At 42.2% G+C, this 61,912-nt stretch overlaps 1 protein-coding gene across 2 annotated transcripts; it reads right to left on the bottom strand.

Annotated features, from left to right (window-relative positions):
- Positions 1-4,334: 4,334 nt before the first annotated feature.
- LOC139370574 (solute carrier family 8 member 1a) lies at positions 4,335-48,205 on the bottom strand. 2 transcript variants are annotated; one of them, XM_071110149.1, is made up of 10 exons: positions 48,111-48,205; positions 37,473-39,325; positions 16,111-16,217; positions 13,607-13,627; positions 13,162-13,179; positions 9,116-9,184; positions 8,139-8,266; positions 7,114-7,213; positions 5,109-5,381; positions 4,335-4,747 (listed from the first exon to the last, which is right to left on the bottom strand). In XM_071110149.1, exons 2-10 carry the CDS (start codon positions 39,284-39,286, stop codon positions 4,371-4,373), a joined length of 2,907 nt encoding a protein of 968 aa, XP_070966250.1. In that variant the 5' UTR covers positions 39,287-39,325; positions 48,111-48,205; the 3' UTR covers positions 4,335-4,370. The 2 variants fall into 2 exon arrangements, with proteins under 2 accessions (XP_070966250.1, XP_070966251.1); XM_071110150.1 differs by lacking the exon at positions 48,111-48,205 and adding an exon at positions 40,804-41,025.
- Positions 48,206-61,912: the final 13,707 nt, after the last annotated feature.

The following is a 61,912-nucleotide window of genomic DNA, read 5'->3' as shown; positions in this document are numbered from 1 at the left end:
TTTCAATTCATCCCAAAGGTTCGATGGGGTTGAGGTCAGGGCTCTGTGCATGCCAGTCAAGTTCTTCCACACCGACCATTTCTAAATGGACCTCGCTTTGTGCACGGTGGCATTGTCATGTGAAACAGGAAAGTTCCTTCCCCAAACTGTTGCCACAAATTGGGAAGCACAGAATTGTCTAGAATGTCATTGTATGCTGTAGCGTTAACATTTCCGTTCACTGGAACTAAGGGGCCTAGCCCGAATCATGAAATCAGCCCTAGACCATTATTCCTCCTCCACCAAACTTTACAGTTGGCACTATGCATTGGGGCAGATAGTGTTCTCCTGGCATCTGCCAAACCCAGATACATCCGTCAGACTGCCAGATGGTGAAGGGTGATTCATCACTCCAAAGAACGCATTTCCACTGCTCCAGAGTCCAATGGCGATGAGCTTTACACCACTCCAGCCGACGCTTGACATTGCACGTGGTGATCTTAAGCTTGTGTGCGACTGCTCGGCCATGAAAACCTATTTCATGAAGATCCTGACGCTGCCTCCAGAGTCAGTTTGGAAATCGGTAGTGAGTGTTGCAACCGAGGACAGACGATTTTTACACGCTGCGCACTTCAGCACTCGGCGGTCCCGTTCTGTGAGCTTGTGTGGCCTACCACTTCGCGGCTGAGCCGTTGTTGCACCTACATGTTTCCACTTCACAATAACAGCACGTACAATTGAGCGGGGCAGCGCTTGCAGGGCAGAAATTTGATTAACTGACTTGCTGTAAAGTCGGCATCCTATGACGGGGCCATGTTGAAAGTCACTGAGCTCTTCAGTAAGGCCATTCTACTGCCAATGTTTGTCTATGGCTTTGTGATCGATTTAATACACCTGTCAGGAATTGGTGTTTGCTGAAATACACGAATCCACTAATTTGAAGGGGTTTCCATATGTATATATAGTGTATGTGTAGCTTGACAAGGATAGAAAAGAAGTTGGCTACAGCACAGTTACAGAAGGGGACCAGGCTATACAGTATACATGACCAATGTTAATACATAAAACAACGAGTCTAGAGGTGGGCCTAGGCGTGTGACAAGCTGAGGAAGTGTAAATCAATCAAATATTGTCAATGTGTGTGACATCACTAATAGGAACAAGGAGAAAGGTGAAATAAACAGATGCCATAATATGGCTATTTTTTACGCATCAGCTGTCCTAATAGTGAATCAATGTGCTTAATGTGAGAGAAAAAAATTGGGCTCAATTCCTTTTGTTTTGTTTAAACCAGTCAAAACTGTGCAAGAAGTTACAATAACATGCATTCACACAATACTGATAAAGTGATACTTCTTTTTTTAGGTTTGGCTGAATTCACTCTGTAGTAGGTAGGGAGTATCCGTTTTGGCCCCTGAATGACGACAAGACAACTTCCATTGCAAGAAAGGATATAAATGCCTCTTCAAGGACCTTGAGAACCACCCAGACTCACTCAGAACTATAGAGGAAAAGAGGGGTGAAAGTCAATTCAAACACAGCTCCCCTGGAAGGTAACTTTAGCTATTCTTGTGTCCCCAAAGGGTAGGAAAATAAATAGCTTGAATCTTATATTTTCAACATTGAGGCCAACTACCTCACTTTGACAACACTGTACACTATATATAAAAAAGATAACACAGACAAAGTACTGCTTCGTCTTTTCCTCAAACTTGACATCAGCAAACTCAAGCAGAGCAATGTCGTTTTGGACAGTACGAATAACTATCATCAACACAAGAGTATGAGATATTGCCTTTCACACAAATAAGAAAATGATTTGTTCAAATTACTTTAAAGAGTGTAGTCTTTCAGATGACATTGTTCCAGGAGCAAACACACAAAAACAAACTTAATGAACCCAAATACATTACTACTCATTATCAAAATGTGTCTCCTAATGTTAATGATAACTACGGCTTATGATATACAGTTATGTTTACACTCATGCATATAGTTTACAAGTAGCACATTGATAATCCAACATTGAGGATTATTCAGACATAGACAACACGAGGTATAGACAACACTGCTCACCACGGCGCTAAAGTGAACATCGGCGCACACCTGGACAAGGAATCAACAACAATGTAAGACTAAACTTGACACACAAGAAATTCTTGATGACTTTTCTATGAAAGAAGCACAACTGTAGAGTTTTTGTTGTTTTCTCTGTCACCTGCAGTAGTTAACAGACAAAATGAAAGATGCTAGGGACATCAAATATATAAAGGGATTGGCAGTCTCTGTCTTGGAGATCTTTTATAGCTTTACTACAGGGATGAGCAATGGACCTCATCATGAGGGACTGCAGTGGCTCGTGGGTCTGCGTACCCACATCAATACCACCCCCCCCCCCCCCCCCCCCCCCCCCCGCGAACAAAACATTTTAGCGAACCCCTCGTGACAGCGAAGAGAAACAAGTTAATTTCCTGCAATTCTACACATTTTGCCATGGGGTGTAGAGAAATTTTGCCGTTTTAAAGCAAGTTTGCTGCAATTCTACACATTTTGCAACAGGGCGGAGAGAATATTTTTTTATTTTACAACTAATTTAATGCAGTTCTACTAATTTTGCCATGCGGCAGAGAGAAATATTTGCAGTTTTACAACTAATTTCATGCAATTCTACCAATTTTGCCATAGGGTGGAGGCTGATGCACAACCAAATTTTGAAATTGCACCTTGTGTATTCTATTATTCTAACTCTCAACTGTAAATTGAGACTCCAACGAAGCTCCTAAGAATTTTTTTATTTATTTTTATATATTGGTCCGCAGGCCTATCCAAGGAAGTTGCCCATCCAAGGCATATTATACATTTTCTGGACTTTATCGTCTTACTACGATGGAAGTCCTATTCACCCAAATATGGAAGATCCATACTGTATCCTTGTCTTAGGATATAATTCTTGTCATAAGAGGTCTGATAAGAATATCAAAAGAGCTTCAACTCAACCAACCACGCTAGAAAAGGTTGATTCATTTTCCTAAAAACATTTTCAAAAATATATTTAATTTGTAAATTGTGTTAAATGTATTTTAGTGAAAATTCAGATCCCCTTTTGACAAAACATCTCTGTGTATTATTCTGTGATATTCTCATCTTTTACACTGTCTCCACTGTATAACATTCTCACAATCTCTTCATTGTAAAAATGGTCTGTTAGCAGACAAAGCCGACTGAATGAAATATGTTTAACACAATTAAAAGAAAGATCATAGAAGACATTATAGGATATACAGTAAATACACTTCACAAAGCCATAGTGCTTATTTCACCTCTAATTCATTATTTATTGATTTGTCTAGTGTAATAGTATTGTTGCTGATAAATGTTTCATGGGGAATTTCTAAAAATATATAACATGTGCATTAGTGACATTTTATATCAAGACATTCTTCTAGTAAGGAAAGGTTTATTTAGTGTCTGTAGTATTGGAGATGCAGTCATGACTGCAACAGTACTGTGTAGACATAACAGGAGTTATAGTCTCATTTAGGTATTTACCTCAGTAACTATGTATTTATCATCCATATGCCCCTCGCATTTAAACAACCACTCACGTTTCTGTGTTACAGGAATATTATGACATATTTGTCTAGTGTATTTTTTGGGGGGGGGCACTGAATAGAAATTGTGGACACCAGCCAGCAGCGCTTTTAGGCATAGCTTTGAAGTTCTGTATAACCAAACAAGCACAAGTTTTTTGCTTCATCTGAAATGAATTTTTTTGGATACACAGCCTTAGGAGTCTTGATCCAATGAAAGTCAACAGAGAGCTTCCATTGAAAATAAAGCTGCAGGATTGAAGGAGCTAGAGAACAAACACTAAATTAGTAGTTAAAAAAAACAAAAACAGAATCCCTCTGTTTTCACGTTTGAATTTTTTGGGGCCACCATCCTGCTGGTGTTGGTTTAGAGGCCTTATTTGTAGTAGTGGATTCTTCACATGTCTTGGATGTGGCAGTAGATGGCTAAAGCATTGGATGTCACGGATGTTAGATTTAGGACAACGGGACGTGGTAGTCAATGGCGTAGGACACCTTGGATGTGACACGTCAATGCCTCCAAAAACCTTGGATTTAATCGTACATAGTTCAGAGGTCTTGGATGAAAGCGATAAAATCTTCTTTTTTTTTTAGCTGTCAAAGACTAAAAATCTTTCAATTTCATTTTAGAATATTTCAAATACTTTTGAATAGCTTTATAAAGACCTTATAGAAGCTTTCAAAGACTAAGAAGCTTCCGAAGATCTTTCTGAAGCTTTTGAAGACTCTAGAAGCTAAAGCTTTCAAAAATCTTTTAAATATTGCTTTTTGAATCTTGCTTTCAGATCCTTTATAGCGAAGTTAGAAGCCCTTGATGTGGCAATAAGCTTCCAGGGAGGAGAAGACTATGTACATGAGCCACAGGCTGAAGAAGAGACAGGTGGTCGCGATTTTGGGGCCCCGGGGCCCACCCAGCTCGCCCCCAATCTCAGGCCGGCGCCGGTACATCAGCACGGCCACGGCGACAAAGGCGAAGATGGTGAATAGGGTGACGGAGAAGGCCAGGGTGCCCGGATCCACCCGGAAGTCGTTTCCCTTGGAATTGTGGTAGATGGCGGCGATGGACCAGGCCACGCCGATCCCCAAGAAGACGTTGACGGCATTGCTGCCCGTTACGTTGCCGATGGAGGCGTCGGCGTACTGGTCCTGGATTGCAGCTACCTTGCTGGCAAACGTGTCTGGGGGAGTGAGAGAGAGAGATAAAGAGAAAGGGAAAGGAAGAAAAAGAAGAATTGTGAATGGTGGTAGGGTGACATGGGATCCAAAATTAGATGTCCATGCATGACAAGAGATATGACATAGTGTACTACTCAAGAACACTTCATACAAAGCACTGCCTTTAGGAGTGACAATGCCTAATTGTGATAAAACCCTGTCATGAGAGTGTAGAGTTAGATGGTGTATGTTACTAACCTGGCGTCCCAATGCCGCAAACACTAGATTGGTGACATAGTCCTAATGAGACCCACCGTGTGTGTGTGAATATGTCTATGTGTGTGTATACATGTCTGTGTTTATTGTGGCATGTATGGAACACACCTGGCACAGATGTCCCGAGCGCCACAAACACCACGGCGGTCACGGAGTCCTTGAGGCCCACGGTACAGCCAAAGTGGGAGGCCAGGTCTCCAATGAAGGCGGTGAGCAGGCCAATCATACTGATGGAGACCACGAAGCAGGCCCAGCCGTTCCAGTAGTCGGTGGGCGGCACAAAGGCAAACAGGAGCTTCCAGAAGACGGTGAGAAAGTGCATGACGTAATCAAAGCAGGAGGGCAGCTTCTCCACGCCGCACTCGTCCTCATCATCATCGCCTGAGACATTTCGAGGGGAGGACAGATGTGTTGTAACCCCAGCTTCGTAGTTGAATTTCAACATTTAACATGTTTAAAACCTCTGCTACAATGTTAAGTTTCTCTGCAATGTAAGTAAACAAGTCTTAAACTGTGAGTGGACCAGGAGAAACTAGCCACCACTAGTCCATTCTAAATTAAAACACAGATGTTCAGGCAGTCCTAGTAGCATTAGCCGTTAGCCCCACTCTCTCCACTCTCCAATTTCCACATTACACAAATAATGAAGCCTCTTATCACATCAAGTCGGGACAGTGAGCCACATCTCTACTCATTGAAGCCATGGGAGAGTTCATTAGGGTGACTGACAGCGTGGCTTAAAATAGCTGATGGGCAAAATCCATCTGAATGCGTTTCTCTGCATGGGAGCAGGGAATGGTCACGTTTTTGTGTGTATATGTGTGTGTGAGTGTGTGTCTGTATTTGTGTGTATTTTTGCTAATACAATACATGTCGTGTCCATGAGTATGTCTCAAGACATAGGCCTGCATTTCAATACCTGTTTCAATGCTTGTTTCTATGCATGCGTGGGGGCGTGTGTGTTTTATAGTATGTGAAATTTCAAAATGTTTGTATGCTTTAAATGGCAGGATATGTCATACTAATTTCAGCTTGTCAGCTAGTAGAATTCACTGTACACTTTTGAGGAAGATAATCTTCAGCTGATAATCAGCTGAGGGGACGCGCTGTACCATAAAGAACGAATGGCGGTAATAAACGTGATTGCTCATTAGATGATGCATTCTCAGGAGCCTAGTATGCTGATATTTGTTGCTTACTGAATTTATTTTTTTTCTAAACAGTATGTGGTACTAGCACACAATATGCAATTTAAGTAAGTAGTAGGAAAGCCTGATTCTGGACATGGCCACAAACACACGGCCACAAACACACGGCCACACACACACACACACGGCCACACACACGGCCACACACACGGCCACACACACACACACACGTAGTTTAGAACCCCACGAGCAGACTAATTCATTACATGGACTTTTTAATGATCACATTACTAGCCCTGGAGGAATCTCCTCTGGAGTGCACTCCCATGTCTAACAAGCTTTGTCTTCTTCACTCAGGCTCTCAGTGGAACTTTGTGTGTGTGTGTGTGTGAGATGTGTGTATATGTGATTGTGTGTGTGAGTTTGTGTGGGTGTGTGTGTGTGTGTGTGTTGCTTGATGAGTTCGTTGTGCTTCGGCGCTGCTCCGTTGATAAATCAACAGTGCATTGGAATGTGCTTCGGATGGCATTGTGGCTAGGGTGATTGTGTAGCCAATTAAGACAAATGTGATATGAAAGGAAAATAACATATTTTGGACAAGATTTGATTTTGCTCTGAATACATAATCCCGTATTGTTGTCCAAGATTCAGAATATAGGCATGCGTCCCAAATGGCAACCTACTCCCTATAGTACACTACCTTTCAACAGAGCCCTATAGGCCTTGGTCAAAAAGTAGTGCACTATAAAGGGAATATGATGCCATTTGGGAGGCATGATGGTGTTATGTTTAAGAGGCTACCCTGCACTTCCTAGACCTAGGGAGTTTTCCCCTGCCACTCTAGTTGTGGCTTGCTCTTTTGGGGTTTAGGCCTGGTTTGTTGGTTAGGCAATTTGTTACAAACACTTTTCTAAAAAAAGCTCTATAGGCTACCAATGAAATGATTGATTGATTTATCTGCTTACCAGAGCTGACTGTGATAGCTTCCATAAACTGCTGCCTCCAGCTATTGGTTCCAATCAATAGAGCCAAGTTGGTCTTCTTAATCAGCTTATCCACTGTGTTCTGTGGGGCACCAGAAGAGAATATTTCAGTCTATTAATCCTCAATCCTGCTTATTTAGCATTCCACAAACACAGATACATGCCCAGTGAATACACCTTGGCGGTGAACATGATGTACAAGTCTATAAAATACAATAAAGACAAACCAGTTTGATTTATCAGGTCAGACTGTGAGCCAAACCATTTCACATCCACTATATCAACCTCAAAACATACCCTGACTCCTACCCCTAAAACTACAAAGACATTTTTAATGCTCAAATTCCGAAATGTTCATCCTGATCACTGTCTCTTTCATGTGGAATATGGAACTTACAGTATCAGTACACCTTTTGGATTGACAAGATGGGAGATACCACTTAAGACATCAGAGGTATGACTTACTGTAAGTAATGGGAAATACAATCTCAAGTGCAGCTGATTGTCTTACTCCCTTTCCAGGTGGTGGAGTGGGTGGTTTTATAGTCCACTAGTTGTTTTACGGTCCTATCAAAGCTGTGATTTACTATTATTAAAAGGTACAATTTGCAGGTTTGTGCGCGACACGGCAGATTTCAGATATAAATGAGAGTTAATGATCCGTCATTCTCATTGAAAGCAAGTCTGGTAAGCGGTAGATCAGTTCTTTGTGCGGTATGCTATGCTTCCCCTCTATATGTTCCGTTTTTGCTTATTTTTAGTTTTAGTTTTGTACGTCAGCTTCAAGAGCTGAAAATACAATCTTTAGGGATAATCCAAATATATTTCACAGCGTTTTAGATATTGCAATGATTCTCTACACTATACATTGCATTTTGTGTCACTAAAACTAAAATCAGGAGAACATTTTAGTAACCAGGAAACGTCTAAGAAACCAAAAGGTAGTCATTAATCTAGTAAAATAGAATGCCTCAGAAACAGACAAAAGCGGAAGTGTGGTCTCGTACCTTGAACTCATACGACTCCTCGATGACAACTTCCAGTTTGACGTGCTCCCCGAGGGTGGGCCGGCCCATCTCAGCGATGCGGCGTTCCTCCTCCTCCTTCTTGGAGAGAGCTTCCTCGTCCCCTTCCTCTGAGGGAGAGAGGGGGAGAAAGATAGAGAGAGATGGAGAAAGAAAGAGGAAGGGACGAGAGAACACATTTGGGTGGTTAGCGGCCATGACAAGGACGATACCCATAAGAGGCCATTAATGTGTTTCCGTGAGTGGTCAAGGTAGCTGTTGACTGTTCAACACCTGCTCTTGAAAACCTTTACACTTTTCAAAATATTGTGCTAAATACTATAATGCCTTGGATATTTAATTTCCCCATAATCCTTTCTAGTACAGTTCCAGCTACTGTGGTGGATGCATAACCTGGCCAGAGCATAACAGTTCGGCTTGGCTATGTTTAGCGAGGCTCATAAGTGTGAAAATGTCACTTGAGTCCAGGTTTCTGTTGCAAGTGTACCTTCTTGTGCTCTGTTTATGCTAACTGAGCAATGATAAAGTGAGGACTAGGAAAAATGTGCATTCACAGGCTACATAAACGATCTGTGGTAGGAGAAGCCACAAAGGTGTGTGAAAGAGGCAAATGTGCAATAGCTGCATGATACTGACTATTAGCTTTGCTGTGACAATCTAGCCATTTGACTGGCCCAAAGCTAGTCACCGAAGCAGAAACAGAGACATACTGAGCTGATAGAGAAAGGGAGTTCTTTCAGAGTGACACTGGAAATAAAATAGCAGACTGTTATTTCGCAGAGATTTCCAGCCGGAGGCAGTATTGAGACGAACATGACAGAGAACTCATGAGTCACACAGTGGCGTACGTACAGCCTTTGACACAACACCGGCACATGGATGGTGAGAGGGAGGATAGAGGAGAGCGAGGCGATAGAGAAGTGAGGGGAGGATGGAGAGTACAAAGGGAGGATGTATACCTGCAATGCTGATAATGGTGGCGGGGACAGGGTTATCCCTACCCTGCACTTTCCGGTAGACGTCCCTGCCTGAGGGACAAGTTCACAGTTCAAAGTTCATTGCACAAAGAGCCCCCATTAGATTAAAAAAACAGTTTCAAAGGTTTCCGGATAAGTCAAAAACACTATCCAATATATTTCACAATATTATGGTGGAGGAACGCACGTTTCAAATGAAAAGCTGTTGAGATTCTTTGATCCCACTGTAAACTTTACTTTGTTGAGTCCATGAGTTTGAGTACATTTGCTTTGAGACTTTTGTTAAAGTTGCAGCTCTAGAGGAAATATGTTTTTAAAGTTATCCGGGGAAAACCAGTGACTGTGTTTGATTGAAAAGATTGTTTTTCATATAGCATTGGATCCAAACACTCCTCCTGAAGAGTTTTGTTCCTGCCCATCATTAACACACCTGATTCAGCTAATCTCAGCCCAGACCGAAGAGCTGATTGAAGTGTGTAGGCTAAGTGCTATCAACTGTGTTATTGCTGGGCTGGAACAAAAGCCTGCAAACTCAATACATCTTCAGGACCGGAGTGACCACTGATATACATTTGAAGTTGGAAGTTTACATACACCTTAGCCAAATACATTTAAACTCAGTTTTTCAAAATTCCTTGTCTTAGGTAAGTTAGGATCACCACTTTATTTTAAGAATGTGAAATGTCAGAATAATAGTAGTGAGAATGATTTATTTCAGATTTGATTTCTTTCATCACATTCCCAGTGTTTCAGAAGTTTACATACACTCAATTAGTATTTGGTAGCATTGCCTTTAAATTGTTTAACTTGGGTCAAATGTTTTGGGTAGCCTTCCACAAGCTTCCCACAATAAGTTGGGTGAATTTTGGCCCATTCCTCCTGACAGAGCTGGTATAACTGAGTCAGGATGGTAGGCTTCCTTGCTCGCACACGTTTTTTCAGTTCTGCCCACACATTTTCTATAGGATTGAGGTCAGGGCTTTGTGATGGCCACTCCAATAACTTGACTTGTGTGGCAAAATGGGTTAAGGACAACACTTTGTAGGTATATTTGGGATCATTGTCCATTTGGAAGACCTATTTGCGACCAAGCTTTAACTTCCTGACTGATGTCTTGAGTGGTTGCTTCAATATATCCACATAATTTTCCTACCTCATGATGCTATCTATTTTGTGAAGTGCACCAGTCCCTCCTGCAGCAAAGCACCCCCACATCATGATCCCCCGTGCTTCACGGTTGGGATGATGCTCTTAGGCTTGCAAGCTTACCCCTTTTCCCTCCAAACATAACGATGGTCATTATGGCCAAACAGTTTTATTTTTGTGTCATCAGACCAGAAGACATTTCTCCAAAAAGTACAAGTACAATCTTTGCCCCCATGTGCAGTTGCAAACGGTAGTCTAGCTTTTTTATAGCGGTTTTGGAGCAGTGGCTTCTTCCTTGCTGAGCGGCCTTTCAGGTTATGTCGATATAGGACTCGTTTCACTGTGGATATAGATACTTTTGTACCTGTCTCCTCCAGCATCTTCACAAGGTCCTTTGATGTTGTCCTGGGATTGATTTGAACTTTTCGCACCAAAGTACGTTAATCTATAGAAGACAGAATGCGTCTCCTTCCTGAGCGGTATGACGGCTGTGTCGTCCCATGGTGTTTATACTTGCGTACAATTATTTGTACAGATGAACGTTGAACCTTCAGGCATTTGGAAATTGCTTCCAAGGATGAACCAGACTTGTGGAGGTCTGTTGATTTCTTTTGATTTTTCCATGATGTCAAGCAAAGAGGCACTGAGTTTGAAGGTAGGCCTTGAAATACATCCACAGGTACACCCCCAATTGACTCGAATGATGTCAATTAGCCTATCAGAAGCTTCTAAAGCCATGACATCATTTTTTGGAATTTTCCAAGCTGTTTAAAGGCACAGTCAACTTAGTGTATGTAAACTTCTGACCCACTGGAATTGTGATACAGTGAATTATAAGTGAAATAATCTGTCTGTAAACAATTGTTGGAACAATTACTGGTGTCATGCACAAAGTAGATGTCCTAACCGACTTGCCAAAATTATAGTTTGTTAACAAGACATTTGAAAAACCAGTTTTGATGACTCTAACCTAAGTGTATGTAAACTTCTGCCTTCAACTGTACTACAGCACATACAGTAGTCGTCAGGCATGTTAGATGATATTACAACTGGTCACACCTTACACAACAAAAAACACATTCATGAATCATTTGTAATACCTAAATTACCTTGATTAAAGTGTGTCAAGTGTGTAAGCTTTATGATTTTCTATTTCCTGTAAAATAGGGGGAATTCAACTCAAGTTTCTGGAGACATGAAATGATTTGAACCAGAATTGAGCTAGTTCATTACATTGTTGTATTTACCTTATCTGCAATTAGCCTACTGTATACAGTTGATTGAACCCTGATGAATAGTGTGACCCTACCATTAACGGTTCACGACCCAACCGTTAAAGGACCACAGAATGTGCTCAGTATGTCCATTTTTTATCAGAATTAATTAGATTGAGCAGTAAAAGCCCCACTTTTATTCCATAGGCTGGGATCCGCACTCTGCAGCTGTTGCAAGAGTGCATTTTTCACTGACTGGTTTCAAAAACAATGATTGATAGGCAGCTTGAACTTCTTGAATTCAACCATTATTGGGTTCAATTACACATTTAGATTTGTGAGCAGCTATCCACAACAACCACAATTCGTAAGGCGCAAATAGCTAAATGAGAGAGCAGCAGTGTGATTCACATCAATGCGCTATGTAGATATCAACAATACATGATATCCGTATCGCCGTACACTACACTGCTGTCATCCTTACCTCCAAGCGTTTATTCAAATTGGATAGTCTTTGGATGCCGACAGCAGTTGCACCATCGGAAGACATAGCTTGGACTAGCCTACAAAAGCCTTTTCCTGCTCTTTTCCCACGATCCATCAAACACATTTGGCGTGTCATCATAGTGGTCAGACTCGCTCAGGTGGAACAAATTTAAATGTGCGCCTTTTTTCAATGCTGAGTTGAATGTCATTGACAAAACAGAGAAGGGTCAAAGATATTTTTTCGCAAACATCCTTTCTGAATTGAAAAGTAATCCTCAAAGTAATCATCTAGTTTTTCAAAAGTATCTGTCATCTGATTACACCATTTTTTCTGGTAATGTAACGGATTACAGTTACCAGTTTTTTTGTAATCCCTTACATGTAACAGATTACATGTAATCCGTTGCTCCCCGACCCTGTCAATGGCATGGTATTAAACACATCAAAGATGTGGTTTCCATACGGTTAATACCACTCCATTGACTCCATTCCAGCCTTTATTATGAGCCGTCCTCCCCTCACCCCACTGGTACACGTCTACATGAACACACAGTGAGGTCGCACACACGCATTCATCCTCTTCCGCACTCTTTCGCACACAGTGAAGTGTGACTCGTTCAGTGATAGGATAGGCCTACACATTGAATGCCTGGAAGTGCCACAAACCAAGGTGCAAACCAAACAAACTACATTTCTAGTACTTACCAAAGAAAATACTATAGTAGTACTACAGTAGTACACAAAACATATCCATTCAAGTGTACTCAGTGCTGTCTTTGGAGTATATTTGATTTGAAAATATGCCATGCTCAAATCAACTAAAGTCTATCAAAGCATTCTCAATATAATCAATATATTACATTGGTTTGTTATAAATGTCTCTGTGTAAATAGACATAGTTACAAAGATAGTCTAAACAATGAAAGAGTAGCCTGAAAGGCTTGTGCCATTAGTAGTGGGTAGGAGAACACACGATTCTCACAAAGGTGACACATATGTTACTTGAATTTGACTTGCTTTAAACTGCAACGATTTAAAGCAACCAATTGCAACACTGAATTGTCTCTTACCATAAAGCCTTTTGTCTATTAAAATTAATAAAGAATTACCCATTAATTAATCAATCAATATATACATTGAATCCAAATAATATACTTTTTATGCAATAGTAATATACCATACCTGTCTTCACGAATCCACCTAAAACCATAAAAAAATAAAGAAAATAAATCAAAACATGCCTTTTGGTTGTGAGTGGGTATTAGTTTATATGAAGTATCTTAATAGTATTATTGATTAATGACACATTTTGATCAGCAAATGATAATTAAACTCTAGTAATAAAAATACTGTATAGGCCTACTTCCAACTCACTCTAAATCCCTCTTTAATAAGAACAGTTACACATGTTTACTTGCAACTGAGAACATCATTTAGGAAATGTATTTACCCTTCCGTAGAAGGTTACCATGTACAGGGACTGCCAGTGTTTGCACGCTTGACACTTCACGACAACAGTAACAGACAATGATTGACATTTGAAGTAATAAGTGACTTCAGAAGCGAGGGAAACAAAGAGTGTGACAGCACACCAGAGCAGACTAATGAGAAAAAGTAGACTTCTTACCAATTTCTTGAAGCAACACAGCTGATAGGATGGAAACAGATGAGACAAGAGACAGTTGAGCAGAGAGAAACGAGAGATGAGAAACATGAGAAATGGAAACAAGTTGCAAGGAAAACAGAGGAATGAATATACACAAGCCGGTGGCAAAAAGTTATAGCCATCAGGCAAGTTAGTTATAATATATAGATGTCATGGTTAGATTGTTGTTCACTACAGACTAGACAAGTCTAGCAAGTTTTTGAATTTCAAATCAGGCTTGTAGGACTCTAAATGTTATACACTAAATGCCAATAAAAGACTTGGGCCAATCAAATCTCACAAGCACAATTTCAATTCCTAATATCGAAGAGTATTTAAAGATGTAACATATTCGGAAATAAAAATAAGGGTTTAATAGTGGTATTTGTTACACGCTAAATGTTTCCACTGGATGAAAGTTTCAACAATGACAAATGATGCCTAAACGCACACTGAATAAGTCAAAACAGATTATTGTCAAAATGATGCGCTAACATTAACCTGCAGTGTACTGTTCTGGGCCAAGTTTCATGAGAAGTCTCATAAGAGCGTTTTAACGATGCACCGTCCCTAATGTTCGAAAATGTAATGTTACGAGGGTTTTGGGAAACAGGGCCTTGGGCTCGGGCATAGCTTCATTTGGAGGTCAACATAAAACAAATATTAAATGAAATGGCACCACATTAAACATGTACTGCAATCACTTCTCTATGATGGCAAAATGTGCCTAATGACTGAACCACTGCAACACACCATTTTCTCATTAGCACAATGAAAATATGTTAAAAAGTCATTTCCATACATTGAGAGTGGTGATTCAGTACATGTATTGGTACCATATATAGACGTTAATATTGTATTATGGCGTTTCTTCCAAAATCCTACAGTAAGGAGTTAATCAAAGTCCAAAATGCACACTGCAAAACTCATAACGTTCTTGAGTATTGTGAGTGTGTGTTCCAAGCAACACCACAAACAGAAACAGTGGAACACAGTTAGTACCCACGGGGTATGGTTAGGAAAGGGTAAACTCGGACCATTTGCTTGGCTGAAGACCACAAGACCCTCTGGGGCTAGAACATGTGGAGGTACACTTTTCTACAGAACCTTCTTGAGCAGACAACCACTACCACTCAACGTTCCACCTTTGTTTATCAACCAAAAAGCTATTATCGCTCTGCACGCCTCATAGGATGGGACTCCTTAACAAGACAGAAAGAAACTTCTCTGACTCTGCTCAAATCCTGTTCAGCCCACAGCGGTGTTGACCAGGGGCAGTAGAAATACAAGAAACCAGAGGAGAGGGTAGGTAGCCTTGGGATAGCAGAGAAAATACGAGAGGGAGCAGAAGAGGGTGAAAAAAAAGAACAGGAACGTAAGAAGGAAGGAGTGGGAGGTAGGAGAGAAGGAGGAGGTCAGAAGCTTGAGCCCATCTTCTACTCTTTTCAGTTACTCTCACACCTGTCAATCGCCATTTCCAATGGGGCTCCTGCAGCTCTATGTAGAATCTGGCCTGTCTTTCATATTCGTCGTGGTCAAGTATTCTAACCGCTATGGTCTTCCTGCAAGGGGACACAAGACAAGGTACAAAACAAAAAGGGCAAGGTGAAGGACGAGGGCGGGAGGTGGGGGAAGGGGGAAGGATAGATTGTGCAAGTTTCACAAACACACACACACACACACCAAAAAAGGATTTGGATTGGATTCGATATCCACCTATCCACTGGGCCATCCATGGATGTACAGATGGAACAGTTTGTCGGGGTTTGGGGGCAGGGGGGAAGTCGTGCTCTGTTGCACACCCGTACCACCTCGTGGTGCATACATGGAGGGACAGTTGGAACTCTTTTTGGAAGCCTCTATGATCTCAGTTTGAGTTTAAAGATGACAAATTTTCACCTCAACTGTCTTCATTGATCTTCACCTCTGATCATAATATCAATATTGCTATGTCTGTGCATTTAATATTGTTATGTCCTGGTATTTACCTCTCATAACATTGATATTGTTTTGTCTAGGTGCTGAGGTAAATAAAAGGTCACAGCTAAAAAACAGTGACTACTCAGAACAAGTGCTCTGTAGTCTAGGTCTGACTAAAATTGTTTTAGGATCAATGCTGGTCCTGGAGGACCACTATGTATGCCGGTTTCGGCTCCAATCAATCTTGGGACTTATAATCAAGAAATATACACCTGACCATTACACAAATATGGTTGAAAGGTAACAATGAAAAAAGATAAGTGGGTAGGAAAACCTGCCTATAACTGTTCTCCTCTGTTCTCCATTTTCTCAGGATTGGGAAAATGCTCCATGGAGGATGGAAATGTGGCCTTTATCTATGTATACCCAATTCAGTAGGTCTGGGCAAGCAAGCACAAAGTAATAGTGGATGGATCCAGTAGGGGACAGCATACATGGTGAATGGAATGGGGGCGGGGTTAAGGGGTACAGGGTTGGGACCAAAGCCTGGGAAGGGAACGCCCCACCTTTCCTCTCACTCATCTCCAGCAGCTGAGGCTCTCCCATCTCAAGGAAGAAGTTCTTGTTTTTCTCATATTCCTCGTCATCGATTATATTGATCTGTATAGTTTTGCTGAAACAAAGAGAGAGAGAGAGAGAGAGAGAAAGAAGACAAGGTTGCAGATAGAACAGCGTATAGAGAGTGCGAACATGAGGGAAGAAGAACGACGGGCCATGCATCGTCAAACGACACAAAGGCAACAGCAAAAAAAAAATATGGGAAGATGGGTTGTAGAGTGACATAAAGCGATTCTGGTGGGGGGAAACAATAAATCACAAACAATGAAATTAATGTATTTTATACAAAAATGTAATGGAAAAATGAAAACACCCCCATATATCGCCTCATCAAAACACTAAATTTAAGTTCTGAATGAAAGTATTTTGAGACAAATGAGGGACACAACAATTCACAACAAGACTGAAATATTTTCAAGAGTGTGACTATACAGTGCTGTATTTTACTGTTAGGGCCTGTGGCCTATAAGAACACTATGTACAGACAGGCATGGTGGACATTTTTTCCCTCCTTCTTCTCAACAATAGGTCAAGTTATAAGTTATTATAAGTTATAATAAGGCCTAGAGAGTCTATCAGTCTATTTTATAGTCTTATACTGTGGCTCAGGCCCATGTTTGAGAATGACCAGGATACTCTCAACAGCGATGCTACCCAAATATGGAGACTAAAACAACTCTCCAAGACAAAAACAGAGCACCCATGGGTTGAAGACGCACTCTTGCATATTGTTTATAAACTAAACCAGGGGGAAATTATTTCCTGATCCCAGATATGTTTGTGCTGTATATCCAACTCATGACAATGACCATAGGACTTGGCAAGACAGCACAAACAGATCTGGGACCAGACCAGACCAGGGGTAAGGTGAGAGGGAGACGACAGGCTTCTCGCTATAACAGCTAGCCAAACATGTCTGAACATATCCCCAAACACCACACTACTAATAAACTTCGACAAAATATACAAGTAATGACAAAAAACTATGTAGGTAGCTTTGAAAGAAAAGCCTTTCTACGTGCCTTGACCCTAAACAGGAGATGACATTGCCAATTTATAAGTTATTAATTGTCTGATTGCTAATGTTGAATAATGCAGAAACTAGCTGCTGTAGCAGATTGCCATTTGCTGTTGGATTTGAAATAATAGCAAATAATCACAACAGATTATGACAAGTTTCAGACTGTGGCTATTTGTTCATAATGTAGGTCTACTATAGTGGAGAAAATGCATCCACGATTTGTTGACAATTTATCGTCCTAATAAAATAAACCGCCAATCCATGTGACACACAAAATGTAACCTGGTGGATGGTTGATGAACGATACTTCAAGACTGCTGTGTTTGCCACATTTCACCCCTTACAAGATGGACCATTTAAATCGGGCAGATAACTGCATCTAATAACAGAACATGTCCATGGTCTGACATGTATTTCCTTTATTAAAGGTAGGCTAAACACTGATTACGAGTCCTAATGGCATTATGTTAACATTGGTGCTATTTTAATTGCTTACACATATTCAGAGAGTGTGGGATAAACAGGATCATTAATGGGAATGGAATTACACTGTCCCTTGATAAAACAGTGCTGCTTTGTAGCAACTGGAAATGTCAAAAACTTTTGGAAGGGAAAATTGCCATAGAAAATAAACACATGCTGTATAGTCAACCTGGTCTCAGACCATTTCATATTATTCTGTATGTAAATCCAAGACACTCCTTTTCTGTTATGATATGTTTTATTCCGTATGTTAAGTATTAATTTGTGGATGTCCATCACCCATTTAGTTTGATAAGTTAATAATTACAATTCGTATTATATGTTACAAATTTGCTAAATGTACAACATGTTACAAATTTCCAAAACATATGACATGTTAGAAATTCTAGCTAGGTGGGTAATGTTAGCTAGGCTATGGGTTAAGGTTCAGTATTAGCTAAGATGCTAAGTAGTTGTGAAGTAGCTACAGTTGTCCGTAATGAGATTTGGTCTCACAACCTTTGGGTTGCTAGATGTTCACATTATAAGCCAACCCATCATTTTACATTTTAGTCATTTAGGAGACTCTCTTATCCAGAGCTACTTACAGTAGTGAGTGCATACATTTGAATACTTTTTTCATACTGGTCCCCCGTGGGACTCAAACCAACAACCCTGGTGTTGCAAGCGCAATGCTCAACCAACTGAGCTACATGGAACTACCATCCACCCCGACCAACCACCACAATAAGTCAACATCTGTCTTATATAACCATACCAAACGTATCATTTCATACTAATTTGAGTATCTCGGATTTACATTTACTATGTTACGTCTACTCTAGGAGACCAGGCTGGCAAACGTGGGTTCCACAGTGATTGTTGGTATATTCTCGTAGGCATATTGGAGGTATGCTGGTTTTGCTCTTACATTGCTCCTAACATTACATGGTTTTGGGTTAGAGGCTACGAGTTGACTGGAAGCTAATATTACACAGTGTGAATACAGTAAGGGTGAATTGTCAGTAATAATGTAATATTGAACCTTTATTTAACTAGGCAAGTCAGATAAGAACAAATTCTTATTTACAATGACAGCCTACCCCAGCCAAACCCTAACCCGGACGACACTGGGCCAATTGTGCAACACCCTATGGGACTCCCAATCACGGCCAGTTGTGATACAGCCTGGAATCAAACCAGGGTCTGTAGTGACGCCTCTAGTGCTGGGATGCGGTGCCTTAGACAGCGGCGCCACTCGGGAACCCAAATACTTTGCTTACTTTTTCAAAACCTCATTAGGTGGAAGCTAGAGAGGGATTGCCAAATCACAAACTAGTTCAAACTTATTGGAACCTCCAAACTGATTAGAATTAGGGCAATTATGTGGGATAGTCAACCTGAGCATGCAACAGTTTAATTAACGTTTTGTTTGTCTATTCTGTGAGAAATTTAACTTATGATTTGGTGTGGAAATGTCACATCCATCACGCTGGAATTGCCCATTACTCAAAGTCAACTACTAAGTGACAGAGGACCTTTTTATAGCGTCATTAAGCTGATGTTCATGTGATTGACTAAGATTAACATGAATTATTGATCAACGGCCTCTTGGTGCCACAGAGGTGAATGAGTCTCTGGTGAAAGGAAATAGCAAGAGTCCTGCTGGGTGGGTCCTTAGGTGACATAACAGGGAGTCAGTCATTTCCTCTTGTGACACTTCCTATTCACCCTCTCAGGCAGCCCTGGGTGTCATGGATTAAACCAGGGGTGTCAAAGTAATTTTGCCCCTGGTGCCGCATTCGGTCTTCTACGAGGTCCGGTGGGCCGCACTGAAAATTGGTTATGCTTCCTTGTCATCAAAATTCCATCGTTTTGGGAATTTTCGATGCTTCCTGACTGTCTAGCGATTATTAGAGATTTGGACAGTCAACAAACTGTACTAATGTACACTACCGTTGAAACGTTTGAGGTCACTTAGAAATGTCCTTGTTTTTGAAAGAAAAGCACATTTTTTGTCCATTTAAGTAACATCAAATTGATCAGAAATAGTGTCGACATTGTTAATGTTGTAAATGACTATTGTAGCTGGAAACGGCTGATTTTTAATGGAATATCTACATAGGCGTACAGAGGCCAATTATCAGCAACCATCACTCTGTTCCAATGGCATGTTGTGTTAGTTATTCCAAGTTCATCATTTTAAAAGGCAAATTGATCATTAGATAACTATTTTGCAATTATGTTAACACAGCTGAAAGCTGTTGTTCTGATTAAAGAAGAAATACAACTTTTTTTTAAAAAAGAAGGACATTTCTAAGTGACCCCAAACTTTTGAACGCTTGTGTAGGTCTATTGACTGTGCACAGTGATTATTAGTGAGCTGGACAGTCAATAAACTATATGAATACAATGTAGGTCCACTATCATTTCTACACAGTTTAGATTTGGTTTTAGTTATTTTAAATCAACCCGCGCGCAGCTCCCCCAAGACTGCCACACAGAGAAGCACGAGATTTAACTTTACTCAACTTTCTAGAGTTTTCCCCCTTAGTTAACACTATCAACTGTGGGAATTGTGATCGAATCAACACAATATTAGCAACTTTCAATTCAACATACTGAAACAAAACGACCTACGCAAGACTTAGAATGCAAAGGCAGAACGCATCTGAGTAGGATTCTATTGCATTGACATGCATGACTCAGCCGTTCTCTACACAGACCTGTATGGCATAAACAATCAGAGCTGCTGCATACCTATATGCAAATAGGTCTTTCCCTTTCACATATCGTCGTGAGTAGATGCGTTTGTTTTGAGATCGAAGCAAGAGCTGCATGTAGCCAGGTGTGCACATTTTGTTCATATCCTTTGCTAGTTAGTGAGTTATTAGCCCAGTTATATATCATTTGTAGTCAGCAATGGGGGTGTGATTGCTTCCTACAAGAGCACAAAACGTGTACATTTTTAGACATCTTTGAAAAGCGAGTCCGGTAAAGAGCTTTTTTTTTGTCTTAAAGGAGCAGTGTTGTATTTTGAAACAGGCTTGAATAAGCTAAGTAGCCACTAAGCAGAGGGGAGCATACTTTTTCTGATTATCTGTAATAATGGAATGGGAATGATAATGCATTTTATTTTGTAAAGTGGTTTCTTGCATCAAACAGCACAACAACATTTGCAGTCACCTCCTCGTCTGAAGGACAAGTGGATAAACAGGTTCATGTCAAGCCTACAGTAGCAGCCAATGTGTGGTGTTCAATGTAGGTCTACATTCCTTGACTTTTGAAAAAGACACGCGAGGCTTGACATTAACCTGTTTCAAACAGTGCATCGGCTGATTTGACTCAGTTGGAGGGATGGCTCATAAGCTTACAGTAGCAGCCAATGTGTGGTGTTCAATGTAGGCTTGGCATTAACCTGTTCATCCACTTGTCCTTCAGACAAGGAGCTGACAGCTATTTCCATGTTAAAATGTTATGGATGCATTTTCTCCATTGTTTTTGATGGTAGGCCACTCTAGTAGGCCTACATTATGATCAAATAGCCACAGTCTGAAACAGTAACTTCAAACAGGTACAGCCTGCAAACTAATACTCATTTGGCAAATTCAGACGGCTTGGGATACAAAACCTATTCAGTGACTCTAATCTGCAAAAATCAACAGAGAGACCCCCCTAGTGAGCCATTGTTACTCTCACAAGCATGGGAAACCGGGGATAGGACTGTCTCCACATTTCAACTGGCTATTGAAGAGATAAAGTCCCCTTTGTCAAGGATGCGCAACAAAGTAAAAGTTGGAGGCAAACAACCCTGTTGAGCAGTCGGTTTGAAAAAGGAGGGGCTATTTCTAGTGTTGGCTCTGAGCAGGATTACATGTGACAGCTTCCTCACAGCTTTGTCAAAGGCAAGCTCTGGATGTAACTTTTGCAGAAGCCAAGTGTACAAGCAGTTTAACTGAGAGATACAGAGAAAGAGAGAGGGGGGGGGGGGGGGGGAGACTGACAATGGGTGAGTCATGACAGAGCGACTGAATGGCAATGACAGTAAGAGAGGGATAGAGAGAGAGAGAGAGAGAGAGAGAGAGAGAGAGAGAGAGAGAGAGAGAGAAAAGCCACTTGAATTGAATTGATAGAGAGAGAGAGAGAAAAGCCACTTGAATTGAATTGATAGAGAGAGAGAGAGAGAGAGAAAGAGAGAGAGAGAGAGAGAGAGAGAAAGGGGGGGGGGCAGAGAGGACATAAAGGGGAAAAGAGAAGCGAACAACAGAGAGAAAATAAAGAATGAGAGAAAGAGGACATGGGGACAAGGGGAGGAGAGAGAATGTTCCTCTGGCTTCTTAGCCCCGTGTCAATCCTATCCCTAAGAGCCAGCCCTCCAACTGAGTCAAATCAGCCGATGCGCTGTTTGACTCAGGGCCAACCACCAGCTGCGAGCCAGCATCTCCCCAGTCCTCAGCACTTCCATACTCCCACTCAAAGGCATCCATCCCACAAAACAGGCAGTGTCAACGGTCACACTGCCACTGAATGTCAACACCAGTGACCTTGTCAACGTCAGTTACCTTCCTTGACAATTTTATTTCCAGTGAAAGACAGCCCCAGATAGTTACACTTTAATGTCCGATTTGCGAAAGACTCAAGTTCAGAGTAGGCTTTACTGTGACCAGAATTGAATAAAAATGAATGGTTTAAAAACCCTTACACCTGTGGAAATTGGCCTATTTGGTTAGGGCTACATTTAAATGTTTCTAACAGAACAATAAAAAAGCATATGCAGGACAATAGTAGCAACTGAAAGAGAACACTGGAGATTATGGGGAAATAATAAACCAGAGGTGAGGACACGAGACTGAATCCAAACATGACACTGTTGATTTTATGTGCATTTGACATTTGCTGTACTTTTCACAGTCTTTGTCAATAACAAAATCTGAAAATACTCTGGTTACATTCAGTAACATACTAAAAATGTTCACTGAAATGTTGGATTGGCGCAAACTAAGAAAAAAACTATGACAAGGGTTTGAGTGAGAGGTCTAACTGGTGTTTCCAGGTGGCCACACACCTCTCCAAACTGCACATTTCCTAAGTAATTTCAATGCACTTATATGACTCAAGGAAAGAGCCATCAACTATAAGGTGTTCTTTTGAGCTCTCCTAGCTTTGCCATTGAGGAACTGAAGCAAGCCCACTTATAGTGTTCTGTTTGGAACACAGCACCGTCACACAATTACGTTCCATTATGAATTGCAATCTGGGTCAGGTGGGCATCTTTTGAAAGCTTATTTTATTGACAACATGGCGAGCTAAGTTATAAAATAAGATTGTACATTGTTACGCTTTGAAAAGGCACTTCAGACAAACAGATTGTAATTTTGGTGCATATAGAATTAGTGCATTCAAGTGTGTGTTCCGCGTCTAATTTTCTTCACATTACGACAAACATAAGCTCATTGTGTTCAGGACAACCCAGGGTATAACGCATATCGTCCTTGTAACTGTGGATCAAATAGCGCTCGTAAAGCTTGGTACTGTAAATGTATGTCTTCAAATATGGAAATGTGAAGCACACATCAAAGCGATATTTATTATAACCCTCAATGTCTCATCTTTCAGAACACATCGACTCCTCTCGATTTACAGCATTTCCCTCACTCAGACAACAACAAATGTGCAAAAGTAGCCCTATTAGCGGGAGGGATGGGAACATCTTGTTGTCGCGTGTGGTGCTCAAGTTTATAATGGCTGTCAGTCAAAACCCACGCAGCGCTGTGAAGTGGAGAACCTGAGCTCTGAAGTCATGTATAGCATGTTACTCTACAGCCACTGCGTTCCAATTAAGGTGCTTATCAATGACAAGATCTGCCATTTTCAACCCGCATACGAGATGCCAAGTGCTGTGATAGGGAAGAACGAAACAAGTTATTCTAATTGAGTAAATCAAAGGAGACACATTAAGTGCTTAAGAATAGCTTAGCACAGCCATCGAGTTGACCAGACCCAAATGAGTACTATTATAAGAACATGAACAGTCATGCTAAACGAGACGAAACCAAATAGAAAAGGATGTCCAGTCAGCATAACATCTTTAAAACTACTGGGATGCACCTGGCTCAGCGTGGTACAATCTTATTTTTCAAACATGCTTTCTTTGACATCACTGCTTTCTAGGAATTTGTGGGTTTCAGTCCTAGAACTTTTAGGGACAAGGCCACTTGGCCTTAGGGGACAACCATGGCCTTCCTGACAGCCAGGATACATGGTAAGCTCTAGTTGAAGTAGTGTGTAAAAGACAACCCACGAACAAGTTGTGAATTAAAATCAGTATGCATCTCTTACGACAGTGCCATCTTGGGATTCCCCTCACATACACATCTCCCAACCTCATAGGCCAAGGCACAAGGGATCCATTCCCTCCCTATGACTTGTTGAGTTGCCTGCATGCAAACACAAAGCATCTGGCACTTTCCTGAAGTTCCAGACAGACATTTGGCAATGTTCTGCGTATTCCTTTAAAGCTCAGTTGTCCTGAGTCTGCACAACTCTGCCAGGACCTAGGATCAAGAGAGACACTCAAGTGTTTTAGTACTATCTCTCTTGACACAATTATGAAAATAATCATGGCCTCTAAACCTTCAAGCTGCATACTGGACCATATTCCAACTAAACTACTGAAAGAGCTGCTTCCTGTGCTTGGCCCTGCTATGTTGAACATAATAAACAGCTCTCTATCTACCGGATGTGTACCAAACTCACTAAAAGTGGCAGTAATAAAGCCTCTCTTGAAAAAGCCAAACCTTGACCCAGAAAATATAAAAAACTATCGGCCTATATCGAATCTTCCATTCCTCTCAAAAATTTTAGAAAATGCTGTTGCTCAGCAACTCACTGCCTTCCTGAAGACAAATAATGTATACGAAATGCTTCAGTCTGGTTTTAGACCCCATCATAGCACTGAGACTGCACTTGTGAAGGTGGTAAATGACCTTTTATTCCGAGGCTCTGCATCTGTCCTTGTGCTCCTAGACCTTAGTGCTGCTATTTATACCATCTATCACCACATTCTTTTGGAGAGATTGGAAACCTAAATTGGTCTACACGGGCAAGTTCTGGCCTTGTTCAGATCTTATCTGTCGGAAAGATATCAATTTGTCTCTGTGAATGGTTTGTCCTCTGACAAATCAACTGTAAATTTCAGTGTTCCTCAAGGTTTCGTTTTAGGACCACTATTGTTTTCATTATATATTTTACCTTTTGGGGATGTCATTCGAAAACATAATGTTAACTTTCACTGCTATGCGGATGACACACAGCTGTACATTTCAATGAAACATGGTGAAGCCCCAAAATTGCCCTCGCTAGAAGCCTGTGTTTCAGACATAAGGAAGTGGATGGCTGCAAACGTTCTACTTTTAAACTCGGACAAAACAGAGATGCTTGTTCTAGGTCCCAAGAAACAAAGAGATCTTCTGTTGAATCTGACAATTAATCTTAATGGTTGTACAGTCGTCTCAAATAAAACTGTGAAGGACCTCGGCGTTACTCTAGACCCTGATCTCTCTTTTGACGAACATATCAAGATTGTTTCAAGGACAGCTTTTTTCCATCTACGTAACATTGCAAAAATCAGAAACTTTCTGTCCAAAAATGATGCAGAAAAATGTATCCATGCTTTTGTTATTTCTAGGTTAGACTACTGCAATGCTCTACTTTCCGGCTACCCGGATAAAGGACTAAATAAACTTCAGTTAGTGCTAAATACGGCTGCTAGAATCCTGACTAGAACCAAAAAATGTGATCATATTACTCCAGTGCTAGCCTCCCTACACTGGCTTCCTGTCAAGGCAAGGGCTGATTTCAAGGTGTTACTGCTAACCTACAAAGCATTACATGGGCTTACTCCTACCTATCTCTCTGATTTGGTCCTGCCGTACATACCTACACGTACGCTACGCTCACAAGACGCAGGCCTCCTAATTGTCCCTAGAATTTCTAAGCAAACAGCTGGAGGCAGGGCTTTCTCCTATAGAGCTCCATTTTTATGGAATGGTCTGCCTACCCATGTGAGAGACGCAAACTCGGCCTCAACCTTTAAGTCTTTACTGAAGACTCATCTCTTCAGTGGGTCATATGATTGAGTGTAGTCTGGCCCAGGAGTGTGAAGGTGAACGGAAAGGCTCTGGAGCAACGAACCGCCCTTGCTGTCTCTACCTGGCCGCTTCCCCTCTTTCCACTGGGATTCTCTGCCTCTAACCCGATTACAGGGGATGAGTCACTGGCTTACTGGTGCTCTTTCATGCCATCCCTAGGAGGTGCGTCACTTGAGTGGGTTGAGTCACTGATGTGATCTTCCTGTATGGGTTGGCGCCCCCCCTTGGGTTGTGCCGTGGCGGAGATTTTTGTGGGCTATACTCGCCTTGTCTCAGGATGGTAAGTTGGTGGTTGAAGATATCCCTCTAGTGGTGTGGGGGCTGTGCTTTGGCAAAGTGGGTGGGGTTATATCCTTCCTGTTTGGCCCTGTCCGGGGGTATCATCGGATGGGGCCACAGTGTCTCCTGACCCCACCTGTCTCAACCTCCAGTATTTATGCTGCAGTAGTTTATGTGTCGGGGGCTAGGGTCAGTTTGTTATATCGGGAGTACTTCTCCTGTCTTATCCGGTGTCCTGTGTGAATTTAAGTATGCTCTCTCTAATTCTCTCTTTCTTTCTCTCTCTCGGAGGACCTGAGCCCTAGGACCATGCCTCAGCACTACCTGGCATGATGACTCATTGCTGTCCCCAGTCCACCTGGCCGTGCTGCTGCTCCAGTTTCAACTGTTCTGCCTGCGCCTATGGAATCCTGACCTGTTCACTGGACGTGCTACCTGTCCCAGACCTGATGTTTTCAACTCTCTAGAGACAGCAGGAGTGGTAGAGATACTCTTAATGATCGGCTATGAAAAGCCAACTGACATTTACTCCTGAGGTGCTGACCTGCTGCACCCTCGACAACTACTGTGATTATTATTATTTGACCATTCTGGTCATTTATGAACATTTGAACATCTTGGCCATGTTCTGTTAAAATCTCCACCTGGCACAGCCAGAAGAGAACTGGCCACCCCTCATAGCCTGGTTCCTCTCTAGGTTTCTTCCTAGGTTTTGGCCTTTCTAGGGAGTTTTTCCTAGCCACTGTGCTTCTACACCTGCATTTCTTGCTGTTTGGGGTTTTAGGCTGGGTTTCTGTACAGCACTTTGAGATATCAGCTGATGTACGAAGGGCTATATAAATAATTCTGATTTGATTTGATTTGTTATTTCTTCCTCTGCTTTGCATAGAGCTCTGTTACGACCACTTGTCTTCAACTTTTTGACTATGGATAATGGCATTAACCAGATTTAACCAAGAGGAGCGTACACGTGGCATAAATCTCTAACATTTCTGATTGCCTAATCTTCCACTTTTAGTGTGCAAAGTTCAAAGACTCCTCTTTACCTTGAGGAAAACAGATTCATTATACTCTCAGCCACCATAAACTGGGTGCATGTGGAATACTAGCCCCTATAGGTTGGCCCCTGGCTAAGAAGACGTTATAGAATCAGAATACATCTGTTACAACCGGTTATGTGTTTTTCATGACGACATCAAGACATTATGGTTAAGACTTCATATTCAACCACATAAAAAAAAAAACATTCTGGTTGTTATAAAGACATTTACAAAACATCCTATTAGTATACAACCTGACCATCAAAGACTTCATAATGACATCATTGCAACCTTTGCAGTATAGCTCTCTGGGTGGGTTGCACCAACATGGATTAGCTCTTAAACTGGGTTAAATCAAGGTTTATCGATTAATCTTGTTGCACCAAATTTTAAACCTAGTTTTAAATTAATCCTAGTTAAATTAAGTCCTTCCTCTAATCTAAGTTTAGTTTTCACTTTACACCTAGATTAATTTTAAGCCTGTTGCTTAAATCTAAATCTAACCTCCAATCTAATATCAATTTAGATTGGAGGTTAATTCTAAACAGTTCCTCAGAGAATAATTAGAGACAGGTTGAATCCTGTTGAGTTTTATGATAATTAACTCATTATTAGTAGGCTATTTACGTGCCCATTTTGTACAACAATTGAACAGGGGCTTATGATATACCCTGCCTTGATACGAGTGATGACATTACGCAACATGCTGTAACAGACCTGATAACGGTAATAGTAGTGAAGTTGCATTAACCGTTAGTTTTAATGTGCATTATAGGCATTGATATTTACAAGTTATTTATGCTTACTAAATATTGGTGGGTTGAGTTGTCCGTCGTCATCATAGGGGTTATTGAGAGGGGCAAACTGCTGGGGAATCATCTTGCATATTTTCTGCGTGATAGGATCAATTCGTTTGGACGGAATCCCCACTCCGTCTCCGTTCTGAAATAGCCCCCGCCTCTCCTCTGCCGCATCCTTTTTGGCTTTCACTTTTTCTTTTTTTCCCAGCACGCTTTCATCTGATTTGTATTTATTATGGATCCCCATTGGCAGCAGCTACTCTTCTTGGGGTCCAGCAAAATTAAGGCAGTTTATACAATTTTAAAAACATTACAATACATTCACCTATTTCACAACACACTGTGTGCCCTCAGGCCCCTCCACCACTTCCACATATCTACAGTACTAAAATCCATGTGTATGTATATTGTGTATGTTATCGTGTGTGTGTGCGTGCGTGTATGCATGTGTCTGTGCCAATGTTTGTTTTGCTTCACAGTCCCCGCTGTTCCATAAGGTGTTTTTTTTAATCTGTTTTTAAATGTAGTTTTACTGCTTGCGTCAGTTACTTGATGTGGAATAGAGTTCCATGTAGTCATGGCTCTATGTAGTACAGGAGAGATTGACATGTATATTATTAATATTAGCATTCTGTGTACATGCAAGGGCCAGCCGTGCTGCCCTGTTCTGAGCCAATTGCAATTCCTTTTTTTGTGGTGCCTGACTACACAACTAAACAGTAGTCAAGGTGAGACAAAACTAGGGCCTGTAGGACCTGCCTTGTTGATAGTGTTGTTAAGAAAGCAGAGCATCGCTTTATTATAGACAGACTTCTCCCCATCTTAGCTACTACTGCATAAATATGTTTTGACAATGACAGTTAACAATCTAGGGTTACTCCAAGCAGTTTAGTAATCTCAACTTCCTCAATTTCAACATGATTTATTACAAGATTTAGTTGAGGTTTAGGGTTTAGTGAGTATTTTGTTGAATGTTGCAGTCATTTCAGTCGCTGTAGTATCTGACGTGTATAGTGTTGAGTCATCCGCATACATAGACACTCTGGCTTTACTCAAAGTCAGTGGCATGTCGTTAGTAAAAATTGAAAAAAGCAAGGGACCTAAACAGACACCCTGGGGAATTCCTGATTCTAATTGGATTATATTTGAGACACTTTCATTAAAGAACACCCTCTGGGTTCTGTTAGACAAGTAACTCTTTATCCACATTATAGCAGGGGGTGTAAAGCCATAACATATAAGTCTTTCCAGCAGCAGACTATGATTGATAATGTCAAAAGCTGCACTGGCTAATCATCATCAGTCACAAGTGCTGTGCTTGTTGAGTGTCCTACCATATAAGCATGCTGGAATGCTGTTGTCAATTTGTCTACTGTGAAATAGCATTGTATCTGGTCAAACACAATTTTTTTTCAGATGTTTACTAAGGGTTGGTATCAGGCTGATTGGTCGGCTATTACTATTCTTGGGTAGTGGAATGACTTTAGCTTCCCTCCAGGCCTGAGGGCACACACTCTCTAGTAGGCTTAAATGGAAGATGTGGCAAATAGGAGTGGCAATATCGTCTACTATTATCCTCAGTAATTTTCCATCCAGATTGTCAGACCCCGGTGGCTTGTCATTGTTGATAGACAACAAAATTGTTTCAATGTGTCAGCGTTTGTTGCTGGCATGTCATCCCTAAGTTTGCTTATCTTGTCAATTAAAAAGTAATTAAAGTAGTTGACAATATCAGTGGGCTTTGTGATGAATGAGCCATCTGATTCAATGAATGAATGAGCCGAGTTGGCTTTTTTCCCAAAATGTAATTTAAGGTGCCCCAAAGCTTTTTACTATCATTATTTATATAATTTATCTTTGTTTCATAGTATAGTTTGTTTATTTTTATGTAGTTTAGATTTATTAATTTGCAGTATGTTTGCCAATCAGTTGGGATGTCAAATTTAATTGCCATACATTTTTGCCTCATCCCTCTCAACCATACAATTCTTCAATTCCTCATCAATCCAAGGGGATTTAAGAGTTTTTACAGTAATTTTCTTAATGGGTGCGTGCTTATTAGTAACTGGAATAACTAGTTCCACAAATGCGTCAAGTGCAGCGTCTGGTTGCTCCTCATTACACACCACAGACCAGCAAATATTATTTACATCATCAACATATGAATCCCTACAAAATGTATTGTATGACATCTTATACACTATATTAGGCCCAGCCTTTGGAACTTTGGTTTTCCTAGATATAACTATTATATTGTGATCACTATATCCTATGGATTTGGATACTGCTTTAAAGCAAAATTCTGCAGCATTAGTAAAGATGGAATCAATACATGTTGATGATTTCATTCCTGTGCTGTTTGTAACTACCCTGGAAGGTTGACTGACAACCTGATCCAGGTTGCAGACATTGGTTACAGTTTGACGTTTTTTCTTGAGTGGGCAGCTTGATGGAAGCCAGTCAATATTTAAATCACCCAGAAAATATACTTCTCTGTTGATATCACATACATTATCAAGCATTTCACACATTATCTAGATACTGACTGTTAGCACTTGGTGGTCAATAGCAGCTTCCCACAAGAATGGGCTTTAGGTGAGGCAGATGAACCTGTAGCCATATTACTTCAACAGTAATTAACGTTAGATTGTCTCTAAGCTTTACAGGAATGTGGTTCTTTATATAGACCGCAACACCGCCTCTGTTGGCATTTCTGTATTTTCGGTAAATGTTATAACCATGTATTGCTACCACTGTATCATCAAAGGTATTATCTAAGTGAGTTTCAGAGATAGTCAGAATATGAATGTCATCTGTTACAAGCAAGTTATTGACTTCATGAACCTTGTTTCTTAGGCTACATATGTTAATATGGGCTATTTGTAGCACGTTTTTGCATTGCTTGATTGTTTTTAATGCTTTACTGGGAAGCTTATCAGAGGTAGACTTACTCATGTTATTTACATTGGAGCTGATAGTGCAGGGTGAGCTGCATAAAGGGGTCTTCCTACTATTGCACACCGCCTCAGCTCTAACAGTGTAACTGGTTTATAGGCCTCTATCAGGTCCGACAATAGTTTTTTGTCATAAGTGGAGAAATTTGAATTTTTTTAAATGCCATGATCAGGTGGCTAACGAACAAATAATAAATGGCAAAATAATGTTCGATAATGACAATAATAAATCATATTTTATGCTATCTAGCTTGGTTTATAAACTACTGTAACGTTAGCTAACAAATGAGTTTCCTGTCTTGTACTGGCAAATAACAGATTTGATTTCAAATCAACCAACCCATGATAACCTTTCACGATGTAGTTGCAGTAGTTCTAACGTTACATTGTTATTATTTTATCATGGAACAGCAACTTTGTGGCCTCATTTGTCAAATCGGCTAGCTACTTCGTTTCAACTCACAAAATACCTCTTATATTTGTGTAACATGTCACTAATCATAGTTTAAAACATAGATTTACTGATCCAGATTTAAAATTAAGAGGTGCGACACATATCGGATTAATTATGAATCTAGATTTTCAAAGCCTTGATTAGCTCTAATCCTAGATAAATGTAAACCATGTTGGTGCAACCCACCTTCTGTGTTTGGTCTGGTTCTTAGAGGAAATAACACTGTTTTAAATAGTCTGATGCTTTCGTACACATCCATGCATTTCTGGCTTTAATAGATATGACACACCAAGAGGTGAGGAAAACCTCCAAAGAGCCACATACATCAGATTAGGAACCCTGGTTTTTACCTGGCTCTGCTTTCAGTGTATTTGGGTCTTCCCAGGTTATCAGACCCTGTTATGGAGAATTCTAACAGGGAAAAAGTTAACACCAACCAGTAACAGTCTAGTCTTCAGACCCATCCACACAAAAGGAGACTGAGTGCGAGTCTTGACAACAGAGTAGCAGTCCCAATACACTTAAGCTTAGCCTTTACATTCAAGCCCTCCAGCTGGACCGGCAGTATATGTGATTAACTAGAGAATACTGTACAAGGCCTGACTCAGCAACTCCACTCTGTCAGTCACTGTAACCGAGGAGGAAAACTCCCTAATGAAAGAACTCTATTAACCAACTCCTTCGCGACCTACTCAATTATAACCTTCCAACCACATACACATACACATAGTAAGTCATACTTCCATGCAGAAAGTAGGCTACAGTCTGTCTCTCATTAGATTCTGTCAGGAGTCATTTTATTTTGGTGCCTAAAAGAGCTGGCAGACCAATAAGTTGCCTTCCCTACCATGAATATAATTCGTTTTTCCTGCCTCACATTAATTTTCTATTTATGGCCCTGCTATAAGATCCTTATGCCAATGGTCTTGAAATCATTTGCAGATTTTGTGAACGTGAAGACTGCGGTAAGTAAGAAGACAGACAGCTCATAAAGTGAGGGAGGCTTATAAAATAATAATACAATTAATAATAATTTGGTGGATGCTTATTTACCCTATTTCACACATGTACACGTGTATTAATAAGCATGTGTGAATTGAAATGTGTTTTTTTACCTGGTAAAATGATGGCAAAATAAAAAATGTGCATATCTCAACTCCAGCTGAGTAACACCTCCGAGAGTGGTGTCATGGCCAGCGTCTGCCATTATCAACGGTAACCCTCAAGCAATTAGGGTTAAGTGCCTTGCTCAACGGCATATTGACAGATTTTTCTGCAGGTTGACATTTATTGTCATGAATCTTACCCTGGATGCAGATCTGAGGGATTTCTGCAATTTCTGCCAGCTGTAAAGTCAAAATTGGGAATAATGTACAAATGATAACAAACATTTGCTCTTTGGTCTTCATTTAATGTTAAGGGTTAGGGTTAGCAGTGTGGTTAGAATTAGAATCAGATGTTGTGACTTTGTGGCTTTGCCAGCTAGTGACCACTCTGCAGAGCTGCCTCTAGAACAAGATTCATTGTGAAAAATGCTGACCGATTTTTTGCTTGTCGGCTCTGGGATTCAAACTAGCTACCTTTCGGTTACTGGCCCAAAGCACCGCTAGGCTTCCTGCCGCCCATTATTCTGTTGATATCTATGTAATACTAGGTAGAATATTTTCTCGCAGACTGAAAAAAATGTACACTATGTCTGTAAAGTAATTTACATAAGATTTGTTCATATGTTTGCTATTCATGCACAGGGCTGGAAGCAGGAGTACGAAAGATGCCGAATAGGAGGCTTGAAAACCGTATTCCAAGATTTTTAATACATTTTGTAGTCACATTTTACCATCTTAAATGCCCCAATAAGCTATTTCCTCTTTGTAAATCATACAATTCAAATTACACACCAAAGATGGCTTCACAAAGATAGGCAGTTTGCAATGCTAATGGCTGCTTCCGTCACAAAATATACAATGCAGCCTACTGAAAGGTTTTCCTTGTCCTTTATTCCTCCCTGTTAAAGCATGGAAAATGTGATTTGAGTTCATGCAGTCTCAGAATTTGAATTGATTTACAAAGAGATATGGGTTCCCCTATGTGCAGTGTACATAATGTTAAGTATCCCTCTTGGGGTGGGAAGAAGTCCTATGGTATTACATCAGCAAAGCTACCAAAAAAGTCAAAAGAATTCTACAATTTGTCACTTGTCACAGTTTTTCTTACAGCTATTCATAACCTATAGACTATAATCTTGTGTGTACAAAAATGTAACTTGATAGAGAGGCAACCGAGTGTTCCTAAGGGGCTGAGAGGTAGAGGCAACTGAGTGTTCCTAAGGGGCTGAGATGCCGAATGTAACAATGCTGTTTCTGACTATCGGGCATGTGTGTCCTATATTGAGTGTCTTTCCACGAAAATAAATGTATTTTGCTATGATATGGTATGTTTATTTTGTGGCATCTTCATTGATGTGCTTACTTGAGCAGCAGCCAAGGTTGTAAGTGTGATCGGTTTTTGCACCAAGTATACAATCGGATACAACGCTAAGAGAATCCGTCAGCACAGACGAGATGGCCATAGTGACTGATCAAACTGTGCTTTGTAAGTAACACGTCTGCTATTATCTGCTCCCAGTCTCTGTGTCTCAGCCAATTAGAGGCCTGAAAAACATTATTTCAGCCATGTAGAAAGCCTGACAAACATTTCAGGCAACAGGGTCCTCTTTTGCCTGCAGAAAACAAAGACACAAATACGTCCATCACCCCTGAAGTGTTTATCTCCCCAGAAATTGGGACATTGCACTGCACTGACCAACCCCCTCAAAAACATCCAAAGGCTGCAAGGGAAAACGTGAGGCGTATATAGACAGAGGTTGAGGGGGTTGGGTTTGGATAGGCCTGGGTTTGGACAGTATTTGATATCGTTCAAATACTTTAAGCATTTGATTGAGCCTGCACCAGGCAAGCTCAATCAAGCACAGCTTGGAGTCATTTGAAAGTTTTCAAACATGATTTGAACCCTTGGTCTTCTTGCTCCTCTATGGTCTAAAGTGCCTTGGTCTCCTGCCTCTGTCTGTTGCTTGTCTGATGAAGTGGTGGTGACAGCCCCGCTGTCATGCAGCCCAAGGGAACACGTCACTCCCCCAGCCATGTGATCCACAGGCCAGAGCAGCCACTGGGCCGCGGGGGCAGCTACGCTAGCCCTGGATCATGACAGTGGTCTGAGGAGGAGCACGAGGTCTGTCCTTATGCGAGAGCAGGCTAGAGACGAGAGGGCAAAATTAGCATAGGCAAAAAAAAATACGATTTAATTAGTTGTTTAAAATAGTACCTCCTCCTAAAGCCCAAAGTAATCCCCTGTCGAGTTTCATGCTTGTCAATGTGTGTAGTCAAAGCAAAGTCATTAATTTCACTACATGTAGGCAGCAAAGTTAATAATATCTACATTACCAGAGGGTGGGTCTTGTCAAAACAAAAAAAAGGCATGGTTGAACCATCATTCTCTACGGTTGAGGGCAGCAGATATGATCTTGTCTGATAAGGACAGTAGGACACAAAGGACACATTCTGGCTATAATAAATTGTGATGTAAAATGACATTTACAGCATAGTCATCATTCAGTATAGTTTACAGTGGACCGAACCACATTTTTTGAGAATAGATCCAGTAGAAATTGAACTGAAATGGGTACTTTGTAGAACATTGTTAGTTTGATATTTCAAAGGTGGCTGAAAGGTCCTTGGCGGAGTACCTGGTGCTGATTCTTTAACACCTATACTGGCTCAGTCAGAAGAGAAGCCCTTAGTACACATTAATGTCTACCAATATCATCACAACAACTAACACTTGTTCCTACTAGCAAAACAAAAGAACATGGTCCTGGCCGTGTAACTTCTTGTAACGATATAACTAGATCATCTTTGACTAATCAACTCCCCTTACCTGGATACAGCATGGTTGAGAGTAACCAGGCCTCCTGCTTCAGTGAAAAATTGAATTACTATCAATCATATTCTGTCTGTAGCATAAGTGAATGATATGCGCAGAAACATAAATAAATGTTTACATTCCAACGGACATTGCATGCATCTTAAAATAGATTTGGAAATAACTTGCAACTGCATCCTCTCAAATGTGTCAATGCCAACGTTAATACATTTTCCAAATGATAACTTAAGAACCGACTTCCCAACAGAGGCTGCTGCCTTGTCTATATATGGTGCTGCTTCTCTATGCAAAGCTTGCTGAGGAGATTTACACTGCTCACTTCAAAGCAATCCGTTTGCCTCTGTATAAATGTGTGGATGTCTTAAAACTTAAAACAAGCACAGGGCCTTTTCCATTTGGTGCTATCCTCAAACTGGCAATGATTATCCTCTATGGAATACATGTGTTATATATATATCATTATATCCCCCACACCACAATCCATGGAAAATGTCTGGCCCAACTGCTATTTTAGTTATGTACAGTATACCTGACTATACCAGTATATCATTCACGGGAGTTTCAGTTTGAAGAGGGGAGTGATAAAAGTGTTGCTGGATTTCCCATTGAAAAAGGGCAAAAAGGCCTTACTCACATTCTATTCTGGTGGGTTCCTATAAATGATGAACACACTGATATGGAAAATCTGTATCGATGGCAGCTGCATTTGTCACGACTTCCACCGAAGGTGGCCCCTCTCCCTGTTCGGGCGGCACTCGGCGGTCGTTTGTTTTGAGGAGTTTGTTTTGAGTTTAAATACAACAGGATAGACTGCGGAGCAATTCAAGATCCAAATGATTTTAGCTAGTATGTAAACTACATGTGGAGTGAACATGTAGGAGTCCTACTGTTTCATGTTCATGACTCTCTACTCGTATCTCTCTGGAACCTATAACGTAGTAAAATGAGTTTAGTAGTTGTTCATAAATAGTAACCGTTTGCCAACTGTTTAGAGTCCATTACATCTTTTGATACACCTGTTAGTGTTTATATATTTGTTTTATCTTTATCAGGAAGGTATTCCAGTGTTTTTACATCGCATACACAAAATGAACAGCCAAAGAACAGCTGCTGCCTCTGGGCTCCAACATATTCCATACCTAATCTATTCATGCTACATGCTAATGTATCATTATCATTAGCATCACAATGATGATTTCTTGATGCGTTTTCTCTCTTTTTTTTCCAGCACCAGTGAGTCATCAATTCCCGTCTTCAGTGAGATACACCACGGTATTTGGTACACTTGAACACTCTCAATTGTTCCGTATGTTCTACGATGAAGCACTGCAAGTCATAAAATATCCAACTGGTGTTGAGCGAAAGTGGAGGAGAAATTGCAGAAAAAGCCATTTAACTGAAAGGAAATGAAGCCAGTTCTGCAATACTATTACAGTCCACAGTATCTCTACATACGGTATGCAAAACAGTAATTGGTAGATTTGTAGACAGGCGCTAGTCAGGCAGTCAATTGAATGCTCACATGAAGGATTAAAACAAGAGGGGCAGCGAGGGCAAAGCTGAGAGAAAAAGAACACAAGACAGTGAAGCATAAAGGATGAAGTACAGTGGACAGATAGAAACTTAAGACAGGATTCCTTCCTGAACCCCAGAGACACTTACATCCCCTGAGAAAATGTAACCTAAGACAATAGATGAAAACAACAATAGGAATGGACAGCACATTGAGATGAATGGATACTAATGACGAGGTCAACAGGCCATACAAAGTACAACCCACTGTGCAAAAACTGGTTGAATTAACTTTGTTTCCATGTCATAAACAAAAAAAATGACAAAAAAGTCATCAACGTATGGGAATTTCATATTTTTTTTACCGAACTTTTAACCCAAATCCAATGACATAATGATTTTTTTTTTGTTGATTTCACATTAAATTCACATTAGCTGATAACTAAACCAAGTGTACATTTTAAAAATAAGTTGACGTCTGTGCCCAGTGGAAAGTCTCTTAGTGCTAGTCGATAACAATACAACTATTTTCTTTTTGAGACAGAAAGCTGCTTCTGTGGGACAAACTAGAAACAGGGACATTGGCATAACTTAGACATAAAATTTGTCCAAATTGAACGTCAATGTGCTGCGGGCCTCACCTCATTTACATGACAACAATACAAACATGACAACGTTAAAAGCAAGTATGTAACTTACAAGATCTCATCGTTCTGGAATTCCAGCGCTCCGTGCATATCTTCAAAGTCTTCTCCCCCTCCTTTTGCTGTACCCTCAATGGTCTTGTAGGGTACGACCACTAGTCCCCGCGCTCCTGAGGTACGAAGAACCTTTACTTCCATCATGCCGACACTCTCGCTCACGGTCATTACCGGTTCTTCAAAAGTAAAGATCCCGGCATGGTCATCGTCAAAGATAGTCACAGTGGCTGAGCAGGGCAGGCCAAGGCCCGCCAAAGTGTCCATGTGATTAGCCCTTGGTTGTCCGTAGCCAGTGCCCTCGGATATGACCTTCACATTGCTAAGGTGGACCAGAAAATTCTCATCCTCTTCAAAGATGTCATCGTCAATGATGTCTATCCGGATCTCCTTCTCAGTCTCACCAGGTTTGAACACCACAACGCCCTCAGTGAACTGGTAGTCCGAGCCGGCATTGGCTGTGCCGTCTTCGGTACGGTATTCCACTGAAACAGTGTTAGTCAAGTCCCCACCAAGGCGTACTACATTCAAGGCCACTGTACCGCAGTTCTCCAAGCACTGGTATGTACAGGGGTCAAAGAAGATCTTTGACGAAAAGTCATTCTCCAAAACTTCGGAGCGGATCTCGTATGCACCAACAGCTTTCCTGGCTTGGTCTGCTGCATGCTTCTTCAGTACATTCCCTGCTCCCGTCATGATCCTGGTAGCCTGGCATCGGTAGAAGGCGCGACTCTTTTGCTGCTGTGTCAATACCTGGTAGTTGGCCAGTTCTATCAGCTGCTCCGTCTCCTTCTCTGGATGCTTCTGCTTCAGTTCCTTCAGGATCCGGGCCATTTCCTTCCTGGCCTCCTCCTCATCCAGGTCCTTCTCATCAAAACCCATCGCTCCGTCCATGAAGCCCTCTGAGTTGAGCATTTTCCCATCCATTTCAATGTCCATCTTTGAAGGAAGTTGAGCCTCCCCTTCCGTCTCAATGATCACCCCCCTTCGCTTCCCTGCGCGGTAGCGCTTGTACATGTACTTATAGACAAGAAGTCTGCGATCCGCAACGTAAGCCATCCCTACACACAACGGGAAAAAAAACAGTGTGACAAGGCCCTCCCACACCTGTACGATGCCCGGTGAGATGACAGCCAAGATGAGATAAAGCCAGGTGTACGCAAATATACTCCAGGTGGCGGTAACAAAAAATACCCTCAAATGTTTGACTTTCCGGTGCTCTCCATCGGGAATGACAGAAACACAGAGTCCAATGATAACAAACATGTTGAAGGCAGCACTACCAACGATGGTGTTCGGGCCCAGATCACCTGCGTCAAAGTTGTGACCGCACACCTCAACGACGGACAGTAGGATCTCCGGGGCGGAGGAACCCAGGGCCATAAGTGTCAGGTTGGACACTGTCTCATTCCATACATGCACAGTGGTTGTCACTTTTTCACCATTTGGTTTCTTGATGGTGATCTCCCTCTCTTGTGATGTAATTACCTCGATGGATGCCATGAAGCGATCCGCAATGATAGAGACCCCCAGGAACATGTAAAACAAGGCCACAAAGTAAACTGTGGCTCTTGCCAGTTTATCTCCAAAGGATGGGTTCTCTGGTAACCATATGGGCAGAATGACACCCACTTTGCATTTAGTACCCACTGAATCACACTTCTTGTTAGTCTGGTTGCCAATGGAAGAGTTTGTTCCGAGGCTTGGGTTTGAATTCACCGCTGTAACAAATGTAATTTCAGATGAAAAAACTGCCAACAACACTGTGAGTTGAAGAGTGCAGAAGAGGAAAGATGATGTCCCAGTTTGACCCATGATTCTGACGAGGTGTTATGCGCCAACTCTTCCTTTCACCTATGCAAAAAAAAAAGGGATCGATGAGAACAGAACTACCAAAAACTGTACAAATTTGAAAAATTACAAATGACAATATTCCTAACTCCAGTATTTCCCTAAGTTACAGTAGATATAAAGCAACCAGAGCCGCCTCCAATGCACACATCACACATTCAGTATTGAAGCCAATTGAAGCTAAATTATTTTAGGAAAGGTCTCTCTGTCAGATGTGGGGGTGCTTCAGGTGTTCTCTGGGCTAGCTACCAGGTTAGGAGGGGGATCTGGCTAACTTGGTTGGGGAAACACTTCCTAAATAATATCAAGAAAATAACACTGGTTTAACCAGACAACCACACAAGTGTACCACACACTTCTCTCTCTGAGTGTGTGTGTGTGTGTGTGTTACTTAGAGAGTGATCACCTGCATTGTATCATTTGAATAACTGGTTTAGATGGAAAAATGGCACCAATGATTACATTTCTCTTACATTGTCCTCTTGACATCCTGCCAAATTAGGGTTAAGTGCCTTGCTCAAGGAGACATTGACAGATTTTCCCCCTAGTCGGCTCGGGGATTCAAACCAATTCAACGTCTAGTTCTGATTGGCATATTATATATGTTTTTGTTACTCAGTTGGGGTCTTAACTTACTATTGAGAGTAAGAACAGTAGAATACACCAGGTGCAATTTCGAAATTTGGTGGTGCATCAGCAGTTTTTCTCTTGTTATGTCAGTCACTGACAGTCACTCAATTAGCCATGTCAGGAAAATATTTTTAGATTGGCAGTTAGTCTAGCCAGACATCCAAACTTATAGTAATCATGCCGAATCCCGACTGGGCACACAGGGCATGTGTCCAGGGGCCCTGACATCCATGGGGGCCACATTGAGTTTGTTAGTCATTCTTCCTCAGATATCATACTAACATTGCAAAGTCATTACAGAATGTGTAAAATTGCAGGAAATTTGGTGTAAAACGGCAAAGTATTCTCTTTGCCCCATGGTAAAATGTGTAGAATTGCAGAGAACTTGCTTAAACATTTTATTTACATTTTATTTACCCCCATGACATGTAGAATTGCAGGAAATGAACTTAAAAACAAAAACGTTCTCTCCACCATCAAGAGGGGAGTCAATAAAATGTTTGCCCGAAGTCAGGGCACCCCAACCCAATCTTGCTTAGGGCCCCCAGAAGGCTAGGGCTGGCTTAAGCTGGCGATAGTAAAATGTATTTCATAGTCGTATCTTTCTTTACATAGGTTATTCTTTTGAGAAAGGCAACATTTGTCCTAATTACATGATTCTCATTTGCAACATGAAATCACAAAGATGCAGTATCAGAAAATGACAGCTGACAGCAATCTAGTCCGCAATTTACAGTACATCCATGCACATGTTCTTTACAGGTAAGATTTAAAGACAACTAGCTGATAAAGTAGCCTACAAAAATGTGTAACATTTCAAGTGACAGTAGTTGCCCAGAATGCTAGCCTACCGTATTAATCCACGTAATGGGGAACGGAATTTCTAAACTACTCAAAAATAATTTGAGGTTGAAGAAAGGATACAGAAGTACTTGAGAAATCCTCCATTTCCAACCCTTTATAAAACAATGATGTAGGTTGCGCCATCGTCAATAAATCTTGAGTTGTTGTATAGGTAAACCCTTCGTACCCCAAAAATTCGAAATGTTCTGCCACACTGTAGATAGCCGACTAGAGACAATCATGGGCTCTCAACGCGCGCTTCCTCGGGACTGCTCTCTCTCACTCTCTTGCTCTGTCTCCCCCTCCCCCCCTCTCTCTTCTCTCATCCTGGTTTTAATGTACATGCTCTCATCTCCCAAGTGATGTAATAATGTTTTTTCGATACTGATGCAAAGCAATGGGGGAATTAATTTCCATATATTATTTGATTTGCTGTCTTGAGAAAAAATAATGAATTTATTCTAACAGCTTATTTTAGGATTAGTTTCATTATATCTAACCAAAACTTGAACATGAATCAAGTTTGAACAAATCAGTACTGTATCTTCATCTCATGTATTTTAGAAGCACTTACTTGTGGAAACTACATTATTGACACAATATTAATATAGTATTGGAGGTTAATGCAACCTAGGCCTAATGCAAACCTAGATATGCTCCATTTTGTTTAGCCATAATGCTATTTTTTTAATATCCTTTATACAATAAATATTTAACACTTCTTCAGGATCAGTGGATCCCCCACGGGACGGTTGAGCTAACGTAGGCTAATGCGATTAGCATGAGGTTGTAAGTAACAAGGAAATTTCCCAGGACATAGACATATCTGATATTGGCAGAAAGCTTAAATTCTTGGTAATCTAATTGCACTGTCCAAGTTACAGTAGCTATTACAGTGAAATAATACCATGCTATTGTTTGAGGAGAGTGCACAGTTATGAACTTGAAAAGTTATTCATCAACCAATTACACATTTTGGGAAGTCTTGATACAACATTTTGAACAGAAATGCAACGGTTCATTGGATCAGTCTAAAACTTTGCACATACACTGCTGCCATCTAGTGGCCAAAATCTAAATTGTGCCTGGGCTGGAATGATACATTATGGCCTTTCTCTTGCATTTCAAAGATGATGGTAAAAAAAAATATTAACAGTTGTTTTTTTCTTTGTATTTTCTTTTACCAGATCTAATGTGTTATATTCTCCTACATTAATTTCACATTTCCACAAACTTCAAAAGTGTTTCCTTTCAAATGGTATCAAGAATATGCATATCCTTGCTTCAATGCCTGAGCTACAAGCAGCTTTAGATTTGGGTATATAATTTTAGGCGAAAATAAAAAAAAATGGTAGGATCCTTATCCAACTGCAATATTGTTATGTTTGACAGGATATAGGCCTAAGGTACTTTTTTTTATTTTTACCCATTTGGAAAATTCAGGAGTCTGATCCCAAGCTATTTATTTCATTGAGTATTTACAGAGAAGCCCCAATGCAACCTGGACTCAGAGGTAGACATAAAATGCTAAACAAAAAAACAACACTCAAATTAGTATGTTACATTTGGTATGGTATGTATTAATTTGTGGACGTCCTTCATCTATTTCATATGATATGTTACAAATTGCAATTCATTCAATATGTTAAGAATTTGCAATACGTATGATATGTTACAAATTCTGTGTCTAACGTTAGCTAGGTGGCTAACACTAACATTAGCTCGAAGTTAGGGGTTAAGGTTAGGGTTGTTGCTCAAAAGACTTCCTTCCAAAAATATGTCCTTTCCTTCAGTGTCGACCTAAGCATGTAATTATGTTGATGGTCATTGATTTTCCGGTCATTTTGCATGCTGAACAACCCCAGGCAATATCAGTACCCTACTATATTCAAACTGCGTGCTGTGCGCAGCTTCATGCGCTGACCAAATAGAGGTAGGCCTATTTTCGATCTTACACATCTGCGTGTTAACTTCAGCATTCAAATGTTTGTAAAATGGCTTGCGCATTATTAGGCTTTATTTGTTGAGTGACAATCAATGTAATTTGGTAGGTTATTTTGATTAAATGCAATTAGCAAATTGTGTTTTACCAGCCTAAGCTACAACTTTCATCTTGTTATAGGTAGGCTATACTGTACGCTGATCGGGGCTTACATTAGATTGTATTTACATTGTTCGTTGTTCACCATCAGGAATAGTTTTGGTAATTTTGCTTGAAACAATCAGGGGAAATTTGATAATTTCATAACAAAGACAGCAATCACTTTTGCTACCCGCACTGCATGGTCGAAACAGGAGAAGAAGAGAAGCTCCAAGTCCTTCAAAACTTCCAAACGGTCTAAATCGTTAAATTATGAGACGGGGTTGAAATCCAAAGTTGTGCTATATATTCATTGGCTATATCATAGCTCATTTTTAAAGATAAATATTGATATATTACTAGCTCTTAACACTTTGAATCTGCAAAAATGACAAATTAATTAGTGGATGCTTTCAGATCACTGATAGTGGGGTGGTAGATACCTAGTTTCCCTTATGACTCAGCTTAGGTGCCTACATACACCATAGATACGCACACACGCACACCAACACACACACGCACAGAAGTCAGCTTAGACAGATCCATCTCAGAGATACCCAGCTCATGAACAGCAGATTTTCATTTGGAATGGAAAATGAATGTGTTTATGCAACAAATGTTAGTGCATCGAATCGTATCTCATCGAACCAAATCGCATCGATTCGTTCCTCTAATCAAACCTCTAATCAAACCAAATGCTAAGTAGTTGCAAAGTAGCTAAAAAGAAGTAAGTAGTTGCAAAGTTGATAATTAGCTAAAATGCTAAAGTTTTCCGTGATGGGATTCAAACACAGAACCTTTGGGTTGCTAGACATTAGCGTTATTCCTCTAATCAAACTGAATCACACTGAATCATTTCAAACTAAAATGTATCATTCCTGTATAGTATTGAACCCCATGTATCTAGATACTTATCAAATTGTCTTGAAAGGGAAAGATGTATATCTCTAAGAGTTAGCTTAAGGGATAGGGGAAGGGTTAGATAACATGCCAAGTAGTTAAAAAGTAGCTAAAAAAGTAGTAAGTTGTTGCAAAGTTGCTAATTAGCTAAAATTGTCCATGATGAGATTCAAACACACAACCCTTGGGTTGCTAGATGTTCTCATTATACACCTACCTATCCACCTGACCAACCACCCTCCTTTCAGTTTTGGTTCTTGGTTTCTATGTGTTATGTAACCCCACCAAACATAACATATCATACTAATTTGCGTGTCCCCAATTTCCGTTTACTATCTTACGTCGAGTCTATGAGACCAGCCTGTCAGATAAGCTGAGGTCAATTATAACTCACTAAAGAAAAGAGTTTCTGCTCCTGCTTGTAATCTTGAATCACTGCAATGCCATGTCAGGTCAAGTTACCCAATGCTGAGCTCTCTGACATCTTTTGTCCCCCCTTGTTAGCCCACTCTATCTCCAGGCCTCCGGTAGAAGGCTAGCTTACCAGCTGACAGATATGAATAATATGTCAGATGATGCTGCAACAGTCACTTTTTGAATTAGCCCATGCTGCTCCAAATGCAATACACTAGCCTATGCAGAGTCACCAGAAAATGCAAACATTCGGTTTTCAGGGATACAATATTTTCAACCTAACTTCTGTTTCCCCTGAAAAATGGAAGTGGGACCTCTGCTCAGACTTCTTTCTACGCCTACTACATTAGGTTACACAGTGACTACCTTTCATTATTTGAAGCTTTGACTTGGAAAGAATTTCACCTTATGGGAGAGGCGAGAGTGCTTCCATCAAAGTTTCATCAAATGCGCCGTGCCTGATTTGTTTCCTTTTGAAACAATGTAGATGCACGTCCCTTGGCAGAGACACAGCCTGCAGTTGAACCTGACTCCATTCTGAGTCAGTGGAGTTTTAATGACGGCTGTTGTAGGGCTGGGAAGCTTTCACCTGAAATAAATTCATCATGGAGCGAGAGGGAGAGTTGAGGTGAACTCCCAGTTGAGTCAGTCATGTTTTTGCTCTTGGCTCACGCAGACTGGACACACTTTATTGAACATCAGTCAGATAGTTAGTCATTCATGATTTTACTATCAGTTATTTTTGATTAGAGGGTTATTTTGGCTTACAGGCACTTGGCCAGTCTTTGCTTGTACTCCCTTAGTCCTTAAACAGTCCTTTGCTTCGTCGTATGACACATAGTAAGTGAAAGATGTGATAAGCATTCACGATATATCTAAAGTAGGTATTGATATAGTAGGAATGCAAGCTTTCATGGATAGTTTGCTGCTTAATTGAATGAAAGTTAGGTTCGGACGGTAGAGTGTACACATTTGTAAGGCCAAGTATGGATTAGGAACAGAAATCACTCCCATAGCATTTCTCCACACCATCCCATTTTTGTGTATGCACTTATTGATTGATGGGCCGTTCCACTAAACTACTTTGGGACTGTTGTCTGTAAAATGTCACTGCAGACTCTTAGTCAAATGATGATCCATCTGCTCAAAAATCATAATAACAGGCCCATGGGCTTCAACACTATTCTTCCTTCTTTTTTAAAAACAAAAATACAATGCAATGTTGTTGATGCTCTGTATTTTCAAGTATTGTGGTGGCAGCATCATGTCATGGGTATGCTTGGCACCAGCAGGGACTGGGGAGTTTAGAGGAAAACACGCCGTGGTCTTCTGAAAACCTAACACAGGGACAGAGTTTTATTTTCAGCAGGACAATTTCAGCACAACTGTTAATGCCAAAGGCACACCAGAATGTCTTTCCAAGAGGTGTTCCTGAATGGTCCAGTCTCGGTCCTGATTGAAATCTGCTTGAAAATCAGAGACAATATTTGAAAATTGTTGTCTATCAATGATTCCCACCCAAATTACTGAGCTTGAGCAATTTTAACAAAATCAATTGATATACAGTGCATTCGGAAAGTATTCAGACGCCTTGACTTTTTCAAAATTTTAAAATAGATTCAATAGTTTTTTTCCTTCATCAATCTACACACAATACCCCATAAAAAAATGGATATATCACATTTACGTAAGTATTCAGACCCTTTGTTGAAGCACCTTTGGCATCAATTACAGCCTCAAGTCTTTTTGGGTATGACGCTACAAGCTTGGCACACCTGTATTTGGGGAGTTTCTGCCATTATTTTCTGCAGATCCTCTCAAGCTCTGTCAGGTTGAATGGGGAGCGTAGAGCTATTTTCAGGTCTCACCGGAGATGTTCGACCAGGGTCAAGTCCGGGCTATGGCTGGGGCATTCAGAGTCTTGTCCCCGAAGCTACTCCTGCGTTGTCTTGGATGTGTGCTTAGGTTCGTTGTCCTGTTGGAAGGTGAACCTTTGCCCCTGTCTGAGGTCCTGAGTGCTCTGGAGCAGGTTTTCATCAAGGATCTCTCTGTACTTTTCTCCATTCATCTTTCCCTCAGTCCTGACTAGGCTCAAACTCCCTGACGCTGAAAAAACACTGCCACCACCATGCTTCAACCTCATGGCTTGGTTTTTGCTCTGACATACACTGTAAACTGTGGGACCTTATATAGACAGGTGCGTGCCTTTACAAACCATGTCCAATCAATTGAATTTACCACAGGTGGACTCCTAGGAAGCTGCAGAAACATCTCAAGGATGATGAATGAAATCAGAATGCACAAGCTCAATTCCGAGTCTCACAGCAAAGGGTCTGAATACTTACCTAAGTAAATAAGGTATTTCTTAATAAAAAACTTTGAAAAATGTAGGAATCTAAAGACTGTTTTCACTTTGTCATTATGGGGTATTGTGTGTAGATTGATGAGGATTAATAAATGTTTCTAATCCATTTTAGAATAGGACTAATGTAACAAAATGTGGAAAAAGTAAATGCATCTGTATACTTTCCAATTGCCCATTATGTTGCCCTAAGAGTTGTGCAAGGTTGGTAGAACCTTATTCAAAATGATTCACAGCTGTAATGGCTGCCAAAGGTTCTTCCACCAAAAGGGATCTGAAGACATACGCAGTCAACGCATCTTAATAATAAATAAAACAAATCTAAAATTAGTCTTTCACTTTGAACATTTTGAGTAGCTTGTGTAGATCGATAGGGGGAAAAATCGAATTGAATCCTTTCTTAGATTTAAATTTAAGGTGGCAAAATGTGAAGACTGTGCGAGGGGTGTGTACACTTTCAGCAACCGTATATTCATGTTCTCCTAGTTTCAGAGTACAGGCAGCACAGTGATATATTCAGCCATGGTCATGCATTGCGTTACGTTAGATAATCAAAAACTGGGAGGACAAAAGCGTAGCATCCGGGTATGTCTGTTAACTGCATGCCATTTTAATTATGTTAACTGTGGGACATCAACTTACATTTCGGTAAGAAAATGCTAATATTCACTTATTTTTATTGTATTTTTATACCCATTTTTCTCCCCAATTTCGTGGTATCCAATTAATTGGTAGTTACAGTCTTGTCCCATCGCTGTTGGTGGCAGTCAAAAGTTCAACCAAACCAAATGCTAATATTCACTTATTTTTAGTTATTTTTATACCCCTTTTTCTCCCCAATTTCGTGGTATCCAATTGGTAGTTACAGTCTTGTCCCATCGCTGTTGGTGGCAGTCAAAAGTTCAACCAAACCAAAGTGTGGATGGCAGGCCCTCCTTGTCCATAATCTGATTTCTGGGTAAAGGAGCAAACATACACATTTGTAAATTGGGAGAACTATCTCTTTAAATGTCACATAAAATGTATGTCATGGATTTATTTTTTATTTATGTTCTTGTAATTATTCGTGGTCTAACTTCCCCGCTCCATGAGCTGCACCAGTTAATTAAGTCTGAATGAAGATTTATCTGACCCCCTTTGCCTGGAAGTCCAATTTCTCACTGAATGTAGAGGACTTTTGTTCAGGTGCTTCTGCCATCAATTGGATACAAATCAATATCGTATGGTTTGCTAATGTAATATTTGAATCTCCCATAATCCATATTATAATGGAAATACTCACTGCCGTAAACAAGACTATCATATCACTAAGAAACTCATGCAAAAACATAGAATTATGATGACACATGATGATTCCCCATTTGCTAGTCAACTGCACCATCATTCTTTCCAAGGTGACCGACATTCATGGAAGTCCAACCATCCATGCACCTCACACAGTCAAAAAAACAAAGCCAAACATCTCACCACGTTTGAAAAAACTCCATTGGTGACAAATACATTTCCAATTTGTCAAAGATGAACGAGATGACCAACTGAACAAAAAACCCTCTACTCACCTCTGTTAGTCCCAATGGAGCTGAGAAAAATACGTACTGCCTAGCGGGAAGAACGGTGTGCGATAACCACTCTAAATTGAACAGAAACAGACTGTTCCGCAGATGCCCGGTCCCAAGGTGTCTCTCTAAACATGGGCCGCATAGCTGGGCTGGCTGCTGCTTATCGTCCTCCTCAGCCCGATCCATGGCCATACAAGGACTCTGCTGATAGAGCCTGTCACTCTGGGCTTCTGGAGTAGGCCGGCTATCTGGAAGCTCTTTGTCGCCACCGACACATGGGAGATAAAGGGTTTGGATGGTGGGTAATTTGGATGGTGGGTACTTTTTAGACAATGTTGAACTCACCCACCAGTGGAGGAATGTGGTGGATAAGTGGTTCCCTCCAGGGTGATTTTCCACTGTTTCCAGGCCCTTTGACCGTGGAGGTGGTATATGGAGATTGGATATCTCCATTAATTGTCTTGAAGTCCATATTATGGATCCAGGGGATGGGTGGATTAGAGGTGGATCCGTAGAGGAGAGGTGAAAAAAAAGAGGATCTTGGTAGTGTTTCAGTTCTCCCCAATGTGTTCATCAAAGTGACAAGGTTTCAGTCTGTCGATACGTTTGGAAGCGTTGTAACAGAGATGTGAACGATAGGGGTACGTTGTGTGATTTCCCATCACTTGCAAGCTTTATTGAATGTGTGTGTGTGTATGTGTTCAGCCCTTTTACACGTGTTCACAGTGTGTGATGGACTACATGCGTCGTATCATTTTACTCTCTAAGACACTGTACAGTGCGTGAACATTAGTTTCAAAGTTATGACCACTTGCTGCCAAATACATTTTGATTGATAATAAACCAGAGGCATTCAAATAGCCATTTCCATATGGCTTATGTGCCTCCCTTTTCCAGTGTGAAGCCAACGAACTCCCTATCAAAACTGAGGTGAGAGCAAGGCAGTGATTATTTGAAGAAGATAGCACACCCAACTGATATCTGTCTTTGTCATGAGCGCACAGATATCAACCATCGTCTACTAGCGTCTGGTGGAAGAGAAAAGATGTTGAGAGGAAGGGTGGCAGGCTTAAAGGGGTTGAGGCTCATTAAAGCTACTGCAAAACAAGAACTCATTCTCTCAGACAAAACGATTGACATATCTGCATATCTGAACCCATAATCAGCTGATTAGCATAATCTGCTATTTTAGCCCTCATGCACTTTATAGGCATGAATCTAAATCAATGAGGGTGTTACATACCCTATATTCTGCTATGCTAAGTGTTATAAAACAATACGAAGCATGTAGCTGAGCTTTGTAAAGCAAAATGTCACACCATTTTGGTTTTCCTCTCCAATCGAGTCGTAGTCGTGACTTATTTGCAGTGACAATGCTCCCTCCTCGCTTCCCTTGAAATAGAAGCCTTATCTCTCCCCGTCTGTGGCACAGAATCTGTGCCTGAGCTCCATTTCATTTGGCCCCAAGCAGCACGCTGCTCTATTTACCGGACTAGCCTTTGTGCTCCATCGACATCATAATCCAAGTTGGAAAATTCAAGTCATGCCAAACGTCTGTTCCACACAGAGTTAGGACGCATACATTAACCTCAAGTGGGAGCAATCGCTTTTGAAGCATAAATAAGCGGTGCTATTGGACGAGCTCAGACGGTGTCTTGGTAGCGTTTATGTTCGGAAATGTTATTTATCTTTTTCCCAGTTAATGGGTCTTTGGTTTTGCCACTTTTAAGTTGCCACTATTTTCCTCTTTAAATAATCATGGATAATGTTTCTACAAAATACCCCATTATCTCAAAAGACATTATTTTGGTTTTGAGAGTAACTTACATCATGGAGCATTAACCATTTTGGAGGACAATGCTACAACATATTAGCTAGTCAAAAGTCTTGAGACATAAGCTGGCATTCAATCATTGCAGATGTTACGTTTTCCATTCTGCCTTTTCAGAAGTGTGTTTGATTTGCACAGCATTTACCTCAGAAGGACAAAGTTGACATGTGATTTAGAAATGGGCAGTCTCGTGTTGTGAACTGTTCAGTATTGATGCCAAACTTGGCTGAGAAGTCACCCAGGGCACACAACAACACTGCCAATTCCTAAATCAAGTGTCAACTTCTTCTCGCCCGGACTTGCTGCTGTTAAGGGCAGTGTGGAAAACTACCATCTGCAATGATTGAATTTCAGCCAATCTTGTTTGAGACATTGGAAATGCATTGCTTTTCTTACATACACGTACATAATATAATTTTAGGTTGTGGCCTTGTACTTTGCTGCAACTGAAAATTGAGTGTTTAAGGATTTGAATCACAAGCTGATTGACTTGAGTCAACTGAGTCAACAAAAATAAAAAAGTACTTGAATTAATAGACAGTCATATGCCTCATTGCCCTCATATCCAAGAGTTAACTTGGTGAAGACTGACAGAAAGAACTACGAAGGCTATTGTGGATTTCTTCTCATTTATATTTCAATTACACCTGCTTTGGGGATTCAAACCCATTTCAATGCAATTTGTTTTGAAAACTCAACTAAGACATTAATGCCCATACGAATGCAGTTTCTTATTGTGAGGGTAAATCATTTGAGTAGACAGAGACAATAACACGTTCACTCAAATAATTATGGAAGACAGGAAATCATTGGAATGGACCCAATGCGCCATCTCATTCTTGCCGCCCGCGCGACGGGATGCAAGATTTTCATGTGACTGAGGGGATTTGCTGGAGCTGCTCGACGCTACTGATGCTCAGGAGAAAGAGTCTTACATGAACCACATTTCAGGTGATCCCAAAAACAAAGGACCCATCAAAGAATAGCTCAAGCTGTCAGAAAGAAACACTACAAAAGGTCAATTAAAAATAATGAATAAAGGTCCACAAAAATCTCCAGGCAAAAAGTTGTTAGATTGGACTATTATGATGCGCCGAATGTTAATGATTGGAATTGTGGTTTAGCGCTTTCGTTGCATGCCTCATAGTACAGTTGTTTCAGATGTCAGAAGCACTGTAGCCTAATACCTGATCATTCTTAAGACAACAGTGTTGCTATGCAGGCAACATTTAAAGTGTCAACAATATATGCTATCTCTTGTGATTTAGCACAACATGTACATTTTGTCAAGTATGATTATTAAGGCCTCACAGGAAATGTACTCAAGAAACATATCCGGAACTGTCACACATGCTTGGTCACTCACTCGCGCTCTCTCTCAATTGAATTACATTTAAGGGGCTTTATTGGCATGGGAAACATGTGTTTACATTGCCTAAGCAAGTGAAATAGATAATAAACAAAAGTGAAATAAACAATGAAAACGTATTATTATTATTATTAAAATAATAACAGTAAACATTCCACTCACAAAAGTTCCAGAAGAATACAGACATTTCAAATGTCATATTATGTGCAAATAGTTAAAGTACAAAAGGGAAAATAAATAAACATAAATGTGGGTTGTATTTACAATGGTGTTCGTTCTTCACTGGTTGCCCTTTTCTTGTGGCAACAACAGGTCACAAATCTTGCTGCTGTGATGGCACACTGTGGTATTTCACCCAATAGACATAGGAGTTTATCAAAATTGGGTTTGTTTTCTAATTCTTTGTGTGTCTGTGTAATTTGAGGGAAATATGCTTCTCTAACATGGTCATACATTTGGCAGGAGGTTAGGAATTGCAGCTCAGTTTCCATCTAATTTTGTGGGCAGTGTTCATATAGCCTGTCTTCTCTTGAGAGCCAGGTCTGCCTACGGCGGCCTTTCTCAATAGCAAGGCTGTGCTCACTGAATCTGTACATAGTCAAAGCTTTCCTTAAATTTGGGTCAGTCACAGTGGTCAGGTGTTCTGACACTGTGTACTCTCTGTTTAGGGCCAAATAGCATTCTAGTTTCCTCTGTTTTTTGTTAATTCTTTCCAATGTGTCAATTAATTATCTTTTTGTTTTCTCGTGATTTGGTTATGTCTAATTGTGTTGCTAAGCTTGTTTAGGGGACTCTTCTCCAGGTTCATCTCTCTGTAGGTGATGGCTTTGTTATGGAAGGTTTGGGAATCACTTCCTTTTAGGTGGTTGTAGAATTTAACGCCTATTTTCTGGATTTTGATAATTAGCAGGTATCGGACTAATTCTACCACACACACACACACACACACACACACACACACACACACACACACACACACACACACACACACACACACACACACACACACACACACACACACACACACACACACACACACACACACACGTTATGGTTCATCAATAATATTCATCAAACATCAAACAGCTGAGACATACGAATACCTGGTTCTCTGCCATGATGCTTCCACACACAACACTGGCTGCAGATTCTTAGTCAATAGCAAGTGATTTGGGGATCTGCAGTAGGCTACTGATAGTAATGATAGGAAATGGATTGTACATAGTTTTATTCAAAAGGATTCAATCATTTGGATATTTATTTGTATGATGTATCACATCCAGCCGTGATTGGGAGTCCCATAGGGCAGCGCACAATTGGCCCAGCGTTGTCCGGGTTTGGCCGGGGTAGGCCGTCATTGTAAATGAGAATTTGTTCTTAACTGACTTGCCTAGTTAAATAAATGTTTTTAAAAAATATGTAAAAATTAATTATCCTGTTTCTCTATATTATCCCCTAAAACACATTACTACAACACAATTTCACATACATTTCATTATCATAATGTATGGTAATGACAATCCAAGGCATTATACATAAAAGCTTAGTCACACAGGGAATCACTTCTCTTATATGGTCACAGTTGGATGTTAATTCATTAAACCACAGTGCAACAAAACATCAAGCAGTTCCGTCGTGACATCATTCGAGTGGTAACATTTCTCTTATTGCCGCAGGAGGACGAGAAGCAGACACTTGGTTTTCCAACATTCCAGTAGATCTGTTTATTTTTTATCTGCGGTGTGTAAAATGTCAAGCGCAGGACACTGGAACGGAGTAGGAAAAGTGAAGCAGAAGGGTGTTAATGGGATTGTGTGGCCCTCAGCTCGCCCCTGCAAGCAGGAGGTGTCTGTGGGTGTCTACAGAAGATGGCTCTGTGACACAGGGCTCACGACCATTTACCAATTTTAAACTCAATAAACTTTAGTTATTCCCAAGGAGAACATACTGCCTGGCATCATATATGACTGACAGACTGCAGGCAACACGTTACAACAAGATTATACAGTATATTCCCACACCAGAAATGAAGAAGGCTGTTTCAGGTCATATTCAACAGTGTGGGCCAGAGTGGCCAAACCACAATTTCAATGTGGCAACACACCAACAACATTTGATTGGTTGTCGTTTAAGGTAGCAGTTTAAATATACACACTTGTTAAGGGTCATGTTTTGATAGGCTACTATCCATAGCTTTTGTCAGCCAATTCTTTCAGTCACCATGCAAGACTTAAATATCTCTGTGTCAGTGAAGGTGATGGCTTGGTGTGTTAAAATGAGGACTCGGATTGAGGCAACATGGCAAGATGGTGACTATGCTCTGCTTCTAGCTCCTAAGCAACTTTGCAGTATTTGATTTTTTGTCTGTTATTTCTTACATTATTAGCCCAGAACGTTTTTTGTGTTACTACACACAGCCGGAAAGAACTTTTGGATATCAGAGTGACGGTAACTCACCAGCATTACGACCAGGAATACGACTTCTCAAATTGGATCCTTTGTTCATACTCCCCAGGGCAATTGAACTCATCCCAGAGGCTGCTCCAAGATGCCGCCGGCAGAGAAGAGGTATTCGGAGTGGACTTCTAGTCCAACTCAGGAGGCGTGCACACCATCCATCACTTCCGAGTATATTACTTGCTGATGTTCAGTCTCTGGACAATAAAGGAGACAAGCTCAGGGCGAGGATCTCCTTCCAGAGAGACATCAGGGACTGTAACATACTCTGTTTCATGGAATCATGGCTCTCTCTGGATATACTACCCCCGTCCATACAGCCAGCTGGGTTCTCTGTACATCGCACAGGAGTAAAGAACTCTCCGGGAAGAAGAAAGGCGGTTGTCACGGCCGTTGAATGAAGAGGACCAAGTTGCTGCGTGGTGAGCGTACATATTATTTTTATTAGAAAAGACGCTGAACAAAACAATAAACACTACCAAACAAACCGTGTAGCTAAAGGCTATGTGCCATAAACTAAGTCAACTTCCCACAAAGACAGGTGGGAAAAAGAGCTACCTAAGTATGGTTCTCAATCAGAAACAACAATAGACAGCTGTCCCTGATTGACAACCCTACCCGGCCAAACATAGAAATACAAATAATAGAACATAGAATACCCACCCCAAATCACACTCTGACCAAACAGAGACATAAAAAGGATCTCTAAGGTCAGGGCGTGATAGTACCCTCCCCCAAAGGTGCGGACTCCGGCCGCAAAACCTGAACCTATAGGGGAGGGTCTGGGTGGGCATCAGGTGCGGGACGCAGACCCTGCTCCACCACAGGCTCACCCCACTTTGGTGGTACCTCTGGTGCGGGGACCCTCTTTGCGGGCCCCAGACTGGGGACCCTCGTAGCGGGCCCCAGACTGGGGACCCACGTAGCGGGCCCCGGACTGGGGGCCAACATTGGCTACTCGTAGTTTAAAGAAACGGAGCCATCTCCTAGGCCTGGAGGCCTGTATTCGTCATCCCACTGGCCGGAGCTCGGAATCGGTCCGTACCTCACCATCTGTTGCGTCATTGACCTCTCCAGAGTCCTGGTAACCAACACAGAATCAAACAACATCCACACAGAACCAAAACACTCATACAGGTGAAAGTTGATTCACCATGATTATGACTTTTTTCCATTTCCCAAACACACTATCAAACCAATTTGTTAGAGCATTATCCACCCCAGAGTTCTCTGCTAATTCATGAGCTAATGTGGTTAAACCAGCCAGGTCCTTGGTCACTGATCCATCTGGAGCTGTGTTATCGGGGTTGAAAGTACAACATTCTGCTCCGAATATCACACACACCACCCTTCCAAGCCAGCACATATCTGATTCCTAGCTTTGAACTCATCAGGCACCCCCCTTGGAACTCCAATGTTATCAATGTAAACTCTATTGTCAAAAGATCCTGACGGAGCACTCATTCTTTCTCTTCTACCTGGCTCTAGGTCCTTGTGTTTGATAAGGGTGAAGGGCCTGCCTAACTACACTAGTGCACAAATACCGGTCCAATTTGTTGGCAGGTTAAGCCCCAGCTTCCGACCTCCACACAACCACCAAACATCTGCTCTAGGCCTTTTTATCTTACTAAACTCCTTGGAACTCAACCACCGAGTCAGGTCCCTCATTGTCTTGTCTGTTGTAACATTCTCTGTGTCACGACTTCCGCCGAAGTTGGCTCCCCTGCTTGTTCGGGCGGTGCTCGGCGGTCGTCGTCACCGTCCTACTAGCCACTACCGATCCCTTTATCGTTTGTCTGTTGGTTTTGTCTTATTAGTTTCACCTGTGTGTATTTTAGTTTAATTAGCGTCCTTATATATAGTAGGTTGTCCCGCCCTTGTTTTGTGCGGGATTGTTTTTTGTTACTCTGTTGTATGGTGGTTTTCGTGTGTGTATTCTCCGGACTATTTTGGTCCTGTGTTTGGACTGGTCAATTGTATGCGTTGGCGTGACCGTTTTTGTGCGCCGGAGAATAAATTGACAATCTACTGAACCCTGCTCTCTGCGCCTGATTCCACCCACCACTCCTAGTAAATCGTGACAGAATCCCGCACCGGAACAATGGAATCAGCAAGAGCAGCCGCGTCTCCTCTCCCATCGATGGAGGAGAGGGTCCTCCATCACAACACCGTGCTTCACAAGATTGATTCGGCCATGGACCAAATGATGGAGAGGATGGATCGATGGGAGAGGAGTGGCCTTCACACCTCATCTCCAGCACCCCCTCCTTCAGCACCTCCTGTTCCTGCAACCACATCTGGCTCCGGGGCTCTTCGGCTGACACTCCCACGGGAGTATGACGGAACGGCGGCTGGGTGCCAGGGTTTCCTTCTCCAACTGGAACTATACCTGGCTACCGTGCGTCCTGCTCCCTCCGGAGAGGAGAGCGTGAGCGCCCTCGTCTCCTGCTTGACTGGGCGAGCCCTCGAGTGGGCCAACGCAGTGTGGAATGGTCCGGACTCGGCGAGGGATAATTACCCAGAGTTCACCATCCAATTCCGAGCTGTGTTTGACCTTCCACCAGAGGGTCGGGCGGCGGGTGAACCACCTGCGTCAGGAGACGAGGAGCGTACAGGACTTTGCTCTGGAGTTCAGGACCTTGGCCACAGGAGCAGGGTGGAACGACAGGGCCTTGATAGAGCATTTCCGATGCAGTCTCAGGGAGGACGTCCGCAGGGAGCTGGCATGTCGGGACACCATCTTCACACTGGATGAACTCATTGACTTGGCTATCCGTCTCGACAACCTGCTGGCTGCCCGCGGGCGTTCGGATCAGGTCCTGTCGTTTCTACTTCCCAGCCCTCCTGCCCCTATCCCTATGGAATTAGGAGGGGCGGCTTCGAGGGGGACCGGAGGAGGAGTGTCCTCCTGCACCAGTTGTGGTCGACGAGGGCACACGGCCGACCGGTGTTGGAGGAACTCGTCTGGGAGTCGGGAGGGCAGGCGGAGCACTACTCGATCACCCCAGGTGAGTAAGCACCAGACTCACCCAGAGCTTCCTGTCGGTCATATGTATGTGTTGACTTCTTTCCCTGGGTTTTTTCCCTCTCTACAGCATAAGGCGCTAGTCGATTCAGGCACAGCTGGGAATTTCATGGATCGTGGGCTCGCGTTAAGGCTAGGGATTCCCCTGGTGTCGTTAGACCTACCTTTCCCCGTGCACTCCTTAGATAGCCGACCATTAGGGTCAGGAGTAGTTAGGGAGGCTACGGTGCCGCTGGACATGGTAACGCAGGGGGATCATAAGGAGCAGATTAGTCTGTTCCTTATAGATTCACCTGCGTTTCCAGTGGTGTTGGGAATTCCCTGGCTAGCTCAACACAACCCGGTGATTTCCTGGCGACAGGGGGCTCTTAAGGGGTGGTCAGAGGAGTGTTCAGGTAGGTGTATAGGAGTTGCCGTTGGTGCGACTACGGTGGAGAGTCCAGACCAGGTTTCCACCGTGCGCATTCCCTCTGAATATGCCGATTTGGCTATCGCCTTCAGTAAAAAGAGGGCGACCCAATTACCACCCCATCGTCAAGAGGACTGCGCGATAAACCTTCTGGAGAACGCTGCACTTCCTAGGAGTCACGTGTATCCATTGTCCCAGGAGGAGACGGTAGCGATGGAAACATATGTTGCTGAATCGCTGGGACAGGGGTACATTTGGCCCTCCGCATCACCCGTATCCTCGAGCTTCTTTTTTGTGAAGAAGAAGGATGGAGGTTTGCGTCCGTGGATTGATTATAGAGGTCTAAATTCCATCACAGTGGGGTTTAGTTACCCACTACCTCTCATCGCTACGGCGGTGGAATCATTTCACGGGGCGCGCTTCTTCACAAAACTGGACCTGAGGAGCGCGTATAATCTGGTGCGTATCCGGGGAGGAGATGAGCGGAAAACGGCATTTAGTACTACATCTGGTCATTATGAGTACCGCGTCATGCCATATGGGTTGAAGAATGCTCCAGCCGTCTTCCAATCCTTCGTAGATGAGATTCTCCGAGACCTGCTCGGGCAGGGAGTGGTAGTGTACATCGATGACATCTTGATCTATTCTGCCACACGCGCGGCGCATGTGTCTCTGGTGCGTAAGGTACTTGGGCGACTGCTGGAGCATGACCTGTATTGCAAGGCGGAGAAATGTGAGTTTTTCAAACAGTCCGTTTCCTTCCTGGGGTATCGTATTTCCACCTCCGGGGTGGTGATGGAGGATGACCGCGTTACAGCCGTGCGTAATTGGCCGACTCCGACCACGGTTAAAGAAGTGCAGCGGTTTTTAGGGTTTATCAATTACTACCGGAGGTTTATCCGGGGTTTTGGTCAGGTGGCTGCTCCCATCACCTCACTGCTGAAGGGAGGACCGGTGCGCTTGCATTGGTCAGCAGAGGCGGGCAGAGCTTTCAGTCGTTTGAAAGAGCTGTTCACCAATGCGCCCGTGTTGGCGCATCCGGACCCCTCTTTAGCGTTCATAGTGGAGGTTTAGCGTCCGAGGCGGGGGTCGGGGCCGTGCTGTCCCAGCGCTTGGGTGTGCCACCCAAGCTCCGCCCGTGTGCTTTCTTTTCGAGCAAGCTCAGTCCAGCGGAGCGAAACTATGACGTGGGGGACCGGGAGTTGTTAGCTGTAGTCAAGGCTCTGAAGGTGTGGAGACATTGGCTTGAGGGGGCGAAACACCCTTTTCTCATCTGGACTGACCATCGTAATCTTGAGTATATCCGGGCAGCGAGGAGACTAAATCCACATCAGGCTAGATGGGCCATGTTTTTCACCAGGTTTCGGTTTACCATCTCATACCGGCCAGGCTCCCAAATGATATCGAGGAGCGGTCCGTTGAGCCAACTCCCATCATTCCACCGTCATGTCTCGTGGCACCGGTGGTATGGGAGGTGGATGCGGAGATTGAGGAGGCCTCACGGTTAGAGCCGCCCCCCCCCCTAACTGCCCAGTGGGGACTCAGTACGTGCCGAGGGGGGGTCCGGGATAAACTGATCCGGTGGGCTCATACTCTCCCCTCCTCGGGTCATCCTGGCATCAAGAGGACAGTGCGGAGTCTTAGACGGAGATACTGGTGGCCCACGCTGGCTAAAGACGTGAGATTTTATGTCTCCTCCTGCTCAGTGTGTGCTCAGAGCAAGGCTCCTCGGCACCTGCCTATAGGGAAGTTACAACCCCTCCCCGTTCCACAACGGCCGTGGACACACTTATCGGTGGACTTTCTTACCGACCTTCCCCCGTCCCAGGGAAGTACTACGATCCTGGTCGTTGTGGATCGGTTTTCTAAGTCCTGTCATCTCATCCCGTTGCCCGGTCTCCCTACGGCCCTGCAGACTGCGGAGGCCTTGTTTACCCATGTCTTCTGGCACTATGGGGTGCCTGAGGACATCGTTTCTGATCGGGGTCCCCAATTCACATCCAGAGTATGGAGGCCGTTTATGGAGAGACTGGGGGTCTCGGTCAGCTTAACCTCAGGTTTTCACCCCGAGAGTAATGGGCAGGTGGAGCGCGTAAACCAGGATGTGGGCAGGTTTCTGCGGTCCTATTGCCGGGACTGACCTGGTGAGTGGGCACGGTATGTTCCTTGGGCTGAACTTGCTCAGAACTCCCTACGCCACTCCTCAACTAACTTGTCCCCTTTTGAGTGTGTGTTAGGTTACCAGCCGGTCCTGGCCCCATGGCATCAGAGCCAGACCGAGGCTCCTGTGGTGGAGGAATGTGTACAGCGCTCCAAGGACACCTGGAAAGCCGTTCAGGATTCACTAAGGTTAGCGGGAGAACGGCAGAAGAGGAGCGCTGACCAGCACCGCAGTGAGGCCCCCGTGTTTGCACCGGGGCCCCCGTGTTTGCACCAGACAGGGTCTGGCTCTCGACCCAAAACCTGCCCCTCCGCCTGCCCTGTCGGAAGCTGGGGCCGCAGTGTGTGGGGCCGTTCAAAGTCCTGAGGAGAATAAACGAGGTGTGTTACAGGTTACAACTTTCTAGGTATTACCGTATTAACCCCTCGTTTCATGTGTCTCTCCTCAGGCCGGTGGTGGCTGGTCCCCTGCAAGAAGGTGAGGTGCCTGAGGTCCCTCCGCCCCCTCTGGACATCGAGGGGTCCTCGGCGCCAGGTGGGGGGGCCTACAGACGCCAGGTGGGGGGCCTACAGTACCTCGTGGACTGGGAGGGGTACGGTCCGGAGGAGAGATGCTGGGTTCCAGTGGGGGACATTTTGGACCCTTCTCTCTTAAGAGATTTCCACCGCCTCCACCCGGATCGCCCGGCACCTTGTCCTCGAGGCCGGTGGCGGCGCACTGCGCCGTCCTACTAGCCACTACCGATCCCTTTTTCGTTTGTCTGTTGGTTTTGTCTTATTAGTTTCACCTGTGTGTATTTTAGTTGAATTAGCGTCCTTATATATAGTAGGTTGTCCCGCCCTTGTTTTGTGCGGGATTGTTTTTTGTTACTCTGTTGTATGGTGGTTTTCGTGTGTGTATTCTCCGGACTATTTTGGTCCTGTGTTTGGGCTGGTCAATTGTATGCGCCCTGTGTGTTGGCGTGACCGTTTTTGTGCGCCGGAGAATAAATTGACAATCTACTGAACCCTGCTCTCTGCGCCTGATTCCACCCACCACTCCTAGTAAATCGTGACACTCTGTCCTATTGCATGTTCTTACTTCCCCTACGTCCCATCCGTGTGATGTATCGAGCCATACAATAATAATGTCCTCCTGTAACTGTGAAAGGGGGAATTCTGGATGTAATGGGCACATGGGGATACAGTTAATGCATATCAATGCAACTGTCATTGTTTGGCTTCCCTGCCTTCATGAACAGCTTTACCATACAGGCCATTCCCCTGGGTGTATCAATTCCATCAAATGGGAAGGGAATGGTTGTCAACTGAGGTTTTGCTGTGGCGCAGGCATAACATTCTTCTTTCGCTACTGATCTGGCTGTATACTGAATCCATTCTAACCATAGGTTAGAATCCCCATAATCTACTCGTTGTATCCCAGGTTTCCAGAACATTCCCTTTATCTAAAGAATTCATTAAGATATCGTGTCTCTGGGAAACATGAAAATCTCCTCAAACCCAAACGTTTACTACCAACAAAACCTAATAATAATGAGAATTCCATTGTACTCCCTCCAATCATTAGTTTTACATTTCCTCAATGGTTATATGTAAAACCCATTCTGTCTGTCTGCAAACAGTCTCTCAAAATGCTTGATATGAATACCCTGCCAATAGACCCCCACAACTGTGATTAACGTGCACTGTCCCTTTAAAATAATATTAACTCAACCTGCAATCCACTTTGTTAGGATACCTTAACTTCCTGTTCATTTTCACTGGTGTTGCCTAAACAATCAAACCAAGAATCAATAACTGGAAACTATCACAAAACTTTTACGATTCAGACCTCCCTCTCTTACAGCCAAATATAGCCCAGCGCGCACCACCAACCAGTGATGCCCACCTAGCAATTTTGTTGCTAGATTTAGTGTATTTTTAGGCCCTCCCCCGCCCTCCTTTCGGAAAAGCTGACCACGACTCCATTTTGTTGCTCCCTGCCTATAGACAGAGACTAAAACAGGAAGCTTCCGCGCTCAGGTCTGTTCAACGCTGGTCCGACCAATCTGATTCCACGCTTCAAGATTGCTTCGATCACGTGGATTGGGATATGTTCCGCATTGCGTCAAACAACAACATTGACGAATATGCTGATTTGGTGAGCGAGTTTATTAGCAAGTGCATCGGTGATGTCGAACCCACAGCAACAATTAAAACATTCCCAAACCAGGAACCGTGGATTGATGGTAGCATTCGCGCGAAACTGAAAGCCCAAACCACTGCTTTTAACCAGGTCAAGGTGACCGGAAACATTAACAAATACAAACAGTGTAGCTATTCCCTCCGCAAGGCAATCAAACAAGCTAAGCGTCAATATAGAGACAAAGTAGAGTCGCAATTCAACGGCTCAGGGTCTACAGTCAATCACGGATTACAAAAAGAAAACCAGCCCCGTCGCGGACCAGGATGTCTTGCTCCCAGACAGACTAAACAACTTCTTTGCTCGCTTTGAGGACAGTACAGTACCACTGACACGGCCCGCTACCAAAACCTGCGGACTCTCCTTCAC

This window comes from Oncorhynchus clarkii, chromosome 17 (genome assembly GCF_045791955.1).
Source record: "Oncorhynchus clarkii lewisi isolate Uvic-CL-2024 chromosome 17, UVic_Ocla_1.0, whole genome shotgun sequence".
In the NCBI taxonomy this organism is placed as follows: Eukaryota; Metazoa; Chordata; class Actinopteri; order Salmoniformes; family Salmonidae; genus Oncorhynchus; species Oncorhynchus clarkii.
The sequence above is the reverse complement of the archived record's forward strand: the minus strand, read 5'-3'. Positions and strand labels throughout refer to the sequence as shown.

Coding starts and splice junctions, on each gene's coding strand:
- LOC139370574 (XM_071110149.1), bottom strand. CDS start 39,286: ATGGGTCAAACTGGGACATCATCTTTCCTCTTCTGCACTCTTCAACTC. Junction 8,267..9,115: donor CACCATTATCAGCATTGCAG/GTATACATCCTC, acceptor TCTCTCCCTCAG/AGGAAGGGGACGAGGAAGCT. Junction 4,748..5,108: donor GCTCGGGACATCTGTGCCAG/GTGTGTTCCATA, acceptor TCACTCCCCCAG/ACACGTTTGCCAGCAAGGTA.